General features: G+C 39.6%; 2 protein-coding genes and 2 long non-coding RNA genes across 4 annotated transcripts in view; 2 read left to right on the plus strand and 2 right to left on the minus strand.

Moving 5' to 3' along the window:
• The window catches only part of LOC121650811 (protein sidekick-2-like), a 17582-nt gene extending 12900 nt beyond the window's left edge, over positions 1-4682 (plus strand). Inside the window, exons 2-5 of the transcript XR_006012331.1 lie at positions 69-389; positions 479-569; positions 3365-3431; positions 3614-4682. The gene's annotated coding sequence lies outside the window, so the exon portion shown is untranslated. The remainder of the gene's footprint in view (positions 1-68; positions 390-478; positions 570-3364; positions 3432-3613) is intronic.
• A 17963-nt stretch (positions 4683-22645) lies between these two features.
• LOC121650377 (nectin-4-like) lies at positions 22646-50570 on the plus strand. The gene is made up of 8 exons (XM_042001860.1): positions 22646-22767; positions 30130-30459; positions 30563-30865; positions 41816-41909; positions 47031-47182; positions 48719-48817; positions 48912-49011; positions 49790-50570. Exons 1-7 carry the CDS (start codon positions 22713-22715, stop codon positions 48995-48997), a joined length of 1119 nt encoding a protein of 372 aa, XP_041857794.1. The 5' UTR covers positions 22646-22712; the 3' UTR covers positions 48998-49011; positions 49790-50570.
• LOC121650380 lies at positions 36048-37110 on the minus strand. Its single transcript, XR_006012257.1, has 2 exons — positions 36920-37110; positions 36048-36636 (listed from the first exon to the last, which is right to left on the minus strand). It is a non-coding gene; the product is annotated as an uncharacterized LOC121650380 (long non-coding RNA).
• Positions 37488-38513, minus strand: LOC121650381. The gene is made up of 3 exons (XR_006012258.1): positions 38247-38513; positions 37828-37890; positions 37488-37576 (listed from the first exon to the last, which is right to left on the minus strand). It is a non-coding gene; the product is annotated as an uncharacterized LOC121650381 (long non-coding RNA).
• Positions 50571-72089: the final 21519 nt, after the last annotated feature.

The raw sequence follows: 72089 nt of genomic DNA on the forward strand, positions 1-72089 counted from the left end.
CATAAATGTTTTCATCCATATTGAACAAGAGATTCTATAATTCATTGATTGTTTTCTTCTAGCTTCAGGGACTATGCCATCTGACCACCAGAATGTATCGGTGTCAGAGGGACATCCAGTCGTGTTCAACTGCAACATATCTGGGAAAAATACGACACAAATCAACTGGACCAATAGCAGATTTATGTTTTCATGGGCCGTACAGCTTCAGCAAAACTTTTCAAACTTCTCTGACAGAGTTACAATAGACCTCGTCAACAAGTCAAAGCTAAAAATTGTTAGTGCTCAACTTAATGATTCAGGACTTTATACATGTGAGATAACTGACAACCGAGGCGTCAGCAGTATTACATGGAATTTAACTGTTTTTAAGAAAGTTTTTAAGAAAGGTATGTAAAGAAAAGCACGACTGAAGGCATCATCATACTGCTCATACTTTAAACTGTACTTGAATTAATAAGAAATTCTTTTCCAACAGAAACAAGTTTACTTAGTAATGTCGTATTCATCCCTTCACTTGCTGCTGGATTCCTTCTATGTTGCATCACAGCAGTTATCTGTCTCTGCAGGTGAGTAATACCTTTAAGCTGCAAATGTTCATGTAAAAACACAAGAATCTCTTCATTTCTTGTTCTTGTACAGAGCTTCTATCGCTATTGGGTCAGCTGATTATGTTAAGTCATATTTTAGATTGCATCTTGTTTTAAATAAATTATATTTTTACTTTGGACCCCTCCTGGTAAAATGCTGCACAGTTAAGTTTAACGTGTCGTGCTGTTACTGCAGCACTGATAAAGTTGAGTGTGGGAATTAAATCTTTCATTAAGTCTGTTTTATTGCTCCACCCACTTCTCATGGATCTAAAGAAATTCACATTAACATGTTTATATGATGTTGTAAAAGCAGGATGTAACAAAAAGTGTCACGTCTTACAGCAACATAACATAAAATACCAAAATGCAATTATATAGGAAGAGTCATGAAGTTGATTAAATATTTTGTAAAAACTTTCCTTAAATATACCTGAAAACATTTTAATAAAAAGTGAGTATGTCAAAAACTACTGTCATTAAACTTGCTCTTTTGATTCTGTGATGAGGACAATGTTTATTTCATTTACACTAAAGTGATAATATAAGACATCCAGGACTATAAATCTCACTTTTACTGTACAGTGTTCAGTAACAACAAAGTAGGTTGTTGGAAATTTATACACAAAGTAAGGCAATATAAATGCTGATATACTGTGAGTCAAAGAGAAAAAACTGACTATCAAAGCATGTTGGAGGCCATTTTTGTGTCACAACAAACATTAGCAAAATTTCTGTGCTTGTACACTAGTGATGTGCGGATCGATACCAAAATATCGATACTACCAATACTACTACAGCTTTTTATATTCTAGAATCAATTTTCATGTCAGAACATCAATATTTTACTGATTTGGGGTAAAAATGCAGTTTTTAACAAACTGGAATACAGTAAAAAGTAGTTATAATATCAGGATCTTCTCTAAATTATACCCAGTTGGCAGGAACTACTTTTTCTTCCGCCTGTCAAGGTCATATGTGAAAGCGTCGGGGCGCAGCAGCGCGTCTCTCACTCACTCAGTCTGTTGCATCATGGGTAGAGCTGAACTGCAACCAGTGACGTGCGGTCAGGGGAGGCAGTGTCATGATAAAGAAAAAAACATACAATAAATATTAATATTTTCTACTGATCTATGTTAAAAATGCATTTTCAGTATGACTAACACATTTTTGACATTTTATTAAGTAAAAATTGCCAAATTTGAGTATTTCCCGATCAAATCCAGTGCAGAAACCCCGGTGGAGACACGGACGAGCTGTGCTTCAGCTCTGACTGTACCATCCAATACAAACTGGGTTGCATGACAAGTGCTGTTTTCTGTTCCTCAGCATATCGCCAATATCAACTTTACAGAAATATTTGTTATACACCATGACTCTCTACAGTATGTGTAATGTATTTAATGTATTTGTGAGAGAAATATTCCCATTTATCGTACAATAAAGCGCAGAGAAAAGTCAGCAGGTGAGGCAAACAGTACTCTGACTCACCTCAAGGGGGCGCACTCACAAACCAACACTGTGTGTGAGTGTTGCCAACTTATCGACCTTTTTTTTTTTTTTTTTTTTAAAGCGACTAGCGAGAAATCTAGCGACTTTTTCAGTATTGGAGACTTTTGTATACTGACGTATATGAAAGTTTATTCTTCTCAATGAGGAGTGGGTGCTGCTGTGCAGGCCCCTCCCCTGTCCAAAAGCAACCAGAAGAGGCTTCTGGCAGCAGCAGTAGCTGCATTCAGAGCAGGAGATGATCACCTGTTTCATGACCAGGCTGAAATTGAAACGTTCAAAGCTGCTGCAGGATGATTTCGCGCTGGCTTACCGTCAGATATTAATGTCTATTAATGACGAGTGTGGAGGAAAACAAGTGTTGTGAAATGTTGCAGCCTCATAATTAGAAAATTTACCTACACTTAAAAAATTAATCTAGAATAAAAGAAAATATTAACCAAATAATTTGTTTTATTTGAATTAGTTTTGCCTTTTAAAATTTTTTAGCTTGTCTTTTCGTCCTTTTTTGCATTTCCCACGACATTTCTCTCCACAGCAGCCTCCATGTACCAGGCTATTATGCACATTAGATGATGTCATTTAGCGATTTCTAGCGACTTTTAGTGCAGCCAGTAGCTACTTTTCTCCCTGAAGAGTTAGTAACAGTGGGTGTGTGAGTGTAATTGAAAGAGGAATGCTGATAGGATATGAAGCATTACCAGTTGCATGCTGTTGAACGAATGTTGAAATAAGATGCTCTTTTCAGTTCTTACAATTGCAAATCAGTGCCTCACCAACCATAAACTTCACCACACGTCATTGACTGCAACAATGCGATGTATGATGTGTGTGGGAAGACAAAGGTATTGTAGCAACACCACAAACCTCCTTAAACATCTGAGAGTCAACCATAGCACAGTATATAATTATGATGAAGATGCGGAAATTAGCGGGTTAGGTGCTGCAAGCGAGGACAAGTTACTCTTGCAGTCCTTTGATGCTGCAGGCCGGTTCTAACCGCTATTCAGAGGGAGAAAATGTTTAGCTGTGTACCACTGATGCTATCACTGATGTCTACCAATGGCTAAATGAGTGTTACTGTCATGCATGTGTCAGTTGCTACTTAGTACCTGACAACTTGATGCAGTCTGTGTGATGTTTGTATGTAACTGAAGGCTTCTGCTACAAATATTTACAATAGCTGCTTGTGCACGATGTTTCATCTCACATAAACAAGTGGAAGAGGCAAAGAAAAGCTGTTGGTGACTCTTTATTCTCTGCAGAAAATATGGGACCAGAACAGAAAATCAGAATCCATTCCAGGACCAGTTTCAGTCTCAGACAGAAGAGGTCAGAGAAACTTTTTCATCTTTAAACCTTTCCTGATTTCTGTCTCAAAGGCTGCATTGACTAATTTGCAGCACTGACTAAGCTTGCCTCCAGCTTCATCTCTGTTCATTGGTAAATCAACAGCACCCTCTATCTGTGTCTCCGTTTGGGTCCACCAGTCACTAAACTATATTTTGTTACAGGCGGTCAACATGCAATTACAAGGTGGTACGAATCATCAGAGAAACAAGCGGAGGAGAGAGTACATGGAGAGACTGAATTCAATCTATGATCATTTCTAAACTGGCACACCATAGAGAAACATCAAGACAGATCCATTTTGCAAAGGAAGGCCGGGAAACGTGGGAAATAACCCCTCTGTCTTCCTGTGAAAGGAATTTTTACCTTGCTGATAGTATATTAATGTTTCAGCGTGTTTAATGAGCACATTTTATTGGACATTTTTCCGGTTGTTCTACTTTACGTTCTCAGTGTTGCAATTTAATAATTATCTCTGGATATCATAAATCATCCCAAATTGACTCTGTATAGTTTACCTGAGTGGCAAACTAAAATCTAAAGTTTAGTTTTAAGTTAGTCCAGTAGAGGCCATGTGCAGATATTAGTTACTTTTAATTTGACCTGCTGCTCTACAGGAGGATTTACCAATATTTCTAGTCTATAACGAGATGGCACACATAACTGTGTGAGATTAAAAGAATAACTTTCCTTCAAGTTTCAGTATTTCAGACAGTCTTTAACGTTTTGTGCCATCAGAGTCACTTTCAGGATTTTTGCAGGGAGGAAGGACTTTGAATGTAAGGTTACAGGTTTGGTTCTAATAATGTTGAATCATTTGTTATTGATACATGCAGATGATTCCTTTGAGAACTCATCACTGTTAGAGCCATAAAACCTGGATTTATAAACAGGCTGGTGGAAAAAAAATTAATAAATAAATAAAACAACTTTTTGTTTTGAAACATGATGTTGGGGCAGCATGTTGCACTACAACAGCTTCCACCTGCTTTTTCATTGACAACATGACTGTGGAGCTTCTGTATTTTGTCCTCTCATTTGATATTTTGATGGCGGTGAAAAGTGCTGTACTAACAAAGCCTCCTACAAATATTCAGTTGGAAGTCCTGGTAACTGTGAAGGCCATTGCAACTGATATTGTTTTCATGGATCTACACAGCAAAACATGCAGTGATGTTTCACTGTATGAGAGGTTCCCCTCCAGAATCTGTACCCATTTTTTTTTTTAGCTAAATCTTAAACCAAATAAATTTCAAAATCTTGAGTTATGTTTTATTTTCTCAGAAAAGATGTGGTATAAATATAAAACCTGGACCTCTTGTTATCCAAAACTGAACACTGACGGTGCATTTGGGGGCAGTGGAGGTTAGTAAGGGTGCAAATGTAACATAGTTAAATAGGTTCAGGTTAAATCCTGCTAAATGGGGAAAACAATGCCGGTGTGAAATGTACCTGCATCCCTTAGCATAATAGTGACCGCAAGGAACGATGGGTAATCCTCAAAGTAGCGGAGGATTCCCAAGAGGTAGGGTGCAGATGGAATGTCCGTGGACAATATTATTATAAACTCACTGAAAAGTGCTTTGAAATTAAGTTGACTTCTTTTTAGTTTTATATTATATGTTTCAGAGTAATTTCACCATGGTTTTAAGTAATGACTTGAGTTTTGTATGTTTTATTACTGGTGAAAAATTTGGGTTAGGCTAGCTAACATTAACATGTGCCACGTTTCCAGAGTGAGCATGTGCTGTTGTCCGCGCGAGGTGACATTCCTCCCTGTTTGTTACTGATGCAGGTATGTTACTGTATGAAGTTTGTTTTAAGATAAAATGTTCCTGTGGTTATTTATTCGAATTGTATTTTGAAGTTGATAAATGTTTTAACATGAAAAATGCTGGGAAAAAGGGTAACAGTTAAGTGATAAAATTGATAGAGATTTTATAATATTTTTTGTTTAATTCTAGTAATTCTGGTAAGCTGAAAGAAACAGCGTAATTAATTTAATTGTATTTTATTTCATTTATATGACATCAGACCCACTATACAATCACTCCATGTATTGTACAGTTAAATACTGTAAATGTTTTTTTGTGAACTATGGGTAATCCTCAAAGTAGCGGAGGATTCCCACGAGAGTGAGCATGTCCTGTTGTCCGCGCGAGGTGACATTCCTCCCTGTTTGTTACTGATGCAGATGCAGAATAAACTGGATGTTACCCAGACCTGACCAGCTCCAAGAGAGTTAATCACACAATCAGAGAGGACATCACACATCGGTCACACAAATCCTAAATGTGGGTTTAGGGTTTTATACATTTGATCCTCAGATACAATAAAACACTGAATATGTTTTATGGTTTTGAAATGTGCCTTTCCCTAAGATGTAAGCTGAGATAAAAAATATTTCTTTTTCTTGTCAGGTCCTATCAGGTTAAGACTGTATGACTACTTTGTGGTCTATTGCAGTGGTTCTCAACCTGGGGGCCAGGATCCCCAAGGGATCCCCCAAAGAGTATAGAGGGTCCCCAAGGCTTTGACCATTCCACACAGACACGAGTTGATGTGTTTTTTTGTTTTGTTTTTGTTTGTTTGTTTGTTTTTTGTCTGTTTTTAAATCATCTGGACATTTTGTTGACATAGAAAAAGCATTTGGGGAGGCTGAAAACTTTTTAAACCAGATCCCAAAGTGAAGTAACGGGGGTCCTCAAAATCTGCTATACAACTTTTTAATACATGGATTCTAAGTAAAAAATAAATAATAGAGAAAGATATATATAAATAAAAAAAAAACAACACTTATAAGGCTTCTGTTCTGGGTTTAGTGAGGTCAGTGAACAGTAGGGCTGCATGATTATGACCAAATTAATAATCACGATTATTTTTGTCAATATTGTAATCACGATTAATAATCATGATCATTCAATGTGTTTGGAAAAACATGTATTTTTATTGCCCCAATTACAAACAAACTACATTGCAAAAATTTTTATTGAAAAATTTAACTTTAAATGTATAACTACTTTGTGGTCTATTGCAGTGGTACTCAACCTGGGGGCCAGGATCCCCAAGGGATGCCCCAAAGAGTATAGGGGGTCCCCAAGGCTTTGACCATTCCACACAGACTCGAGTTGATGCGTTTTTTTGTTTTGTCTTTTTTTAATTATCTGTGACTAATCAGCAGGTTTTGAAGCGGGTGGGAGATATTGTTCAGTTTTGTCAGTATTATAGACAACATTCGCTTCTCCGACACCACCGTCAGAGAGTCCAGCTCCATCCCCACAACGTTACTGGCCTTGCGGATCAGTTTGTTCAGTTTGTTTGTGTCTGCAACCCTCAGCCTGCTGCCCCAGCATGCAACAGCATAGAGGATAGCACTGGCCACAACAGACTCATTAAACATCCTAAGCAGCGTTTGGCAGATGTTAAATGACCTTAGTTGCCTCAAAAAATAGAGACAGCTCTGGCCCTTCTTGTAAAGTGCAGCAATGTTCTTAACCCATGTTTATTGTTTATTGTCAATATGCACTCCACAGCAGTGCTTGTCATTAAATCAGTTGTCGTCAGATAAAGATGGACCTTTCCTGCTCACATTAATTTTCAGCCAGAGTTAACCCTTAGCACCAGCTCTGTGGGCTTTGTGTTCTAAGTTTTTTGGAGGAATGTTTATTTGTCTGTTTACACTGAAAAATTATCCAGAATCCTTCTCTCTGTGGAAGCTGAATGCTGGACACAGTAAAAATGGACACATGCCATGTTTCTGGTGTGACTGTAGGTGGTGCTCTGCAGAACCATCAGTGATAGCTGATTTTATTTTCAGAGGGCAGATGTGGTTTTCCTGTTGTAGCAAACTACATGTTAATATAATGTTGATTTATTGAAGCTTCTCTCGTCACCCTCTCCCTGAGCTATTTTTACTAGAGCTGAAATACAAAGAGTTGGAGCTGAAATCCTATATGTAATTCAGTGCATGTAGTCTCATCAGTGTGAATTTCATACATGTAGACTTACATTGGCTAAATAAACCCAGCCCACAATCTGCTCTGCCAAATAATGCATCCCCTCCTGGAGCTAAAATACAAAGAGATGGCGCTAAAGCAGCATTTCCTACTTTATATATACTAGCCATTAAAATATGTCACAGGCTAATTTTACACAAGTGACTGAAACGCTGCTAAAATCAACATGAACAGAAAAACAACCACTTTTAAAATGAGGTTACGAAGCAAAGAAAGCACATTTTACTCAGTGAAGTAGTTCTACATATTTGTAAAGTATAGCTCTCAAATAATGTATTGCCATAAAAAAACAATAAAAGCTACATCGACTCAAGATGTGAACTGTCTCAGAAATTACTACAATGACAAAAACATATTCTGCTGTGTGATGAGCATGCAAATCTCAGCAGACATGCTGTTCTTGGCATCACACCAGATCTGCTCAGGGCCCGGCACCTGCCGATAACAGCCTAGCATGTCACATTAAGAGACTGGGCGGTCGGCTTTGTGTGTGTGTGTGTGTACCAGAGAGAGAGGGAGAGCGAGTGAGCATGCGCGTGTGGGCGCAAGAAGTTTGCATGCACTTGATGAGGTCATAGTAGCCCCAAGTTTTATTAGCGGCGAGATATTATTATTGTACACAGAGAACAACAATAAAGCTGCAGCCCATCAGCTTGAACCGGACTCCGGCTCGTCCTTTCGAGAGTTCCGCCGTTGGGAGAGTGAGAAGGGGGTTAACCACGAGAGAAACATACAAAACAATTCACGAATACACGGATCAAAAGTGTAAAAAGTGTGCAAGACGATCTCCTCTCTCGAGAAGCATCTTGCTGACGTCATCATTAGTAGACGACCAAAAGTAGTCTTAAAGGGCCATTCCACAATTACAACTGTTACACTGATAAGATATGAATCTTCTGTGGAGGGTTGGGTGCATTTGTGCGAGTACTGGATGGGGGTTGGGGGGGTGTAAGTGTTGAAGTGCTTGGGGGTCTCTATTTATTAATAGATTATAAGCGCATATTGGCAATACAGATTTATTTTTCCTGTGTGAGTAATTAATTCGAGCATATAGATAATTTCATTTATTTATGGTCTACAGTCGGGAAGGTTGTGCCTGAACAAGCTCATTGAAGGATCGTTCATGAACTCATTCATATTTTGGGTGAACATGAACTGGACGTACTGTATTCCTGCCTGTTGAACATTATTATGAGCGTGCTCATTCTGCCGTTTGTGAACGGCATTCTTTTACAGTTGAACTTTGTTTTCAAGAGAGTTCACAGCCTGGATTTACCAGCATGGTATCCTTCCTCAGATCCTTTGGCCCCTCTTAGTCTACAAAGTCCTTACTTTAACAATGGAAGGTTTTGAGATGAGGGTTAGCAGGTTTCTCTGCAGGTGGCTGGGCCTGCTACGAAAGCTGAGCAGCATCGCCCTGTACGGGCAGAAAAACAAGCTGAAGCTTCCTATCAGCAGCCTGAGGGAGGAGTTCATGGTCACTCAGTCGAGGGAACTGCTTCAATACTAGGAGTCCAGTGACCCAAAGGTCGCTCAGAAGTGGTCGCCAAGACAACATCAAGGCCAGACTTCGTCCTCACCTCAGCAGCAACCAAGCAGGGAATTCTCTTGGAGTTCACTGTGCCGTGGGAGGACCGGATGGAGAAGGTCCATGAGCAAAAGAGGGCAAAGTACTCCAAGCTTGTGGAGGAGTGATGGAATGATGGTTGGCAGGCAAGAGGCCAATCCATTGAAGTGGTGAGCTGAGGATTTGTGGGCTAATCCCTCTGCAGGGCCCACAAGATGCTGCGCATCACAGGAACCAGTCAGCAAAGGGCCATCAAGTTGGCTACCAACACAGCAGAAATGGCATCAAGGTGGTTGTGAATCAAGAGGGGAGAGGCGTGGCAAGTAGGGTAGCACTACTTGGACACAAGCTGGGCCCCGATCTGCCCAGGCTGGGCTGCCTGGGGGCAGGGGTCCGATTGTTGAAAGACCCAAAACCTCCAGGTTACATCACTAATGATGGGCCCAGAGGTACCAAAAGGTGTATCTAAGAGCAATGTAGATTATTTTTTAGAACCAAACCTACTTGAACTAACTAAAATCCAATCCAACTTTATTTGTTAGGACTTTGGATTTGTAATAAAACAATGAAACAGTACAGGTACAGCATTACTCTACATATTCCATTACAAAATATTGCTGTAATATTCTTCTTCTTCTTCTTCTTCGTCTTCGTCTTCTTCTTCTTCTTCTTCTTCTTTTTTTTAAATGTGTTTCGACCTAATATAGGGGTATGAGAGGGACGTAACATAAAGGACAGTGAAGGTGGAAATCATTTTATTGTGGAGGGAATAAAACAAAGGGGTAAAACAGGAAGTTAACTGAAGTCCGAGTGGTTAGCGGGACTGCTGAAAGAAACAAACAAAACATTAAAAGTAGCAAACCATATACAAAGAACCACCAAGTAAAACATCTCGAATGAAACAAACAAAAGGGTGCCCTTAACTTGGTGTGATAACTTACTAGCAAAAGGCAGCAGTCCCATAAAACTAAATGCAAATAAAATCAAACCCATGACCTAACTAGCCCAACACAAACACCCAAACTTTAACCCAAAGTGAACAAAAAGGACAGAACACACACACCAATGGGTAGCGCTGCTCACAATCTAGCCTGTGCCCTGAATGTTCCCCACAGGGAACACGGAGGTAAGCCAAACCTTCAGGGACCATTTTACAGTCCCCGACTAGGGACAACAACCCGGCAGGATCCATCCTGCTACACACACTCAAATAGTCCAGCAAACAAAAGGCTACCTATTAGCACAGCTAGCACACAACCAGCAACACCACCATACGTCTGCCCAGATGGTCTGAGGTGAGGGGAAACAGCACACGCAGTCGAGCTTCACCCTCCAAAGGTGAGGGGAGGCAGCCCACACGGCCCAGCCTCTCCCAACCATAAGGCAACCATATCTCTTTAAAGCTTCTTCAAGCTTCCCTTTAGCTATACACATCAGTTTTTGCAGTGCCAGGTTGCTGGACATTTATTTTATCCATTGGTTTATCTTGGGTGTCTCTGTGTCCTTCCATTTCAAAGCTATTACGTGTTTAGCCTGCAGTAGGCAAAAACTAACAAGCTTCCTCTTATTTGCAGTCCCTCCAAAGCCTTTTGGAAAAATGTGCATTAAACTAATTTTACAATTAGTCGGCATATCACATTCAATCAAACGAGAAAACAATGTAGTAACCTCTTTCCAAAAAATCTGGAGTTCTGTACATTGCCACATACAGTGAAGGAGAGTACCTTTGTCTGTACCACATTTAACACAATCATCACAAATATTTGAATTGGAATTGTGTAGTTTTACAGGAGTGATAACAACCATTTATATTGCAGCAATCTAAACCTAGATTTAACAATTCATGCTAACCATCATGAATTGTTCCATTCATCAACAGAAATTTCTGTTTGCAGGTCAGTTTTCCATGCTTGTAAATAAGAAAGATTGCTTTCTTCTGAAGCTAGTAGTAAAATATTATAAAATTTGGAGAGCAGTCCTCCACTTTAGTGTTGATTAACAGCTATGTTCTCTAGTTGAAAGTGGGGGTTTCACAGTAGATTTCAGTGGAGTAATGATGAAAATTTTAACCTGTAAAAACTTTTTTTTCCGTTTTTTGGGTAAACCAAGCTTATCTACCAATTGTTCAAAAGACATCAACACTTCTTCACTATATAGGTTCCCTATTTTATTCAAACCTTTATTCAGCCAAATTCTAAAGCCCATGTCTTGTCTTCCAGGTTTAAATCTACTGTTTCCCCAAATAGGAGACAGACATAAGAGCTTAGATACCTCACCCATAGACATGTGATTGGTGCCAAATTGACGAGGTGTTTTTGAGAAAAGTAGTCTTAATGAATTGTTCTCAATATGTATCCACGATGGAGTGTCAATGGCGGAGAAGTAACAAGTAGCAGCACAGAGTTGAGCTTCCCAATAGTACAGCTTGAGATTAGGAAATCTAAGCCCCCCTCAATCATACGGCAGATAGAGAAGAGAGAGGCACAATCTGGGACGTTTATTATTCCTTATAAATTAGGCAAAGGTTTTATTTAGGGAGGAAAAGAAAGAGGCTGGAATGTGTAATGGAACAGACTGGAAAAGATATAAGAACTTTGGAAGCATGAACATTTTGATAATATTAACACGACCTATCATTGAAATTGGCATCCCACCCCATCCTTCTATGGAGTCCACCACTTTTTTAACCAAAGGATCATAACTGATAGAAACTATTTTCTTTACATCTGAATTAATTTGAATTCCTATGTAAGTAAAGCCTTCATAGGTACATGTAAATTGTGTCTGTATTGGAGGGTTATTCCTGTTTAGTAATAACAGAGAGCTTTTCTTTTGGTTGACCTTGTACCCTGAGAATTCACCAAATACTTTAAGAATTTGACCAACTGCCTCAACAGACTTATCTAGATTAGTTTAAAAAAAGAACGTCATCTGCAAAAAGAGACAAACAGTGTTCTATCTCTCCGATTTGAATAACAGTAATTTCAGGGGAGTTGCATATTGCCATAGCAAGTGGTTCCATTGCAAACAAGAAAAGAAGGGGGGACACTGGACACCCCTGTCGGGTTGATCTACAAAGGCTTATAGGTTTTGACAATTGGCTATTTGTTAGTATTTTAGCTAAGGGTTCTAGTATAATAATTGAATCAATTTCATATATTTATTTCCTAGGCCAAATCGCTTAAGGACCTCAAAAAGATAACTCCATTCAATCCTGTCAAACGCCTTTTCGGCCTCTAATGACAGGAAGGCATGGTCCATGGCAGATTGTTTTTCATATAGTACATTTAGTAACCATCGAGTATTGTGAAAAGCTTGACGGCCTAGAACAAATTAATTTTGATCATTAAAAATTAACTTAGGAATATGGGATTCTATCCTCCATGCCAGAGCTTTACATAATATTTTGGTGTCACATGACATCAATGATATGGGCCGGGATGAGCCCATTTCTGCTGTAGCTTTTCCCAGTTTTAACAGGAGGGAAATGACGGGGGTAGAATATCATTTTCATAGGACTCATTTCAAGAAGGTGGGGTAACAATTTTTCAGAAAATCTCTTATATAGTTCAATTGGTAGGCCACCAGGACCAGGAGCTTTACCAGTATTCATCTTGCTAAGAGCCTCTTTAAGTTCTTGAATGCTCCATTTTTCATCTAAATTCTTTTTAGCTTCCTCTGACAAAGTTGTCCTGATTATTTGTTTTGTCTGGATACTGGGATTTAGTGTTAAAAGAAAAATATTCAGTTATTTCAACCACTTAGCTTAGAATCGAAATGGGAGTGGGGATGAATAGAAGTTAGGAAATGTAACTGACAAAATAATTGGGGCATGGTCAAAGAGTAGTATAGATTCAAACCAACATTTCTGGACTATAGATACCAGACCAGAGGAAACCAAACAGAAATCTATACGCGATTATGTTTTATAGGTGCTAGAAAACCATGAATATTCAGACTTGCTGGGATAAAGTTGTCCCCAAATCTCCACTAAATTAAAATCTTTCATATATTTTCCAATAGTTTTCCTGGCTTGTTGGTGGGAAATGTCAGAACTATTTGAACGGTCTATCATCATCACACAGTTAAAATCCCCACCAATTATAAACTGGTCATTATCAGTTGGCATAGTTAAAAAGACATGTTGGTAAAAGGCAGGATGATCCCCACTGGGGGCATATAAACAGACCAAATTAACCAGAATAGAGATTATAGTGCCACCAAGTATGATGAATCTTCTAGATGGATCTAAATATTTATCTTTCAGTTCAAAGGCAAATGATTTATGAATCAATATTAAAACTCCCTTAGCATGAGAGGTAAAACTAGAGAAGACTTGACCAGGCCACCTAGATCTGATTCTATTCACATCTTTATCTACCAAATGTGTCTCTTATAGAAAACACATTGTATTCTTTATCTGACTAATTCTGTTCAGCACTTGTTTAAGTTTTACAATTTTGTTCAGACCTCTTACATTCGAGCGAGGAACATTTATAACCAAGCTATCACACATTATTTATGTAGCTAATGGATATCAAACAAGACAAATGAGATTGCACCCTCCTTATTTTTTTATTATTATTTTTTTTTTATTATTCCTTTATTTAACCAGGATAAAAACTCATTGAGATTAAAAATCTCTTTTGCAAGAGTGTCCTGGCCAAACAGGATAAGCACAGTTACAACAATGGGTTACAGCAATGTAGCGGATTCCATCGCCTTCAAAATAAAGATTGGAACCTTTGTTTAATTGTGACTGAATTAAACAATCTCTGAGGATTTTCTCTTCTTACAGACTAAGGCCCAATCCCATTTCACCCCTTGGCCCTACCCCTTGCCCCTTACCCCTTAAAAAGGAGCTAGAAGGGGTAGGGCTGAAAAGTCCACCCCTACGAATTGGGACACCCCTTCAACAGTCACATACGTCATCAGTAGTCACTAAAGAACGTTTTACACAGGAACTAGAAGAAACTAAATAAAAAAAAAACAATAAATATATTAAAAAATATTAAACATGGGGCTCAAACAGGAAAAACCAGCAAAACTGCCAGCTGTATTTAAAAAAAACTAGGAAAAACTATATTGTGCATCGTTGCTGTTTGTGAAGCTGAAAGTGAGCGAACCGCTGCTGCGACGCGACGCTGCGTCTTTTTGACATATACGCCGGGACACCGGCACAAAAGTAATGCGGCCCACTGGGAATCCTCTAGAACCTCTCCTTTAGCCGGCATTGCTCTTAAAGTGTATTCCAGCGTGAGAAATCAGAGGTTTAGCGTGAGAGCGTAAGAAGCCATTCAAATGCATGAGTCTAACGGTCGATGCGTGACAGTAGCCCTGTAAACAAACGCAGCGTATCGGCTCGCACATGTTAGTGGTTCACCACGGTCTCGTGCTGCTACATGCTACTGTCAAACATGACATGAGAGAGATCACTCCACAAGAGTGTTCAGTCGAGATACTGCATTGTGAAACCTGTTGTCATACACAGTCTATGGTGAAGTAAGATGGGGGGAATAATAAAAAACTATCGCGGCGGCAAACTTGTTGCACTCATTTTTTCGTTACCGTGCAATCAATTGACTTATTGCTTATCGACAGGCATATGTGGGACGTAATGTACGAATTTTGCATGCAATTAAAATTAATTGTGTGTGCTGATATACGCTTTTTTTTTTTTTTTTTTTTTTTGTGCGAGTGTGTGTTGTCCTGCACCTCAAGAAAGCGTGATGTGCGTAGAAACACTTGCTTTCTCATATAGAACAGGAAATTTTTCCGTTTCAAGTGTGCCTCTGAAAAATCTTCGTTTGAAGTGGTATATAGCCCTACCCCTTACCCCTACCCCTCTGTCCTAAAAGGAATTGGGACACCCCTACCCCTTCACGTGAACGCGCAAAACGAAGGGGAAGGGCTAAGGGGTAGGGCCAAGGGGTGAAATGGGATTCACCCTAACAGTCTCACTCCCAAAGTGGGGGTCTGACTCAAATTTATGACTTGGTTTACAGCTCCACAGGTCAACAAAGGTCGACTCTCCCCAACATGGACTGGAAAGGACTTCATTAGGTTATTTACGAGACCTGGGAAATTTCTGAACTTTAATCCTCTGCAACATAAATTTGCTTTTTAGTTAACAACCAAAGGATCCCAGATGCAACTCTTCATCCCAATGTCCACTTTGAAACTGTTTCTTACTAAACTTGTGTTTTCCTTCAACTGATAAGCGGAAACCCCCTTTAACAGGACACCTGGACACACCAAGAAACGTTTATCTTAACATTCCAGAGGGTAATAAAGTGTCTTAATGTTTTTCTGTGCCCCAGCACAAGAGGAGACAAAGACTTTGTGTGAAGAGTAAAAGATCATACTTTTACTAGTCCAAAATGTTCATTTAAATAGATACATATATATATATATATATGTGTGTGTGTTTTATCTTGATACCATGCACATGCATATGATCATTATCATTTTGTACAAGGTTTAATCAACAAGCTTGATTAATTGGTGACCTGAAACTTTATTACTGTGTTTGTGTGAGATATAACCTTTTTACTATTTTCTTGTCTTTTCGATGATTCACAGAGGGTTTAATGATGTCTCATTTAAGACTTTAATAACTTGGATATATGGATATATTCACAAAATGTTTAATTTGATAACTCTTTACAACATGATCAGACCAGCCCCTCTGTATCTGCTATCTGACCCAAAACCAGCCCACAAGACTGTTATTGGTCAAGATGATGGTCCCATCCTTTCCATGGGGTGAGTCTCCAAACTAACACTTTTAAACTCAGAACAAAGAGTTTAGTTCTCTCTTCTCTTCTTTTTGGCCCTTCCTTCTTGGCCTTCCTCCGTTGCTCTCTGCCTTAAGTGGACTTCAAGTCCTCTTCAACCCCTCCTCTCCAGACATGGCCTTCTTCCAGAGTTAGGACACTTGGTCTGAACGCCAGAGAGAAAGAGAGAGATGCTGCCAGAGGATTAAGTTTGCAGTGATGTGAAGAACATCACTACAGACACTAAAGTTCGTGCCTGCATACCAGATGCATGATTGACAATTTTTGGCTCTTTTTGGACTCCGTAGTTCATTCCCTTTTTCCAGCTAATACTTCGCTTTTCTTGAGTTATGTTTTTATCTTTTGGACTTTTAATATAGATCCTAAATAGATCCTACAGAGTTTCTTTTTTTGGACTGAACTAAAGCTGGACATTTTCATCTTTGCCATATCACCGCAAGTCATTCACTGTCCATCATCGATACCACCAGCAGAGCCGCGGGAAAGTCCGCATCCGCAGAGCTGCCTGATCCAAACCTTCGGACCACCACGTGACACATCTTCTGGCCTTCTGGAAGTCGCTCGGGATCCAAACCACCTGCGCCAACTTCCTCACTTGCCATCAGAGTCACCACAACGGTCGTAAGTCGGCTCGATCCAAACAGAACCGGACGAGTCCTGCTCGGATCAATTCTCTGCTTATCTGCTCAAGAATGGTTGGTTGTCTGACAGTGATCTAGTAGTTCTACATCTTAGTTAAACCTCCAGTTTAACGGATGAGATTCAAGTTTCCCTTTTTTTCTTTTAAGATTTAGAGATCTTTTTCAGTCCTGAACCTTAGTTTAATTAACACCGCAGGTTAATTAACTTTGTTCATTTCTTGCATACATTTCATTCATTCTGACACATTGAAATAAGATTTTTGGTTTGAACACCATATTCTGCATTTTAAAATGTTTGATTCATTTTCCCATGCGAAGTCCTTTGTACATATTTCCTTTTCATTTATGCATTATTAGTTTAGTAATAAATATTCCATATTTATCCTAAACTGGTCTGGTTATTGTGAACTTCTCCTTTGAACCATGTTATGGGTCCCTTCGACGTAAGAATTCACGTTAGTAGCGTCCCGAGACTGATTGATTGATAACTGATTGATTTCTAGCTTGAATTAATTAATTTATTAAATTAATTAATTTAGTTCTCTAATGGTGTCCACACAGCCATTAGGTTAGGACAAAGCTATCTGTGTGGTGGTGCCCCACGAGTAAATTCATAAATAATTCCAAGAAATTATTAAAATTAATAATTCTATTAAACATCTTTAATGTTTAATGACGCTTAACGCTACAGCAACATACTTCCACACATTCACACATAATAAATACAATACAAGATCAATACAAACAAAATTAACTAAAACAATTACAGGCAAAAGATTTAGTTTCAAGTTCAGTTAAGAGCGACTTAAAAGTGTTGAGTGACACTAAGTCTTTTAGTTTAAGGTCTTTCTGTAGGTCATTCCAATGGTAAGGTACAGCAAACTTGAAAGCCTTTTTCCCCAGATCAGTGCGAACGCGGGGCACAGAGAACAGAAGTAAGTCCTGAGAGCGCAGACTATAGCTGCTATCACTCCTCATCTCAACGAGATTATTGAGGTATGGGGGAAGTAGCCCAAGGATGGATTTATAAATTAAAAGATACCAATGCTTCATTCTCCGGAATGACAAGGAAGACCAACCCACCCGAGTGTACAAAAGACAATGATGGGTCAATGACTTAGAATTCGTTATAAAACGCAATGCCCCATGATAAACAGAGTCCAAGGCATGTAAAGTATCAAAGGAAGCGTTCATATAAATAACATCCCCATAATCAAGAACAGACATAAAAGTAGCAGAAACAAGTTTCTTTTTACCTTCGAAAGATAAGCAAGATTTGATTCGAAAATAAAAGCCCAATTTCAATTTCAATCTTTGGACTAGTTTCTGAACATGAGGTTTAAATGATAAACAACTGTCGAGTAAAATACCGAGGTATTTGTATTGTGTAACTAGTTCAATTTGATAACCATCATTTGATTTAATGGGATGTAAGTGTGGAAGACTTGCTCTGGATTCTCACATTCAGATCATGTAAAAACACCCCACCCATTTCCCACTATATACACATATACTCAGTTACTTTTAGAGCAATTGTGCCAGTGAAAAATTAGACAACAAAAAGGGATGTGGCTATTTACTAAAATGTCTGTTGGAATCAGCCCTTTTTCATGACTATTATTCCATAGTAGATTGGATTAAAAAAATAAGAAGAAGAAAAACAAAGCGCCAACTACATAACTTTGTTATGTGAGTCATTACAAGCCAGAGAGCTAATTCCCTGGATGTATTCTTTGGCCTCCATTACCGTTTTGAAAACATGGCGTTGTTTGTGATGAACGGATGTGCTGGATACAGCATGCCATACCACACATCCAGAGTTCGAAGCTGGGCCTTCACTCCATCAAAGCGCAGTTGCAGCTCTCAGGTCTCTGCAGACAAGTCAGGGAAAAGGGTGACTCATTGATTCTTGTAGCGTACCTCCTTCATTTTCCTGGTGGCCCTCAGTGTTGTTTTCCAGTCTCGTTAGTGCACAAACTTCATTATTACCACCCTTAACAATGTAGAATTTGGTTTGGGATATATATACATTTATATATATATATATATATATATATATATATATATATATATATATATATATGTGTGTGTGTGTGTGTGTATATATATATATGTTGACGTTGCTTTTGTTACTGTGTCTTCTTCAGCTGCTGGTGTGTCTGTTGTGTGCATACTGCAGACCCCATTCTCTTCTTCCCCTAGCTTGACCTGTTCAACATCTGTCTTTTCAGTAATACTTCCCTTTCTGCCCTTTTTTCTTGTTATTTGCCTCATTTTTGTCCTTTTACAAACAGACTGTGGCTGTTCAATACACATATGGATGTTGTTTTTGTTAATGTCTGTGTTTTCTTCACCTGCTGGTGTCTGTAGACCTGATTTTCTCCATCTATTTGAAAAGTCTTTTCCAATCTGTCTCTCTCACTGCCTGTACTCCCTAAACCAAAAATATAAGTCCAAACTGTAATTTAAATATTTCTACATATATATTTAAAGAAAATGTAGGTAACACTGCTAGCACTACTATTACTACTACTAATAATTATTATAATAATAATACATTTATCATCACAAATGGCATTATATACAATTTAAGCATGGCATGTGGCTGATGTACTCCTCTAGCAAAAACACATCCTCTGACCCGATCCTCTTCCGTACAACGTAGAGGACCTCCAGCAGTCTGATGGCTGTCTTTGTCTGGAACTTGCTGATGCCTGGCAAATGAGCCATTCTACTGCTCCAATGACCCTTACTGTGTCTTCTGAAGGAGAACACAACTATGCTGCACATTTAAGTTATTTTTCAAGACAAAAGCTGCAATTTCAGGATGTTCAAGTATGCACAACCACACTCAACATGGTTAAACCAAAAGGATGTGACAAGGACAAACTGAAAACCATGGGGTATATATACACAGAGGAACAAATTGAGACCAGTGAAGTGAATCAAAATCAAACCAGGTGAGTTAAAGAGCCGGAGACAGAAAACACGGCACATGAGGGAAAACTGAACTAAACATGACAAAACCAAAAACCAAACCATGATCTAAACTGAACTAAACATGACAAGAAACCAGAAATATAACCAACATCATGACAGAACTAAAACACAATAAGACCTTGAATCATGACATTAAAGGCTATAGTATTGATTCAAACCGGACACATCAACCAAATTTTCATGTTAAATAAGGTCCTTCATGGGAGCTAAAGATCTCTTGATGTGCCGTTAACTGCTAAGCTAACCCTCTTAGCAAAGAGAAAAAAACGATAATATGCTGATAATGTTACTTTTATGGACCCTTAAAGTTGTCACAAACTAGGAGTAAAATAGTAAAATAATAAATTTGAATAAAGTAAGTCACTTACCCGGTATAATTCTCCTCTCCTAGTGATAACCAGTGACTTACTGTAGCATTCAACTGTATTTTTTACAGCAATTGCACGTTCATTCCCAGTAATAATACTTTCCCAAATGGGACAGGCACGAGAGCTCTGGAAGGATTATGGACCCTCTCAGATCGGAGGAAGGAACACTCAGAGGTTGAAAACCCTTTTAAAGTTTGGAAATGGAAGGGACTGGTTATGTTTATTGTATTGCTGTTGACCGCTTTGGTGGTCCTTGTGGATACTGATGGTTGTTGCTGTATCCCCTGTATTAGGGCTTTGTGGGTTCCATAGATATGGCAGTAGCCCGGTTGGATGGTGCTGATAAAATGATGTCTTTCCTAGCTTTGGATGGGCAAACAATGGAGCTGTCTGGGGAGGAGTCAGCTCTTAGGTGGTGATCTCTGGAAGAGTTCAAAAGGGGTAGTTGTCGGGAAGGGAAAACAGTTGGACAGGTGACATGTACGGGAGTCAGGTAACGGAAGGGTATATATTTATATATAAATCATAAATAATAGCTTATTAGTGGAGTAGTGAAGGTTGTTTTCAGTTAGTAGAGGGACAGCTGCAGAAGCGAATACTTATCTCTCAGCCTTGAAGCAGCACAACAGGAAACTCCCATGCACATACACACACAGATACAGATGTAGGGAATGACATTTAACACAGATAGTTTGTTTAATGTTCAGATAGAACAGCACACAAACATATACAGCCTCTAGGCCAGACTGGACCGGTTTTTCTAGGGCAGAGAGTGAAGTATAAAATAGCACTCCCTGAGTGTTCAGACCCTGCTCGGATCTCGTAGCACTTGTTTCTGCTTGTAGTTAAGAGTCTTCAGATATATCTGCAGGGAACTGCTCATGCAACCTTTTGCTTCTAAACAAAATTATTGAAAATGGAATTGATCTCAAGTGGTTTTAAATCCATCAACAGACCCGGGGAATCAGAGGATTCCAACTAGATAGATAGATAGATAGATAGATAGATAGATAGATAGATAGATAGATAGATAGATAGATAGATAGATAGATAGATAGATAGATAGATAGATAGATAGATAGATAGATAGATAGATAGATAGATAGATAAAAACGCGTGTCCAAATGCACCTTCTGACGACGTTCAGAACACCTTAACCTAATAAACGTCTTATTTCATGGTAAATCTTTGGTGAATCGCTTCTATTGGCTGAGGACTCTGGATTAAGCCATTTCATTGAAAATCAGTTTATTATTGTTATTATTATTGAGGTTGCGGGCTGTAATATCATCGGTTGTTGGCAATTCCACCTGTAGTTTTTTTTTTGTTGTTGTTGTTGTAGAGAGAAGAGCAAGTTTTCTTCTTCAAGGACCATTGAAGGGCTCATATTTGCAAATTTTCTATAAAAGCCTGCAGCACCTTCACAAGCAGTGCAGCTACTTTCCTTGCTGAGCAGCGGAGCTGTTATTCCAAAAATAACCAGCAGATGACAGTATCCCATCATTTACAAAACAAATGGCTGACATCGCTTCTGTTTCAGTGAAAACTGTTATTTTAAGTGAGATTGTAACTTTAGCTTTGATTTTATTTTATTTATTTTATTTTATTCATTTATGCGTTGGCGTGGAGGGTTTGCACAGAGGATTTTAGGAGTTTGAGTAACGTGGGATTTTTTTTTGGTGGTTTAAGTTTGTACTTAATTTACTAAGTTCGTATGGGTTTGAGTTTGGTTACTAATTCATTAATCCTTGGTTTTCTTTATTTTCTTTTGCTTGCAGTGATTTCTTTATGTTAGTAATTCCCGATTGCTCAAAGAAATGTTTTAATGAATTTACTGGAATAAAGAAGCGATTATTTTTGTTAGTCTGCTTCGTTTCTGTCAATCAATAGTCTGATTGTACTTGTGTATTCCGTAATAGGGAGCTCAAGACCTTATTTGAAAATTGGTTTGGTCTACCCGAGGACTCCTGCAGTCCCGTCCTTGGTCACGATCCTGGCCGCATCCCCCCGTAGTTTACATTTTGATCAATTTTATAGTAACAAATATACACTTTAATTTTATAATATCTTATATATGGTTGGTAGTTTTTCGTTTCGTTGACATTCTCTCAGGTCTCTCAACGAAATTGTAGGAATAAACACTGATTTACATGTCTGTGGCAGGTCATTTTAAACAATAAGGCCAGAATGAAAAAATGTTTGGAACAATCAAAATATGTACCTATATAAAATCAACTATACAAAACTAAAACCTTATAGGAAAAATATAGATAAAATATAGATAAAAAATGATAAACCTGAGCAGTCAGTGCAAATTCTAGTAAATGTTTTGGATAGAACTCACAGTTTTGGTTTCCAAACAATTCTCTCTGCCCATAGATGCTTCACATGAATGGTGCATGTTGGATATCAGACTTCTATGATGTCACATGTTATTTATTTTATTGTCATTTGACTCAACTGTACTACTTCTTATTTACTTATTTATTCAGTCAGCCAGTCATTTTTAGCTGGAAGGGGCGGGTGGGGGGGGCTTGGCGTGTGTGTGTAAACGTGTGACTGTGTGAAAGATTTCATTGACTGTTTTATTCTTATGTTTTTAATCATGTAAAGAACTTTGTGTTGCCTATGGCATGAAAAGTTTGATTTGATTTGATGAAGGCAGTGCCAAAAATTTGTATATAAAAAGAATGGCTCACAAATGAACGGCTCACAGCTGTGAATCGATTCCCATCGTTCATTTAAGAGTCGTTCAAAAGAATCGATTCGTTCATGAACGTCACATCTAGTTAAAATGGCTAGACCACGGAGAGGTCGACTGACTTGAGTTTGAGACAGGCGTGTATTTATCTCGTGTTTCCTCGTGGTTTTTCGATGTTACACATTTTGCTTCTACTACGTCTCTTCCAGTCGAGCAGACAAATCCAAGGTGAGGTCATTCTTCATTTTTCCCCCACGCACGCACCTTACAATAATTTCAATATCCGCAAGTCATCGTTGTGCAACGAGATAATCAAGTATAGACCATTGGCTAAGTAAGCTAACCTCGAGAGAGAAGGTCCACTACCGCTATATTGATGCGTCCCACACACGGGAGGCGACCAACAACAGACCCATCGCAACCTTATGAAACCGCAGTGTGTTTGTCAGCAGTGCCGTTTGTCGCGCTCTAAGACATTTCCAAACCTGTCCCTGACGTTAATGTGATGGCAGAGAGTCAGAATATTTTGCACGTATTAACATAAATCTAGCTGTTTACTGTATATAAGAAAGACAGCCCTGGGTTCATCCGAGTTTATACAGTAGGAAACAGCATGTGAATATCATCATGTGATGACCTCAAGGCTGATTCAGATAAATCCAGGACCTACGTTTGGACTAATTCACTCTCCCTCAGGATAGTGTTTTCTGCTCAGCCACTGTTTCTACAGTGTTTGGTGTCCAGTTTGTTGTCCAGCAAGACCCCCAGGTACTTATAAGATGTTACTGTCTCTACCTGGAGGTGGTCTTCCTCCAAAATTCCACTGTAATCTCATTTGTTTACAGTACATTCAGGGTCAGCTGGTTCATCAGTTTACAAAACCATCCACCAGCTTCCTGTACTACCCTTGCTCATTTCCTGTAATAGGGATACTTTTGCAAATGGCAAGTCTCATAGTTGTAGTGAGAATCTGACGTATACAGGGTGAATAGGGCTGGAGACAGCACTTTCCCCTGAGGAGCACCTACACTGCTGCTGAGAGTGCTGGAGATGTTGCTTCCCATCTTCACATACTGCAGTCTGTTTCTTAAATAGTTTGTTATCCAGGACATAATGTGTGGCTCCACTGCCATATTGGTGAGCTTTTCCTGCAACAGAAAGGGGCTGAATAGTGTTAAATGCACAGGAGAAATCAAGAGAATCCTGACCGCGCAGCCTCCTTCTTCCAGGAAAGAGAGCGTCCGATGGAAAAGATCCTCCACATCTCCCCATAGGCAAACTGAAGAGGAGCCTGTGCATGTTGTACTTGTGTCTTCAGCCATTGTAGTAGTAACCTCTCAAGGTTTTCATTATGTGTGAGGTTAAAGTGACCAGTCGGAAGTCTTTGGGATTTTTAGGGTGCCTAATCTTGGGAACCGGGATGTGCATGTTTTCCAGAGGGAGGGGGCTATACCCAGGCATAGGTTCAGATTAAAAATATGTTGGAGAGGAGCTGCAAGCTCATTTGCACAAGTCGAACAGTCTGGGACACACCTTGTCAGGGCCAACTGCTTTTCTGATGTTGAGTCTCTTCATTCAGCTCTCCTCTAAATTATACTAAAATGATTAAAAGCAAGATAAGTTAAAAGGAATTTAAACCCCTCAATGATTGCTTCATGATCCAAAGTGATGACTGGATAAAAAGAATCCAGTTCTGAAGACTCTATGCAAAGCAGGCAAAAAACTTGTCTTTTGCCTTAGGATTTCAGAATTTAAATTACTCCTTTTAAATGTGTAGTTGCTGTAACTTACCCTGTGCTAGGTATGTGAGCCCAGACTCTGTTTGTGGTGCTCTGTAGCCATGTGCCTGTAAAGTTAATCAACCCGGTAAATTTTTCTCCCTGCCTCAATAAATGGTCCCTTCAATGTTCCTCTTTTAGGTCCCTGTTTGTGTTGATGGCACAAGTGGCAGAACATCCCTATAGGAATCGTATTAAGTCACATTACTGACCATGGCTACAACAAAGTTCAAGTTTATTTGTATAACAATACAGTTTTTTCAAGACGGTACAAAAAAGCACCCACTCCAGAGGGCAAGGAGAGCATAAGCTGAATTTACTAATTTCAATTGAATATATTTTTATTTTCTAGAAATATTGCACAATTATCTGCTTCTTAAATTCCTTATTGCACAAATTCTTGACTTAACTAATCAACACTGCTGTGTGCGTAAAACTAATTTAATCTGCTAATTTCCAGCCAAAGTAAAATAAAAATAAAACTAGCTGTTCTGCCATAACAGGAAAAAATAACATAATACATTGAAGAAAAACATAAACATGTAATTGTCTGCTCAGATGTAAAGTTACCTATTGACACAAAGTACTTTCTGTTTTCTAAATACGTTTTGAACCAGTGTGGTGCAGCACCAGAGAGGCCCGCCCAGTTCTCCAGTCGTTTGAGTAAAATATTGTCGTCAACTGTATGAAATGCAGCACTGAGGTCCAGTAAGACTAAGGCTACGTTCACACTGCAGGCTGAAGGCCCAAATCCGATTTTTTTTTTTTTTTTTGCCCCTATGCGACCTGTATCTGATTTTTTCATAACAGTCTTAACGACACAGATCCGAATTTTTTCAAATGCGACCCAGGCCACTTGGATATGTGATCCTACATCCGATACGTATCTGATCTTTTGCCATGTGACTTCAGTCTGAACGGCCAGGTCGCATTAATCTGACCTACACGTCATACACAACGTTGTATATAAACTTTTATCTGTAAAGGCGCTGGCATCCCTCTCTCACCACTCCTGGCTGTGACTCCGTACCTACACGTTTCTCTGTACAGATGTTGCTGCCACTGCTCCACAAAATGCCATGGCCACAAATCTGGCTCTCCTCTTTTGTAATCTCCTCCCTAAAACAAAGCCATTGAAAATGTGCTGGTGACGGTTGGACATTAACTTTAAAATTGCAACATACGCTCTGCTGTTATCGCAAACACGAAGACGTCACGCACGCTCAACGTCACGTCATCGTATCTTCTACGCATGCGGGACGCTTTTGGTTTGCATAAGGTTCATACAGGAGATCACATACAAGTCGCATTTAATTGGAAATGTGAACGGACTCAAAAAAATCGGATTTCACAAAAAAAAAATGTGAATTGAGCATTATGCCCTGCAGTGTGTACCTAGCCTATGACTGACATTTTTTAATTGTCTGTTTTCAAACACATCATTACGTTAGTCAGAGTCGTCTCAGTGAGGTGGTGCTGTCTAAAAACTGACTGGAAAACATCGTAGCAGTTGTTTTGTGTTAAAAAGTAATTTACCTGATGAAAACAATCTTTCTAGACGAACTTACTTAAAAACTGAAGATTTGAGACCTGCCTGTAATTGTTCATTCGTGTCTCGTCTCTGCCTCTTTTTAGCAGAGGTTTGATTACAGCTGTTTTTAGAAGCTCTTGGAAGACACCTGAAATGAAAAACAAAAGCTGTAACAGATCTGGTTCCAGAGTCTTTGAGACCTTTTTGAAAAAACTTATTGGCAGGATGACCTAACAGCAATAGGAGTTCAACTGACATAAGATATCCCCCAGATAATAGATTAAACTGCTTCCTGGGTTTCTGTGGAAACAGTATGTCTGTTAAACCTGCTGTTGATTAACCAATTGGTCTGTGAAGAATTTGGCAAATTCATTGCAGGCTTTTTTGTTAATAATGTCAGAGAAATAGGACTTTCTTGCATTCCTCAGTTATAGAATTATAAGAGTGAAGTTTCTCTTTATACATATAATGAACCTGTAGTGTAGTGTAGTTTTCCTCCATCTGCGCTCAGCTTTCCATCATTTTTTTTTTTCATTTTTCAGCAGTGTGGTATTTTTCCAGGGAGACTGTTTCCTTCCAGAGACAACCTTCAACTTAATAGGAGCATTAAAACTAGTGACAAGGTCATTGACTGCAGAGCAGATAAACTGTTGTTTTGGTCTAACCAAGTTTAATTTAAAAACATAAAATCAAGGTTGTGCTTAGTGATAAAATCATGAATTAATAATTAACAAAGAGACAATGAAAGCAGAATTGTCCATCTACTTGCAGAGTCCAAGTGCTGACACTGAATATGATCCCCTGTTGTGGTGGAAGGACCAGGAGGAAATGTTTCCAAACCTGAAAAGTTTGGCAAAAAATATCTGTGTGTGCCTGCCACTAGTTCCCCATCAGAAAGGGTATTGTATTTAGTACCAGCAGGAATGTGGTCACATGTCACAGGGCACCACTCAAGCCAGAAGCTGTTGACAGGCTTGTGTTTTTAGCACAAAACCTCTAGACTCATATTTGTGCTGAGTGGTTATTGCAAAAAAGCTATAGACAAAACCATGCCACCCACTTCTGTTATTTAAAGTTTGATTTTTGTTTTTGTTTTTGCATTCACATATTGGACGTCCATTTATCTATTATTTTGTATTCTGTTTTTCTGGTTTATTAGAAACTTGAACAAGCAGAAAAAGTGCACCTTGTTTTTTGAAATGTAGTTAAGAATTCTTGATGCATTTTACTTTTTGTTTTTTAACTTATGGACTTCTCCCTCTGTGCCAGTTTAATTTTAAATATATTTATTTATTTTGTTTAATTGTCTTTTACAGCAAATGCAGTCTTGCACAGAAAAATGCACTTTAATTTGTTAAGTTTTGAAATGCCTTTCAAGGGGATGCTTGTTAAATTATTTTTGTTGTTGTTGGTAGCCTAAGCTGTTCTTGTTAGATGTTTAAGGACCAGGTCACAGCAAGGAGACCCGCTGTGTTGTTAAAGAATATGAGTGCAGATCCCTGGTTTAAAAATAAAGTTTGTTAAATGTAACTTTATCGTGATTTCTCCTCCCCCTTCCTCCCTTTAACAGTTTTCTTAAATTATTTGACTTGAGTCTTTTTTATGTATAATAATGTTAAAAACAACATTTACACAAAATTTTAGAGGAGATTTCAAAACCTTGAGATATATATTGTGCATCGGGATATAAACAGAATAATATCAGGATATCAGTCACAGGCCATCGCCCAGCTCTTTCGATCCTCTTATCTTTAACAATTCCTTCTGAGGATAAATACAACAAAATGCAAAGACAGTTGATGTTATGTTTATGTTAAACTGCATAATAAGTAATGTTGCATTACAGTTCCCACAAATTATTACACTTACCAATTACCTAAATGACAGTTGACTAGTGTGTATTATAATTATGAGCTATTTTTAATTATACTTAATAATGGGGAGGGGGAAACAAAACACGCCAGCCTGATATAACGAATATGTGCCTGGTAAAATCAGTTAGGATATTTTTAAGGTTTAAAATGTTCATTCACTTACAAATGGTTTGATGCAGCTGGTGATTAAAACACTGGAGGTGAGTCCACTGTTGAGTGCTGCGGCCTTGACAACATTAGTCGCGTTTTCTGTTGCACACTTGTCTGTCCTCAGTGAAGCCCCAAGATGCAAGGGCATCCTCCAGCCCTTGGCGGATTGTTTCGGCAGTGTGGTCCACCGGAAAGTATGCTGCTTGCAGCATTTGCTTTGACGTACCCACTCCTCGTCATCACAATGGAGATATATATATATATAAATACATACCATGGTCTGGGTGAAAACTCGATTCTGATTGGCTGTAGGGTTTCCATTAAAAAGTGATAATGGACACCTATAAAAGAAATTCTGGTCAAATAGCCTTATAACCTGTAAATCATTGCGCTGACTAAATATTAATTGGTAACTGTGGCAACAGAAATTCAGACGCTGGGCTGCAGACATGCCAGATCATGTCTGTGACGGCGCATCGCTGTGAAAGCGGCTTGCGGGCTTATTGGGCTCCGTCAGTCCAGGAGAGACGAGAATGGAGCAACAGTTTGTCGTCTGGCAATGTCCCAACCAGCAGTGGTCAGGGTCCACAAACGTTAAACTCCATCCTTCAAACGCCACAATGGACATGACAGTATCTTTATAAAATGCCACGATCAACGGCAATGTTGCATTTCTTTTAAATAGTTTGTCGCCTGTCTTTCTGACCTTACCTTACTTACTTACTTACTTACTTACTTGATACAGAGTGAATGGTGGAGAAAATTATAAAAACGATTTAGGATAGACTTACTTGCTTGATACACATTTAATGATCAGAGTGAATGGTGGACAATACTTCTTTCAATAGAAACGATTTAGGAAACTTTCTGTGGACTTTGACTGTTTGAAACAAAATGTCGCATCATCCTCTGGACACACACAAGCTGTAAGAGCTGCACCCGCCCTCTGAAATGAATCTTTGTGTCACGTAACGTAACTGCAGGCCGACCAAGCTGCAGGTTCTGTCATAGCTGGTTACCTTGGCAACGCATCACAGCGAAATAGTCCACTTCTGCTTCTTGTAAAAACTGATGATTTTAACAGTAAAAAAACTACATTAACGCATTAATTACCATAGTTTATCATTGTTATCAACTCACTTTTTATAGCAATAACGTTTCATTATCATTTTATCACCCAGCCCAATGTTGGGTCCAAATAAAGATCCTTCCTTTTGCCATCGCCGGTGTCTTTGTATTTTGAGGCTGAGAGGGGGCAGATACAGCTCCTCCTCTGGGTTTCCACTGTGTTTTGTTTGATTTACACAGCGTTCAGAATTTTCTCCTGTGTGTCACTGATCATTTCCTTAGGAAAGCAGAGGACTTTGGTGTTCTTTCTGCACATCCGTTGAACATCATTTACAGTAGAATCAACAATAATCAAATAATCAAAGTTTCAGGCCCAGCCTTGAGCTTTTCCTTTCTGACTGGTTATCAATCCTCACCTCACAGCCCGGGGATAGGTGGTCATACAATAAAGATCCCGGATCCTCATACAGTGAAGCAAATCTTTTCTGCAGTTTCACATTGAAATGTTTTGGACATTTGTTATCAGGAATCTCAATCTCAGTTGTCCAGCCCTGTTTCCTCCCATGTAGAGGGGTACATAACTCTTTTGTTTTGTAGGGAGTGGTGGCCAGTCAGTCTGATCACAGACGGCCTGTCATACGTTTAGCTGTCTGTTAGCTTGCTCATCCCTGCTGTTTCCAAAACATGGCCAGGTTGTTTCATTTCTACACAGTCCAGTTACTTCAAAATTTCCACCTTTCCAAGCTACTTAGCTTTAGCTTAGTGCTACGTGTAGGCTTCTGCTGTGCGTAGGCCATACACACAGAGCACTGAAGATAAAAGAACTATGAAAAATGTTGTAGTTTTAATTATAAATACTTTAGTCCCAGGGATGTTATAGGAATTTAAAAGCTAATGTGTGTAGCTTTGTAAGTAAAAAAGTGAAAAAATCAGCATAAAAGCCAATAAAATCAAAGCTAAGAGTGAGAGCAAGCAGCAAGCGAGTGTATAAGGAAGCAGGAAGCATCATAGCTCAGAACTTTAAACACATTTAGACCTAAAACTTAGTTATCATCTTGTGACCAGATACAGTCTTTGTAAGGAGGTGGTTGTATAATACTTTGTTTTCAAACTCTTATATTACTATTTTTATTGTGTTACAGAGCATTTTAAATACTGATAACCTGATAATATTTAATTAACTTCACAGCACAAGATGGAAGTTCAGCGAAGCACCTTGGAGATACAGCAACTTTACCCTGCAAACAGCCCGACACCAGTGATGCCCTCACTCAGATCTCATGGCAAAGGATAACGAGAGGGAAACCCAATGGTGACAATTTCTACACAATTGACGCCAAAGGACCTAATTTTATAAATGGAGATGATAACCGCTTTACATTTGTTGGGGATTTCCGTGGCAAAGATGGAACACTCCAGTTATTCAGTGTAACACTGATGGATGAAGGAACCTACACATGCATCATATCTTTGTACCCCAGTGGAAATTACAGACAAGTAGTACGTCTTAGATTGCTTGGTAAGTTGAAAGTCATTGTAACCTTTTAAATGTGTTTATATCTGTACTAGAGAGAGCAAGAGAAGCTCTTGCGTACAAGTTGACATACTTTTTATCCTCCTAGTGCCTCCATCCACAAACCTGGGGAATAATCCAGTTATGTTGGGAGATGAAGAAGTTCGTATTGCAAACTGCACAGCGGCAGGTTCCAAACCACCTGCTAATGTGAGGTGGAACACAAACACTTTGGGCCAAAAACTGAGAGTGACGAACAGCTCCACTCAGCATGAGAACGGGACGACCACCACAGTGAGCTCACTGTTTGGAAAACCTACCAAAGAAATCAACGGTGGTTTGGTCCAGTGTGTCGTCACTGCTGAAGCCCTGACAGAAAAAATAACACTGCTCTCAAAAATACAGGTCCACTGTGAGTATATATTTCTTTTCTTTAATGTACTCTTACTTAACTGTAGGTGCTATGTATAAACACAGAGATATGTCTGAGATTCATCTGATTTTCTGGCATTAGAGTGGCTTGGATCAGCAGTTGGTCAGGCAGTAGAGTAGATTGTCCAATAACCAGAAGCGTGGTGGTTTCTGAGAATTTGCTCCTCATATGTGGCACAAACTCCCAGAAAACTGCAGGTCTGCTGAAACTCTCAGCAGTTTTAATGAGGTTAAAAATGTTTGTAGACTTTAAAAAAAAATCCTTAATGTAACTTTTTTGTCTTGTAGTTTATCTTATTCTATTTAACTTTTTTGTCACGGTTCAGTAGATTGGACCCACAATAAATATCAGAGACCTAAGGATTGGATGAATAATTCAGGGTTGTTGAATCTGGTCTGTCAGTGGGCTTGCCAGCGAGAGATAGAATCCAAATTTGGGATCTCAGAGAGAGGGAGGGCTACAAGAGGGATCTCCACCGGGAGGCTGTTAGAACTGCAGAACCAGAGACAGTGTTAGCAAAACCAAAAAGGTTAAATAGTGCTGGGTTTTCCTGACTTGGGTTGAGACTTCCAAAGGGGTCCAGATAAATCCTCCTATCCAGCCAAAAAGGAGTAAACAAGGTCCGTAATCCACATCCAATCCTAGAAGACAAGCCGAAGGTCAGAGTTCCAAAAATTCACAAAAGAAATTATAAAACTGGCAGGAACAAAAACTCCAGTAGAAAACAGGTCCGTAGCCTGAAGAGAAGGGCTAGAAACGTGCAGCAGTTAACACAGACGATCTGGCAATGAGAAGCAGAAAAACTCAGGTTTATATTTAGACACAGTACAGGTGGAGCACATCGGCAATTACTGCAAGTAATCAGAGGTAGAGGGAGGATGCCTTCAGGGACGGCTGGGAAATATCCACTCCAGCCTAAGCACCGTGACATTTTTTGGTCTTAGTTCAAAAAACAAAAAAATTAAATGATCTTTTAATGCTTCCTCCGAACCCTGCTGTAATGCTTTTAATGTTTTATGTAAAGCGCTTTGTAAGCCAAAAGCTACGTTTGCAGGCAGAACAGAGTACGCTTCTTTGATATACATCAGAGTTCTTTTGTGCTTTCACACCTCCCCAAACAAACCAGACTTTCCTGAGCGAATGGAGCCCCCCATTAAAGGCCAAAGTACTTACAGACGCTAGTTTTTAATTTCTCTTATGTGCACGCTACAGACTGTCTGGTAGTGGTGGGCGGATCGATTTGAATATCAATAATATCTATGCCAATGTTGATCAACACCAATAAGACACTTTAGTTTCAGTTTCTCTCCTCAATGCAGTATGTGTTTCTGCGTTTCATCCAAGAAGTGACCTGGCTGTCTGCATCTGTCTAAAGTAAAGCTCCCTTTACACTATGCTCCTCTTCCCTCCTCTAGTTTTTGATGAAGTGACTCAGCTGTTCCAGGTGAATAAACAAGCAGGCATGTTCCAGCAGACTAGCAGCCCTCTTACCCGTTTGTGTTAAGGGGAGGTTAATAATATACCTGCTTATTCCAATGCAGGGTTGCGATGGGGCTGGAGCTTATCCCAGCTACTACAAGGTGAGGGTCAGGGCACACCATGTTGCCAGTCAGCAAAATAAGAGAAATTCAGTCTGATAGCAGAATCTTTATACATGACCAGTTATTTAAGTATGAAATTAAATGCCTGTTTAATGTGCCTTAAAATCAACAACATCCTCAAGTCAATAGCCAGTAGTATGTTATTTATTGTGTCTGTTGCATTAAATATATGCATATATATGACATATGCATTTCTGCAAGGACATTTTGAGATTTAATTTTGGTGGAATTTCCTGTTTTAGTCCACTTTATCACGAGTCTGAACATGAGATCACATTTATAACATGCTTGCTGGAAGCTTATTGTGGCTCAGGCCTCAGCTTGTCATGGAATAATTGTTCAATATTTTACTTTTAGCTTGAAAATGTTTCCTCTGTCTGAAGCTGGAGGAACAGCAATGTGAGAGGCAGAGGTTTTGAGAGGAAGTGATAAAGATATGTCAAAAACAGCTGTTTTGTCAGTAGTTTGTCTCCTTACATATATGAAATTCTTTGATGAAATGTCTGTTTCTAGCAAGCGAACAGCTGGTAAACTGGTTGTGTTCACTGAATAAACAGCAGATCTTAAATTTAGTTCTTTTATTTCTTCTTGAACTAAATCATCTTATTGAAAGTGAGAACGTGACTTTTAATCATCATTTATGAACATCAACAGTGAGTCAGCAGCTTTCTGAATTTATTTATTATCTAGCCTATTTGTTATTGGTTTTGGGCTGATAGTTGGATTCTTTTGGTCAAATGTGTTAAAGTCAGCTTCTTTGTAGGTGTTGGCATACACCTTACAGAAATAAAACACTTCAAGATTTTCTTTTAAATTATTTAGAATAGAAGAATAGAATAGAATGCCTTTTATTGTCATTATACACATATACAATGAGATTAAGCCATCCCCAATGTCAATGCAAAAAGAGCAGTATAGAAGATAAATAAATAAATAAAAGATCTAAGGTATAAAATATTTACAGAAATAAACAGATGTGCACACTCGAGTTATTTGCAGATATAAGTATGATGTATATACCTGTATACTATACATGTGTATAGTGTTGGAGCTGAAAATATACAATTTAGCCTGCACATTGGTCCAGATGTGTAGTATGCAGCTGTTTGTCTCTTCACCAAAGAATCATTTTGATAAAGGATCATTTCAATCATTTTGAAAAAATCTTTAATTTAGTTAAACTTGGTCAAGACAATTTCTCCAGAAGAGAAGAGGGATACAATGGATACAGCTGTCGGCTAAATGCACAATGTATCTTTTATAGCGTGTCTGCATCAGTAAACTCATGGTTACATTCATTATAATTAATTTATTTCCTCAGCACCTGTGTTTTCAAATGTCTTTGAACGCATCATCACTATCTTTTGGCATTTTGTTATTAAAACACGCAGGAGTTGGGTGGCATAGCCGTAGTTAGTTTGTTGCAAAAATGGAGGGAAGCAAGACGATGCTTCTAATTTTTTAGCAAACCACCTTTCATCCCCACGAAGCCAGGGATTAGCCTCCATGAAACCGACCATGTCTGAAGCCAGGTACCAAAGTGGATAGGTTTGAGTCCTCTACCGTCTGCGGTAATGTGCGTACAGCGAAGCCGCACAACTCGAGGATATGACGTCAATGTGATGAACACACGCCAATTCCCAATCCACCCTTCCTCGTGTTTTTTATGCTTCGTAGTCAAGCATTTTTTGAAAAAGAAGCTCAGCTTCTTCATTACTCCAAAGAAATGTTTCTCTTTTGCTTCGCAGTGAATCCTCAGCTATCTTCTCTTCTCTGCTTCCAAGGTGAACTTCCTGCAACACACAGTGAGCCTTTATTTGCGCTTTCTTTCCTTTTGCGCTAGCTTTGGAGTGTTATTCTTTAGCACCCCCCACAGCCTGTAGTATGTACTACAGCACTGTCGTGGGGTGTTGAAGCCTTTTTCCAAGTTTTCACCACCATTTTCACACCGTTTTCACACCTGAACCCGCTTCAGTGCCATGTGGACATAGCCTAAAAGTGTGTCAGCTTAAGCACATCAGACTAGCAGCAGTATGAGCATTGCACTAAATTGAAGTTATTGTTGTTGTTGATGCTGGGAAATGCTTAATATATACGTTTTATAAGTGTTCCGTTAAACTTTGTAAAATTACAGATAGAGAACATTATAAGTAAAGGGACCTGAGAAAAAAAAAGTTTGTGAATGGTTCAGGTATTTTTGTTTGTTTGCTTTTATTATTAAGAGAAAAGAAATAGTCTAAAGAAATGTATTGTGTTAGTAAAGAATAAGTCTAAAAACAAATGCCATGATAAAAGTTTTTTTTTTTTTTTGTTTGTTTTTTTTGTTAATGATTTTGTGTCTGTACAATACTGAATTGCATCTTTTTTTAAGTTGGATTTATTGGCTTGCTTTATTGAAAACAATCAATTCTTTAAATAATACACCCTTCATAGGGAAAGAGAAAGGATTGTGATGTTTGGAAACTTGATATGGGCCAGGAAATTTGATGGTGTGGGTGGTAAGTAGAGAAAAGCTGTTCCAGTATGCTTTAAACAGCAGGATTTTTACATGACTGAACACTAAAAGAACTGTTGAGCTGTTACTAATTGCTAAGCAACTGATGCAGTGACAAGGAAAAATTAACATCTTAGTACTGTAGAAAAAATGCCAACTCAAGCTTCATACAGGACAGGAAACCAGATCATGACCTGTGGAGTCATGTGTGCCCATTCATCTTATAGATGCACAAAAAAATACTATTTATTTGGACCAATTTAACTTATGTTAGGATTTCCAGTATTGACAGGGTCACTGGTTTTTGCACACAGGGATCTTTCTAAGTTGATCACCTGATGTTTTCTTTGACCTTTTGATATCCGTCCAGTTATTTGTCACCCTCAGAATGCATTGAAAGAAAATGAGCCTATGAAACACTGACAATGGCGTCCACAGCTTCAAATGTCATTGTTCATGTGATAGTGGTGTTTCAATTTGATATGCTGTTTCAAATCACTGTTTCAGAAAGCGTGGCACAAGCTCCAAAGCTTCATGGATGTCATGGGTCTCCCCATCTTGACTTTGACTCAGTGTTTAATAAACACTGGACGAAAAGTACCAAGATATGGAGCGATCCGATGCCGCTATCTGTCCGTAACTGTCACAAATACGGACAAGATACAGGGAAATCCCCACCGCATCCCTCATGGATCCTATTTTTAGATCTCTCCAGATCCGGACCACTAAAGATCCAAAAACCCGGATTTTCATCCGCGAGGTATCCACAAGGTGCGTGTTTATGTGATCCCTCGCAGATCCAATTTTAGATCTCCTCGGATACTGACCGCATCATTGGCGGATCATGTTCACAGATCACGGGAAATATGTCGAACATCCGTGACGGATGCCCGCGGGGTATTCGTGGATTTTTCATTTATGCAATATGTCTGATTTAATGGTTCTCTTCATTAATTATATGGTTTGGCATGTAACCTTTCTTGTAAAAGTACCAACCTAGTTCTTATCTTATAAGATCGTAGCAGGCACGTTAAAATCACCCAGTCAGTTTCAAACATCACAATAGTTATAATGTGACAGTCTTTAATCTTGGTTTGTGTACCATCATCATGTTGTACAAATCATTTGACCAAATTACACATTACTATTTCAGTAAGCATTTATAAAATGACATTGTCAGATTAAACTGTATAAAAAATATCAGCATTATTAACTGAACAGTGGAAACAGAACAGAATGAAGCAGTCTAATAAATCAGGTGCATCTACATAACTGCATAGCTGAATGAAAACATGTCAGACATGAAAAACAGACCAATGTTTTTCTTTTTTTCTTAATTAAAGCACACAGTTTTATTTCAAATAAATGGATCTGATTCCTCTCAGCGGCTGCCTCTGGCTATATACACCACTGAGCACTCTCCGGTGCACCATCCTGGAGGACATCGTTTGTAGGTCAGCGAGGTGGCGCTGACACCTTTCTAACATGTCCGTGAGTCTTGTTGCCCTCCATTCAGGTGGATATGCTTTCCACACGTCTTTGTCTTTAGTGTCCGTCTCCTCGTTGCTCATCATGCATGCAGGCGCCCGTTCCAGGTATCTGTACTCCTCATTGGTTAAGATGGAGCGAGCAGCAGATCGGCGTGAATTGAAAAGCTTTAACGGAAAACATTAGATATTACTCTCAATGGAGAATGACATTTATAGGTCAGTGAGAACACTTTTAAATGTATACATTAAAAAATGAACATAAAACATGTTTACTGCCTCTGCACTGCCAGAAACTTCATCTTTATGCACAGTTCATACATTTCAGTTGTTGTATCCAGAAATAAAACTGCTGACTACAACGCTGTAATGTGATACAAAAGCAAATCAGAAATCTGATGCATTCTAAAGGAACTTAAAAATAAATAAATCTATAAGTGATTCAACTCACTCTGTGCCTTCGGTTGTTGAGAGCTTTGGCCCTCCAATCCTCTTCCACTTTGTTGTCTTCTGACAACTTAGATTCCCTCCTGATGTTTTCAAAGTATCTGTTGCTCCAACGAACACAAAAGGTGACACATTAATATGTGAAAGACCTTTTCAACAAATTGTCTTTCTTTGGAGAGATAAGCATTATTTTTAGAAGTAACTATAGGAGCCAAATATTGTAGATGTTGTATGTACCCAGTAGGGGGCACTGTATTGTTACCTGGAAAGGTAATAGACAGGGGTATAAAGGAGGAAGACGTCATTACGTCACCAGGTGTTTTGACCCGGAAGGGCAAAAAGGTTTTTGACCGCAGTGGCGCGAGTTAACTAAACTGTATTGTCTGTCTTGAAATGCATGATCGCAGAATAAATAGAAAAAGTCTGCATGGCAAATGGAAGTGGACATTTATTACTGGTTTAATGACAGCGACAAGGCGCGTCAACCACCACCGAGTCAAACATTCTCAGTGCTTTGCAATAGGCTTAGCTCCTTTAACAGTAACCTTAAACCAAATTTAGTCATAACTTACTTCTGATCAAAGAGGTGTCACATTCCTCTTCATCTGCAATTGTCCACAACATTGAATTTGTGACACCGGAGTTGTGCTCAGACATGAACCTGCAGATTACATCACAGAAAACACAACAAAGCAACATGAAACATGACCTATACAACATCTGCCCGGAAAACTTGTTGGTGACTATGTAAAATCAAAGTGCCATTATTTTGTATCTGAGTCAATTTAAGATGGACTAAAGCATCATTAGTCTATGATCTGATGAATAAGTAACCACTCAAGGTGATGCTGCATAGAAAATACATGTCTTGTAATCAACTTACAGACTATTAAATGGTTATAGTTGTCTTACCTCTCATTTCCTCTGTGTTTGTGCCCGTCCTCCAGACTCCTGTGGATCCTTTTTTACTTCACGCTAAAACAGAAAATATCACAAACAGATAAAATTTAGATCATGTGAGAAAAATATTTTGACAAACTTTTAAAGCACCACATTACAGCGGCTTGTACAGCTGTTTTTCTGTTTGTGCCTGTGTTTGCAGACATATTTTAACTAAGGCAGTGGCTCCATAAAGTTAAACATATAGCCTTACCATTTTTTCCTGAAATAGGGACAATGTGTAAATATTTATCACAGTGGCTCTGAATGTTTAAAGCCTCCGGGTGGGGGGTCCCTGGATCCCAGGTTGTAACAGTAGTAACAGTGTATGAAGATGCAGTTAGATCTGTTTACTCAAGTATATGAAAACAAAGGCTTAGTGAATAACTTACAGATGGGTTGTAGGAATCTGCTGCGGAGTCTGTGGTTTCGGAGTTGCTGATGTTACTGCTCCTGCAGCCAATCTGTTCTCCACAGCTTCAGTCAGTCCAACCAGTTTCTCCATCACCTTGCCAACTTTCAGGCGTGCACTGCACAGTGCCCTGAAACATTCACAAGTGTGTTTTCCAACATGTCAGTTTTTGACTGTAAACATTGGAACATCATTACAGAAATCAAAGCATATGAATCCCATGTTTCTAAGTCACTGAAGGGAACAATGCTTGTTTCTACTGAGTTTTTCTTTCTTTTTTTAATGGGATGTTGCATATTAATATGCATTTATAATGTAATTATGAATGACTTTAGCAAAGCTAATTTCCATCTTTAGTCCCTTATTGTTTAAACTACTTTAGAAAAACATTTTCTTTGCATGAACATTACTTTTACCAGCGTCAACAAAACACAAAAAGGACAAGATGGTGTTGATTAACCAATTAAGAGAACTTGGAAAAGCACGTCATCCCACATGGTGCATTGTGGGACGTAGCCGTCATACTTGCATTCTGTACTGTATTGATTCTGTACTACCTGTAAGCTATATATTTATACACACACACTTAGATACATACTGCTCATTGCACAACATACAGAAAACATTTTATCAAGTAACAGTTTTCTCTCTGTCACAAGGATCTATCAAGCATAGTTGTACTGAGCTGCTTAAAATAGTGTTTTTGGTGTGTACATATCCAACCACCTCAGGGTGTACAGGCATTCTGGGCTCCTCTCGATCCTCATCATGCTGACAGTTCTAGAAACTTTCTGTAAATAAATCTACACCTCATTACAGTGGTTAATAATTCTAAAATAAGTTGTTTCTGTGTGGTTGTGGACATATTTTATCTAAGGGAACTTCAGACTAATAACTCGCCAGTAAACATGCAATATTTTCCCATATATATTCCACATGAGCAACAACAACAACAAAAAGGCTTAGTACACAGCTTACGGATTGGCCATAGGAAAATGCTGTGAAGTGTGTGGTTCCACAGCTCCTGCTGTTACTGCTACCACCACCAGTTGACCTCCAGTTCTCCAGCTCTTCAGTCAGGTCCAGTTTCACCAACATCTTGTCCATGTTTTAGTGTATACTGCACAGTGCCCTGAAACATGTTCAAATATGTTGTGCAACATTTTAGGGATTGATTGTGAAAATTAGAACAAAATCCTTACAGACAAACCAAAGCATGTAAATCCTATTTCTCCACTGACCTGCAGCCTTAGCAGAGGATCAGGAACGTTTGTTTCTACATTTGATTTTGAGTTTATTTTTTTAAAAAAGGACGGTGCATATTAATATACATTTATAATGTAAATATGCAGGATTTGAACAAAGCTTAATTCCATCATTAGTCTCTTATAGTTACAAACGCGGGTCTCAGTCTGTGATCGTGTTAGTTTTTGTTGTTTGGTGTTTTAAAATGACAATGGCTATCAAAATACTGAGTAAAATCTACATTCTGTGCCATTTTTTTTAATCTACATTATAATAAAAATCTGGATGTATTGATGTACAACAAATTAGGCTTTACTACTTTATATAGGGACACCTTTTAAACCAGAGAATTATAATAAAAATATCTATTGTGTTACACAGAAAAAAAAAAAAAAAAAAAAAAACAGAACACAAACAGTATTTACAGAACATAAGCTCCCCACTGCTACCCTAGCGCTGGAATATGGCTCCAAGTATAAGTAGGCGCTTGAAGACATTTTGTTTCCGTCTCTCCAGGACAGAGAGATGTGTTGGTGGGGGTGGGAGGACCTTTAGGGGTGAACATCTTCAAAGAGGTCTAATCTCTGCTGGGGGAGGGGGAGAGGCTGGTTTGCTGGGGCTGTTGTGGAATGTTGGGTCTAGCACATTGTCCTTGAAAGCAGTAGTAAATCTAAATGGTGGCAGACCTGAACACGTCTGTACAGTCCACAGCTCCACTGGTCCACTTCTTAGATGTCCTCAAGATTCAAAGTGTTTATTGTCATTTGCCCAGTAAGGAAACAGGTTTCCCTGAACAATGAAAATTTTACTTTGCCGTCTGCACTGAATGCCATACTAGAAGAAAAACATAAAGATAGATCATTTACTTAGTTTTTCTTATCATATGTACATAAATGTGCAGTGTGCTACATAAACTGTTGTGAGGTAGACGGTAAGATGTTTGTGCAAGAGATTAGCAAAAAAGAAAAAATATGTGAATTTATTTCATTAGTACTTTTTATGCAGGGGTAGAAAAAGTACTGAAAATTTGTAATTAAGCTAAAGTATCTTTGCTTAAATTCTACTCAAGTAAAAGTAAAAAGGACTAAATTTAATTGAGTAAAAGTTACTTAGTTTAAATTACCTGATGTAAACAAAAGAAGAGTCATAAATCCAATCCAACACTGTTTTTAATAAACCTTTAAAACACTACAGTAAAAGAGAGAAAATGAAACCAAATCAAAGTATCCACGATGCTGAAAATTTTGCATAAGCGCAGCCGAGGTGTTGAGGGGATCCGGTTCGGTGGCCTCAGGATTGGGTCTCTGCTCTTTGCAGATGATGTGGTTCTGTTGACTTCGTCGGGCCGTGATCTTCAGCTCTCACTGGAGCGATTCACAGCCGAGTGTGAAGCGGCTGGGATGAGAATCAGCACTTCCAAGACCGAGACCATGGTCCTCAGCCGGAAAAGGGTGGAGTGCTCTCTCCAGGTCTGCAATAGGGTCCTACCCCAAGGGGAGGAGTTTACGTATCTCGGGGTCTTGTTCACGAGTGAGGGAAGGATGGAGCGGGAGATTGACAGCTGGATCAGTGCGGCGTCTGCAGTGATGCGGACTCTGCATCGGTCTCTCGTGGCGAAGAAGGAGCTGAGCCTAAAGGCAAAGGTCTTGATTTACCGGTCGATCTACGTTCCTACCTTCACCTATGGCCATGAGCTGTAGGTATTGACCAAAAGAAGAAGATCGCGAATACAAGCGGCCGAAATGAGTTTTCTCCGCAGGGTGGCCGGGCTCTCCCTTAGAGATAGGGAGAGAAGCTTGGTGATTCGGGAGGGGCTCAGAGTAGAGTCGCTGCTCCTCCACATTGAGAGGAGCCAGATGAGGTGGCTCGGGCATCTGGTTAGGATGCCTCCCTGGTGAGGTGTTCTGGGCACGTCCCACCGGAAATAGGCCCCAGGGAAGACCCAAGACACGCTGGACAGACTACATCTCTCGGCTGGCCTGGGAACGCCTCGGGATCCCTCTGGATGAGCTGGTGAATGTGGCCGGGGAGAGGGAAGTGTGGGTTTCCCTGCTTAGGCAGCTGCCCCCGCGACCCGACTCTGTATAAGCGGAAGAAGATGGATGGATGGATGGATGGATGGATGGATGGATGGATGGATGGATGGATAAAATCAAAGTAACTCATCTGTAATAATAGAAGCTAAATGTTTTTAAATATGAAAAGATACATTTCTTTTTCTATTTTTAGTAGTTGTGATTTACCTGATTACCAGAACAATAATAATAATAATAAGTGTCTTTTTTTTCTTTCTTTTTTTTTCAGTTTCACCTACTGAAGTGATCATTAGTGAAACCGGCAAGGATTCATTTGAATGCAAGTCTGAAGCCAACCCGAATGCCACCATCACCTGGAGCAGGTGCAGTAGTCTGATAACAGCTTCAGATGAGATTTTTTTTTTTTTATCTTCTACCCTGTATCAGCTGGTTTGACAAGTTTATTACACTATAGTTGCAGTCTGTTTTTGGTGTTAAGTCCTTGCTTAAAGCTAGTGCACTTCTTTGCACTGGCTTTAAGCCTGAAGAACAAGAAAAAAGTTCTCACCTCTGGGCTCTGAAGTTTGCATGTTCTCGTCATGCTTGCGTTCTCACTCGATACTCTGGCTTCCTGGCAGTCCATAACCATGCATGCTAGGGCAATGCAAGAATTCCTTCTAGGAATGAGAGTGAGCTAACATGTTTTTTTTTGTCTCTTTTGTTTCTGTGGACTAAGTTTACCCTTCTGCCCTGGTGACCCCTGCAATCTTGTTATATTCTTCATTAATATGACATGGAGACGAAAGGTGGATAAGTGTATGTTCTGTGTATGTGTGCATGTGTATATATTGTATATGTACACAACCGTTCAAAAGTTTTGGGGTCACTTCCCTATTGAATCCCATGGCAAAGTAACCCCAAACTTTTGAACGGTAGTGTATGTTATTTTTTGGTTTTACAAAGGGGTAGGAGCAAACAAGCTATGCTTCTTCTCACTCCTTTTCAAATATGTTAACTGTTAACATCCCCTTTTGTCAATGGGGGAAAAGGGAACAAACATATGAGTTGGGTCACGGGGTATATAAGAAATAATACAATTTATTTACAACAAACAAAAGTGAATAAGTACAAAATATACAATGGGGTTCCTAATTTCCAATATCCCTGAATAAAAAGTCCTAAAAAATTTGACGAGCAAAAAGCTCACTTAAACACAAATCACAATAAAGAAAAAAACAGGTCAACACCCACAGTGGCGGATTCTAGCTAAACCAAACAAAAACTCAATAATAAACAATTAAATACAACTTAAAGAGATCACCTCAGGCAGGGATATAAGGTCTTGTCAGACAACTAAACAAACATAACACTTAGCAATGGAATCTCAAAATCCACACAGGGTATTCTTCTAGTTATGCACACAAGTGAAAAACTCCCACACAGACAAACTGCATCCCTCTGTCCACAGCTGCCCTGAATGTTTGATGATTATCTCTCTTGTAGTAGACCACGCTTCCTGATTGGGCAGCCGATCTAGAACTAGAGCAGTCCTCAGCCAGTCTGGGTGACAGAAGAAGGAGACCTGTAGGAATGTCTTACAGACAAACAATTAGTCACTTAGGCCACAGACAGGAAAGCCTGAGGGCCCTAACATTAACCCTTTTTTTTGTATTATTATATCATATTATGATTTTTTTAATAGTAATAGGGAAGCCTAGTACTATCTGCATATTCGAAATAAGCAATACATGAATGAAATGAATGAATCATGAACAAAAAAGTGGATATGATAGCTGACTAGCTACTGTGAAGACTCAATAGTCACATATCCATGTGTTTAAAATGCAAAATCCTGCAGCTGTGCTCAGATAACTTAAATCAAAAATCTCAAAAACTTAACCCACAGTTAAATGTCCTGTTGAAAAGCAGTCGTTGCCACGTGAGCATGCTTTGTAAATTTATGATAGAATAAGTGCACACCCTCAAACTGTTGACTTTTAATGATATTTGGACGAGCAAGCCCACAGTACTCTTTGAAACATTTACCTCATGCACATGTGATATAGAACATCACCTCATGGAAAATAAGTGATTTTCTTTCATCACTAATAAATACTAATGAATATCATTTGCTTCTCTGGAAAATGCACTTGTCCTCAGAAGCTTGTGTTTTGACTTTGAGCTGACATTTCAGCCTATTTGTGAACTTGTGAGTATTTTACACAATTTTCCAATTTTCTGACATTCGCTGGACAGAAAATTAAAAAAGTGACAATGGTCTGATTTCTTTCTGCATTTATCAATTAATGCCAGACAAGTGTACAGCTGGTATCTGGTGAGGACTAGCAGAGAAAAGAAAGACAGTTCAGCTTAACACTGTCACTGTCAGATGTTAAATAAATCAAGAAGTGTTCATGTTCAGCATTGCGGCTGTAGTTCAGGAGAAAGAACAGTCATCTTCCAGGCAGATCTTTAACTTGTCCTGTCCATCTACAAAACTCAAGTCCAGTGAAGTTGGGAAAGTGTGTTAATTGCAAATAAAAATTGATTCAAGTAAATTGCAAATTCTTGTCAACCCATATTTAAATGAATGCACAGCAAAGACAACATATTTATTGTCTTCACTCATAAACTTTATTGTTTTGGGAGAAAATCATCAACTCTATAATTTGATGACAGCAACACGTGCCAAAATAGTTGGGACAGGTGTCAATAACTACTCAGAAAGTGGATGAATGGAAATCAAACAACTATTTGCAGGTGAACAGATGAATTAGCAACAGGTGAGAGTCGTTACTGGGTATAAAAAAGGGAGACCCGAACAAGCTAAGTCATTCACATGCAAGGATGGGGCGAGGTTCACCTCTTTGTGAACAACTACGTGAGCAAATTGTTGAACAGTTTAAAAACAACATTCCTCAAAGTACAATTGCAAGGAATTTAGGGATATCATCATCTACAGTCCATAATATTGTGAAAAGGTTCAGGGAATCTGGAGGAATCACTGTGCGTAAAAGGCATGGCCGTAAACCATTATTGAATGCCCGTGACCTCCGAGCCCTCAAGCGGTACTGCATTAAGAACCGACATCAATGTGTAAAGGACATCACCACATGGGCTCAGGAACACTTTGGAAAACCACTGTCAGTCAATACAGTTCGACGCCATATCCGTAAGTGTGGGTTAAAACTTTATGTTGCAAAGCGTAAGCCATTCATCAACAACATCCAGAAACGCCGCAGGGTTCTCTGGGCCCGAGCCCATCTAAAATGGACTGATACAAAGTGGAAAAGTGTTCTGTGGTCTGATGAGTCAGTTTTCCAAATTGTGTTTGGAAATTGTGGACGTCTTGTCCTCCGGTCCAAAGAAGAACAGAACCACCCAGACTGTTACGCACGCAAAGTGCAAAAGCCAGCATCTGTGATGGTATGGGGGTGCATGAGTGGCCAAGGAATGGGTAACCTGCACATCTGTGAAGGCACCATTAATGCAGAAACGTACATTCAGGTTTTGGAACAAAGTATGTTGCCATCCAAACAGAAACTTTACCATGGGCGCCCTTGCTTATTCCAGCAGGATAATGCCAAGCCACACACTGCGCGTCTCACCACAGCGTGGCTTCGTAGTAAGAGGGTGCGGGTGCTTGACTGGCCTGCCTGCAGTCCTGACCTGTCTCCCATTGAAAATGTGTGGCGCATTATGAAGCGCAGAATAAGACAAAGGAGACCCCGGACTGTTGAACAGCTGAAGCTGTACATAAAGCAAGAATGGGAAAGGATTCCACTATCAACGATTCAACAACTAGTCTCCTCACTTCCTAAATGTTTATTGAGTGTTATTAAAAGGAAAGGTGATGTAACACAATGGTGAAGAAGCCCCTTTCCCAACTACTTTGGCACTTGTTGCAATTATATAATTCTAAGTTTATCATTATTTGCTTATGAAAATAAAGTTTATGAGTTTGAACATGAATAATCTTGTCTTTGTGGTGTATTCATTTAAATATGGGTTAGAAAAGGTTTGCAAGTCATTCTATTCTAATTTTACTGACATTTTAAACTTTTTCCCAACTTCACTGGAATTGAGTTTTGTATATTCCATCTATATGTCATGAGCCACACCTCCCTTTACCTCTTCCACCCACCAATTTACCTGATCTGCGAATGATTTTGCAAAGTTCAAACACACAGAGCAAAACATTGTCACCAGTTTGTGGTGTTCTGCGTCACACTGCCATTATCAAATCCATCCACACACCCTTGATAGCTGCCTGGTTTGCTGCATCCACGGCCAGGGACAAAGCCAAGCTGCAGAAGGTGCTCTGCTAATTACTGGATGCAACCTCTCATCTCTCCAGGACTTGTACCAGGACTATCAGGACCAGGACTTCATGACACCAGAACGGTTTATTTCCCACATCAGTAAGCTTGCTGAAAAGTGCCCCAACTCCCCTTACACATCTGCCAGCAAACAACACATTTATTTTATTTTTCTTTTTTTTATCCATTGTGTATATTTTAAAATTGTATATAGGACTACCTTTTCGAACTTTCCCACTTTTGACCTGACACCATGGCAAACGTCTAGTGCTGGAAAATGTGATTTACTGTCAAATGTACCTGACTATATAACTTTTCTGATTCTAAACACCACCACCAACAATAAGTAAATGAAAACAAATCTGCAGTTATTTTGCCACCCACAGATGCAGAAACAAGTTGTAACACTGATAAATTTCAGCCATATATTAATGTTAGAAACATTTTCAGACATTTGTGTGATAACACATCACAAAATATACTATGTTTGCTAAAATGACACAAGTTCAGTTTTTAAACCTCCAGTGAACATGAAATCATGACTCGTGAGACTTTCTCACCAGTCTACTAGTAAACTAGATGTTTCATATTTCATTTCCTGCATTCAGTGTAGTAGGTTTTGGCAGAAAGCTTGGTTTTGATTTCAGTGCTATGCACTAATATATGTGAATGCATGAAACTGACAGCTGTGGTGCACGCCCAAAAACACCACACCCTGAAAAACTGCCTGTGTAATCTAGATGACTTCTAGTTTAGCTGATTTAGTTTTGTTTGAAGTTTTATTGCTCATTTTAGTTAATGCTTATTGCTGACTTAGAAACTAATACTTGTATTGGAATACCTTGAATAGTACTTTGCTCAACTAAGGTTGGTCTATATGTATTATAGAAATGAACTTTGCTTGACAGTGTTTACATGACGATAAGGATACGATATGGTTAAGCTTTGTCTTATATTAACAAGCACACCAAATATTCCATGTAGTGAAACAGATGTTTGCTTATCTGCTGCTTTTCAACTGTGTACCCAGTCTGCAGATGAACTTTTCAGTGAACCAAAAGTGGAAATTGCCACATTTATTAGGCATGACAACTGGGAAAACTCTTATTTCTAATGAATTTTGTAACAGAATGAAGAAACAATTGGGGCCTGTGATGAAATATCTGAACTGTTTTCTCTTTTTAGAACTGGCCAGTCTTGGCCACCATCAGCCAGAGTTGATGGTGCAGTGCTGCAGTTTACGAGCATGACTTCTGACATAACTGGCCTGTATCAGTGTGAAGCAAGTAACCCGTATGGAAGAAAAGAGGGTTTTTTATATATCCATGTCTCCTCTGGTAAGGTTTGCTGTGATTTAGTTCTGCAGTTTGGTAAATAAGCTGTTGATGCTTATAGAAGTTGTTCCTGTTTTACATTATTGACACGTTTTTCCTTATAATTAAGATTATTGTGGTTTTATTCTTTAACGGGATATTTGAAATAATTATTATTTATCAGTGTCTTACCTGCAGTTTACAGTCAGAGTGCTTCAGAGAGCAATCAGAGAGATTCTGGTGAGGGAGCTAAGCTAGCAGCTAATCAAAGTGGGACCACAAAATCATTTAAAAAAATAAAAAAATCTGGCATTTCAGAAATGTTCGAGCAAATCTACATTCCCATTTTTTATACTGGCACATTTACATCTGACAGTTATTTACTTAGTTGCATTAGCAATACAAATACATGCAAACAATGCAAGATTAAACTAATCCTATAATTATGTTGGGATAATAGTTTTTATTTGTCATATACACACATAGCTTAATCTGAAATTGCCCTTCCTACTCAGCTCATGCTTAAGAAATTTAGTTCATGTTCTAATTGTGATTGACTGCAGGCAAGACACAAAACTTTACAAAAGTTAAAAAAAAAGAAAATGGGATTTTTTTTCCCTTTTGGAAAACCATTAAAACAAAAAACACTGCTTTTATTTTCAGACATACAACAGTGTACAAAGAGAACTGAGTGGAATTACAGGAGGATATATTAAATAACAAGCACCTGGTTTCTGTTTCTATTCATCACTTAAAGTGAACATGAGCTAGCTCACACATGACAGACTATGGTTAAACTCATTTTCATAATTCATCATCCCACATGATTGCATAGTGTTTGCTCAGTAGAGCAAGATTTTAATGGGCCCAAGGAGCTCTCTGAACTGATTCATACTAATGGTAATGCAACAATAACAAGTAAGACTAGATGGTAAAAAATGGCACAAAAGTTCAGTGCAGAGATAACAATTCTCCTTTGAATACAATTGACAGTTTAATGAAATCCATGACAACACAGCACATACCCATTTTACCCTTAGTTAGCATTTAGGAAAATATTTAGCTTTTCACTTTTTTTTTGGAGGAAATAGAATTACAGCTGCGTCAAACTGACAGGAAACTGAGGTTGACCTTCTTATCCTTTCTTCCTGCTCAACAGTCTATTATGATTAGTCTATGTTAATACAAATATGTGAAAGTGATCTGGACTCTGGATTTCTACTTTGACCTGTTTTAGTATGTAGGTCCAATTCAAGAAGTGAGTATATTTCATTTTGTTGTGTCATAATTTGATTCTTTTAAAAAGAACAACTCCGCAGTTTAGGTGTTTGTTGACTCAAGACCTGATGATATAAGAGAGAACATTTTAACATGAGTAAGTGATGTTGCATGGTGAATGCAGTGTTGTTTGAACAAATTGAATATGTAAAAATAAAACAAAAAGAAGACTAGCTAAATGGAAGAAAAGAAAAATACTGCTGGATTAATGGGTTAAATTAGTGTATTAATCAGTATATCCTTTTTCTGTTTTACTCCTTCTTGTGTCTTGTTTCCCAACAGGAGGCAGCATCGCTGGTTGGGTTTTATTTGCCCTTCTGCTTGCTGTGCTTCTCATTGGGGCAGGAGTGTGGAAACTCTGCAATCTGAGAAATGGCGAAGGTACCAACTGCAGCTGTCTTACACTTAAGCTTAGTATTTATTAATACTGATAAATACAGAATATGAACACACATTGCACGTACTCTGTTAACAGTTGTCTTCCTGGAAGAGAAGAGCCACAGGGAGACCCAAACCCTTCTTCACCTGAACAACCTGGCCCACATGAGGATGACCCACTAAATGAAGAAAGATCTGTAAGTGACTTTAAGAGTTAAAATGTGCATTAACCCTTTTTTGTTTGCTTCAAAATATATATGAGACTTAATTTAATGGCAAGCTATCTATCTAGTTTTAGTTAAAGTTGTCTTATTTTAAACTCCACGTTCCTGACTCATTTGATGGCACACTGACACTGTACATTTCTGGAGCCCCCACTGTCCAGCAGCGCCACAACTTCACAACCTTTGATTCTGGGATGCTGCATAACGGGGCTTATAAATTTTGCTTCACGAATTGCATCACAACTAGGCAAAGAGATATAAACACACTGGCTGTTTTGCAGCCTTACAGGAGGAAAACGTGAATGACAATATGTTAAAATAAGATGCAGCTGTGGTTCTCTCTGAACTCATTAACACTCTGTTTCATTGTAAGTTACAACAACTTGAAATTCCTCTAGCTGTCCCAGTTTTTTTGTTTTTTGTTGTAATTCATCATTCACATGTCTGAAAAAAATGTGAGAAAAACAATAAGTCCTAATTAATTATATTTTGTTCTCAAAACTGAGCTTTTGCAACGTATTAAATTTTGAAATGACTGCAAAAAATGTAATATTTATCTATCATTCATTTATTTTCATTTTCATTTATATCTATTTATAAATTTATTGTTGAGACCAACTTTACATAGAAAACTTATCAAGTTTTGTTGGAAGAACCACAGTTATGATTTTATGATGCAATTAAATATTTTAAGTTCAGTTTGATTAAAAATCATGTTAAAGTAAACAACATTAAATCTTCTTTTTTACAGCTTTAACACCATGGAGATGGAAATTGAAGAATAACAAAAATCTGCAGATTTCATCTTCCAGGAGATGCAAGACATTAAAAAACAGGTTAAAACCAATAAAACAAGCAAAAGTGAACATTACTTGAAAACACGGAAACCTCGAACTGTATGAACAGCCGGAAACTGTCTCCAATGAAGAAATCAATGAGTGCATTTACTGTAACTAAGACAAGACCTTTTATGTTGATTACATTTTATTTTTTGTTTTTGAAACATTGAACAAATATGCTCTTGTGTAATCTTGACAAAGATAACTGGGGCAGCTGTAGCTCAGGTGGCAGAGCATTTGTTTTTCAACCGGAAGGTTGATGGGTTTCCATGACTACGTGTTGAAGTGTCCTTGGGCAAGACACTTAATCCCACATTGCCTCCCGATGTGCCTCTATTGGGATGTAAATGGGTGAATGTGATATGTAGTGTAACATGCTTTGAGTGGTCAAGCTGACTCGACAAGCGCTTTAAAAGTACAGTCCAGTCCATTTTTACCATTTATAATCTGATCATGATCCATCTGGCTGTATTATGACCAGCAGACTTTACAGCTAATTATGAAAACAATATAAAATAAATGCAAACAAAAGCCGATCTAATGGAAACGGGCTACATCCTGCGTTGAGGTTTACCCCAGTGGACAAAATGGACAAGCTTCCTTCCACCTTCAGGTGGGGGGCAAGGTTATAATAGTTTTGGATTTTTTATTAGTTTTAGTTTTTATTTCGTTTCGACTTTTTATTTTCAAATTCAGTTAGTTTTAATTAGTTTTTAGAGCAAATTTTCTAGTTATTAGTTTTCGTTTTTTTTTAAAAATGCTTAGTTTTAGTTTAGTTTTTATTAGTTTTAGTGTTAGTTTTAGTTTTTTGTTCGTTTTTTTCTAAATTAGAGTATTTGCCAGGTGCAAAATTCAAAATAATCAAAATATGCACTGTATAATAAAAACTTAAGATATCATTTTTAAAAACTGTGTCAGGAGGAAACATGAACAGCCAACGACAAATCAAAAACAGCCCATATGACAGTAGCCTTAAGTTAAAAAAAAAAAAAAAATGTGTCCAATGCTGCTTCTGAGATAGTGTGCTAGGTACATATCAACATAACCAACATACTAAAGACACACATCAACATAACATGAATCCCTTCAAAAGACCTTGGCAGCCAGGAGTCTAAAGGAGATAAATCTAACTAATCATGAACAACCTGAAAAACCCAACAAACTCTAGACCAGAGGTTTAATTCATTCAGATGAAACAATTCACAATTAACTACATAAAGAATTGCACTAGAGGTGCAGCAACTTTAGTACAAATCACTGCATCTGTTTAACAGCACAGGACCTCACATGTTATACTGGACATGATAAAGCAGTGAATATTTTAAACACTGAAAGTGAACGTGTCTAGTAGAACACAGAGCCAGCAGCTGGTTAAGATACTCATCTATTTCAGCTGGATGCTGATGTGCTTTTCTTTTCTTTTCAGAATTAAAAGTTTAGTTTCCCAGAAAGACCAGGAGAAAATCATCCATGAATCCATCTCCATTAGGCTGGATTACTTCCTAAAAACTTCCTAAAAAGAGCATTAAACATCTGCAGCTCATTCAAAACGCTGCTGCTAGAGTTTTAACCAGAACTAAGAGATCTGAACACATCACACCAGTTTTGAAATCTTTACACTGGCTTCGAGTCAGTCACAGAATAGATTTTAAAACCCTTCTGATTGTTTACAAATCCCAGAATGGTTTAGGCCCAGAATACATCTGTGATATGTTCAGAGAATATAAACCTAGCAGAGCTCTTAGATCCAAAGACTCTGGTCAACTAGTCCAGACCAGAGTCCAGACTAAACATGGAGAAGCAGCATTTAGCTGTTATGCTGCAAACAAATGGAACAAACTGCGAGTGGAGATTAAACTTTCACCAAACGTAGACATTTTTAAATCCAGGTTAAAAACATTTCTCATGCGCATATGCATGAAATCTGCATGTTAGCTTTTTAACTTATCTTGCTTTTAATCATTTTAATGTAATTTATTATTTTATTGTGATTCTTGCTATGTGCTGCTGCTTTACTATTTCTTAATATCTTTAATGCTTTTGTTTTATGTAAAGCACTTTAAATCGTCCTGTACATGAAATGCGTTATACAAATAAACTGTCTTTCCTTCTAGGCTACACATTTCTCCTAACTTTCTCCGGCGCGGGCGACACGTGACGTCATGGCCGTACGACGCAGACACCTGGCGTAAATCCGGCAGAGCGAAGTAAATAAATTTCATATCAACCCCGAGGGCTTATGTATGAAATAAATTTACAAAAAAACGAAAACGATTTTTCATTCTAAAGTGATTAAAAAATTATTTAAAAGTGGGCTCACTAGATTTTCTGTGCATTCTGCAAATTTAACAACTGCTATGATGAGCACGCACACATTAAAGTACACACTCTAGATTTACTGATTTCAAAGGGTTTTTATTTTTTTACTTTATGTGATGTGGTCCTGTCTAATCATTGCTGTGATTTTTGAGAGTACTATTCTTTTCCTCCCTGAGCCGTCACCTAGCTAGCTCTAGGGACGTGGAATGTCACCTCTCTGGCGGGGAAGGAGCCTGAGCTGGTGCGCGAGGTTCCAGCTAGATATAGTTGGACTCGTCTTGTTACACGGCTTGGGCTCTGGAACCGCTGTCCTTGAGAGGGGCTGGACCCTCTTCCATTCTGGAGTTGCTCCCGGTGAGAGGCGTTGAGCCGGTGTGGGCATACTCATTGCCCCCCGACTTGGCACCTGTGTGTTGAGGTTTACCCCAGTGGACAAAATGGTAGCCTCCTTCCACCTTCAGGTGGGGGGACGGGTGCTGACTGTTGTTTGTGCTTATGTACCAAACAGCAGTTCAGAGTACCCACCTATTTTGGAGTCCTTGGAGGGGGTGTTGGAAAGCATCTTACATCAGTTAAACTCCTCCTCTTGCTGTTTGGACATCCTGCCCACAGTTTGTTTTTTTTTTTTGTTTGTTTTTGTTTTTTTTTTTTAGCCGGGTGAGGAGATTTGATACAGGTATGGATTATTAGTATGCTGGTCATGACTGGCTGGAAAAAGGTGTGGACTATCAGTAATCCAGAGTGGGTGTAACACTAATAACATTGGTATCATTCTAAAGGATCTGTTTTATGGCACAAATGATGCATAGAGAGCAGAAATGTATTAACTCAAAACCAGATTGTCATGAAGAAATCCAGACTGCCATGTCCAGAAACAGATTATTGTCATAATTAAGATTGGTACTCTGAAACACAGCCACATGTTAAAAGTTGACCTACTTCATCAAAAATGTACATCAAATCAGGGTTGTTTCTGCTATAAATGTCAACTGAGTGTTATTAAAATGTGTTCATGAAGCCATAAAATGACTTTTAAAACCTTTATTTTAAAGAACAGAAGTGTTCATGTAATAGGAAAATTATACACATAACCCTTACATATTTGTGTGATATTCAGATGAATCATGTAATCTTGCACTTTGTATTATTAAAACCATGGCTTAATGTTAGAGTAAGAAGTTGACAGTTTAAACATGCTGATGCACTGACTGTGGCAAAAGCAATTTGTAAACACATTATACCTAACCATGGTATTCCAGAAATAATCTATAGTGACAATGGACCACACTTTGTGAACAAACTAATCTCAGACATGGCAGAACACCTCAAAATGACTTTGAAAAATCACTGTGCATACCATCCTCAAAGTGCCGGATTAATAGAACGGACAAACGGGACCGTTAAATCCAGACTGAAAAAGTGTATGGAAGAAACTAAAAGGCCTTGGCCAGAATGTTTGGGTTTAGTAAAGCTATACATGAGAATAACCCCTTCTGACAAAGGATTAACTCCTTTTGAGATCATTCATGGCAGACCTTACAGACTACCAGTGTTTTCTAAAGACTTACAGCATGCTAATGATGAAAACACTTTAGCAGACTACATGAGGAAAGTTCTGCAGCAAAAAGATGTAATCAATGCAAGTTTATTGCCCTCCGATTATATTCCCTTACAGGACCTTCCTGAGCTGGTGAAACCAGGAGACTGGGTCTTCATTAAAGTCATCAAGCGCAAAACCTAGTCCAGCCCACAGTGGGAGGGGCCTTACCAAGTGCTGCTGACAACGCCTACGGCAGTCAAGATAGCGGAAAGACCCAGCTGGATACATCTCAGTCACTGCAAACTTCTGAGTGCAAAGTAAGGCTGCTGTGAGTGGGGGAAGGAGGGCTGTGATTAAAACCCACAGCCTCTGGCTACAAATAGGGATTATCTTTTAGTGATCATTCGTATCAACGCCAGTGAAGAAACCAACGGATCCCATTTCACCTTAAGCAGCACCTTTAACTCAGAAACCAGCACAAATGGAGGATCTGGAGCAGAGACATAGACCAAGGCGTCACTGCTGCTGGACCTACGCGTGCGCTGTGACTGTAGCATGTCTCACCACCTTGTCCTTTGCATTACTAGTGGACCATGGTGGACTGTGATACTAAGGGTGTGTGCTCCATCCCTATCAGTATTGATTCTGTTTTGCATTCTGATTTCTTGTGTGATTCCATGTCTTAAATCCATGATTTCTCGAGCAATTTCACATGCTTATGCGCAACAACTTATGTTGTCACGGGAGTATGCTCCACTCCCAGTTGATGCTACAGACACAGGTCTGTAATGTTCACTGTTATGATGCCTGTATTGAAAATGTGAAGACAAGTGATACAGTCTGATGCTTTGAAAAGTGGACTTCGTTTTATATTTGCATTTCTTCCCATATTTTTGATTTATGTTTTTGATTTATGTTTGCTTTATGCTTGGAATTGATAACTTTAAATGTCAAACAGGAGGGAAATGTTAGAGTAAGAAGTTGACAGTTTAAAGTTAACAGTTTAAAGTTTCTCCCTTAAGGATGGGTAATGATTTGCGGTCTCACCCACCCTGCAGAGGACAGGATGTGGTGGTCACAACTCTGTGTGATAAGGGTCATAAAGTGTTGTATGCTGATGTGTTTCCCTGTTTGAACTTTGCGAGAACTTTGCTTGCTCTACTGAAGTGTGATAGCTGCTCAATAAAGAGGCTGCTCTGGGGTTGAGACTTGGGAGTTGACACCAGACACTCTCTGAGTGCTGAACCAGAGTCTCTCCCCATCGCGATGAAGCTGACTTCACTCTGAGTTCTTTGTGTCTTATTCTATGATGGAAAAATACCCATCACTTATGTTTCACTGAGCAGCCCGACCTGTACCCAGAAAATATTTGGTAATGAGCTCTTCTTTCTTGTCACACCGCTGTTAACATTCTTCAGAAACTTTGTACCAGTTCGAGCAGGGTCTGAAGACAGTGTACTGAGGATTTGCTTCATCGACCTTGATGATATCACGTCATGCGAGTCTATATTAACCAAGCCCATGTAAATCTCTGCGGACTCGCTCAGCCAAAGCTGTTTGACTGTGTGACTCCCACTGCTGATCAGCTCTTAATAAAAATACTTTGTTTGATTCTCACTTAGTGTGTGATCTTTGATAATAAAATTCCACTACAATCTTGGCGTTGTCGAGCAGGGTATCTTGAGTTGATGTGTCCACTTAACGTCCATCAGCAAAACAAAAGAACATTAACCTGCAACTGAATATTAACATTCTGCTTTATGTTGTAACCCAATAACTCACTTAAACCGGAATAAAACACATGCTCAGCAGTGATCAGAATAAACACAGATTGTTCACTCTTGTTTGTTAACCTTATCAGGCAATCTGCTGAGAATCTTACAAATCCAGTCTCTGGGGTGCTCTGCGATTTCTCTCAGGGTACCGTCGGGTCGGTTAACCAGAGTCTATGTGACTCTGTGTGGAGGATTGATCTTTGTTGATTCTTTAGTGGATGCTTGTTTATCCTGGACATGTTTATGGATGTCTGGTTTCAGCAGGTCCAAACATGATCTCAGATTTCGTCCCATGAAAAGCATTGCTGGTGAACAGCCAGTTGTTGCATGTGCCGTGTTTCTGTATGCTAGAAGGAAGTTGTCAATTTTCTGCTGTAGTGGCTTTACGTCCTTCCGGCTGGCTTTCATTGATTGCTTAAAGGACTGGATGAAACATTCGGCCTGTCCATTTGTTGCAGGATGATGGGGCGCTGAGGTGATGTGTCGCACTCCGTTGCTCCTGAGGAAACACTGGAACTCTTCTCCAGTGAGTTGGCAACCATTGTCACTCACTAGCTGTTGTGGCAGACCCGTGCGTGCAAATAATGTTCGAAGAGTATTGACAGTGTTAGCAGCTGTTGCTTGTCTGACAGGAAAAATTTCCATGCATACCTTGCCACGGATGGCCACTCCCAAGTGTGTACCAGTACTGTCTGAGGTTGGTGTAATATTTGCTGACAGCCACTGCAGGACTTGGTCAGATTCTCTATGTCGCAGTCTATGCCTGGCCACCAAACGTAGCTCCTAGCGATACTTTTCATCTTGATCATACCTAAATGTCCATCATGCAGTGAGCCTAGCACCCTGGCACGCAGCTTCGGTGGCAGAATAACATGTGTTCCCCACATGACACAGCCTTGGCAAATAGACAGTTGGTCTCTGCGGGTGAAGTATGGAGAGAACTGTGTGTCACTACAGTTTGGCCAGCCTTTTAGTGTTAAGTCATATACTTTGGATAAAACTGGGTCACGGTTTGTATCTCGTTGTACCTGAGCACTTGTGATGGGTAGTGGTTCCATTTGTGCAAGGTGGAACACTGTAGCAGGATCAGTAAGTAGTGTTATCAGTGTTGTGTGGTTGTGGAAGGCGAGAAAGACCATCAGCATTTCCATGCAGTTTTGTCCCTTTAAATTCAATAGTGTACATATGCGCACCTAGGAACAAAGCCCATCGCTGCAGTCGTGCCGCTGTCATGATTGGTATGCCCTTCTGAGGGTTAAATATGGATACTAGTGGGCGGTGGTCAGTGATCAGGGTGAAGTGTTTTCCATACAAATATTGGTTGAACTTCCTTACTCCCCACACCAGACTTAGAGCTTCTCTGTCAATCTGAGCATAATTCTGCCCGGTTGCATTTAGGGACCTGGATGCAAAAGCAATGGGTCGTTCAGATCCGTCAGTCATTTTGTGGGATAGTACAGCGTCGATACCATGTGGTGCGGCATCGCATGCAAGGCGAAGGGGGAGATTTGGGTCATAGTGCGTCAGCACCTCCTCCGATGTAATAAGCTGCTTAACACTGTTGAAAGCTTCATCGCAGTCTTTTGTCCATTTCCATCTGACGTTTTGTTGAAATAAAGAGTTCAGAGGGTGTAATAGAGTTGAAAGATTCGATAGAAACTTGTGGTAATAGCTGATTAAACCCAGAAATGAGCGCAGTTGACTCACATTCTCTGGTTTGGGTGCATTCAGGACTGCCTCTATTTTGTCCTTTGTTTTGTGCACTCCATGTCTGTCGATCTTGTGCCCACAATACTCAATGGCCTCCTGGAAGAACTCACATTTGTCTTTGTTTGCTCTTAAGCCATATTTTTCTAACCTGGCCAGTACTGCTGCCAGGTTAGCCAAATGAGTGTCTTCATCTACACCAGTAATGATTATGTCATCCAGAAAGCATTGCGTTCCTGGAATGTCTTGTAATACTTGATCCATCGTTGCCATATTGCTGGTGTACTGGCGATACCAAATACCAGTCTGTTGTACTGGTACAGGCCCTTGTGCGTGTTTATCACAAGATATTTCCTGGACGCTTTCTCCACTTCCATCTGTAGATATGCCTGTACAAGGTCAATGTTGGAAAAGTGCTTGCCACCTGACACTGACGCAAATATATCCTCTATCCATGGATAGAGGGTTCACTGAAACTTTAAAATCACCACAGATTCGCACATTGTCACTAGTTTTCTTGCCCACTGGTACTATTGGTGTAGCCCAATCTGACCATTCAACCTTGGTGAGTATGCCTTGGTCTTCCAAGCGCTGGAGCTCTGCTTCTACTTTGGGACATACGGCATAAGGAACAGGGCGAGCCTTGTGAAAACTTGGCTTCGCATCATCCTCTAATATGATCCGTGCTTTAATGTTTTTCAGGGTGCCAATTCCATCCTGAAACACCTGTGCGTGCTTATCCAACAGCTGATTAAGTTTTTTATCCACCTGCTGTCTCTCAGGGCCTGATGTCTGTCTCATTGTTTTGATTTCTTTCCAGCTGAGGTGGATGTCTCTCAGCCAGTCACGTCCAAATAATGGCACTCCTCCATTATTCAGAACATAAAGTTCCAGATTGCATTTATTTTTCTCATATTCCACTGTCACTTTAATTTTTCCCATGGGGGTTACTGTCTCTCCTGTGTATGTCTTTAATTTCACTGAAGTTTCCTTTAGTTTCAGATTGGGGAAGTTGTCTTTGTAATCCTTATATGTGATCAGTGAAAGAGCGGATCCAGTATCCAGTCCCATCTGTAACTTAACTCCCTGTATTTTTGGTATAAGCCATATCACATCATTATTTTTCTCTTGTATCGTGTACAGCTTGAGGCATGCCAACTCTTCCTGAGAATCATGTGAGTCTGTTTCATCGACTTCATGTAGTTTCCTGTCTCTTTTCCATGGTTTGTCCTTCTTTTTATCATACACCTTTGATTAACACATTTTCTGTATGTGTCTCTTTTTGTTGCATTTCCGGCAGTCTTTATCCTTATACCAGCAATTTGTAGAGTCATGTGTTTTTTTTTCCGCATCTGTAGCAGGCCTGAGATTTATCATTGCACTGCATCAGTAACTTATTCACAGAACTTGCTGTGAACTCGCGGAAGTGTTTCTGGAAGCTTTTTTCCTCCGGTTTAATCGGTGTGATAAGGCTGCGCAGCAGGATATATGTCTTTGCTCCCATGACACTCAATAACACAGCCACTTTCCAGCCGTCCTCGACTTTATTAGCCAGACAATGCTGCTCAACTCGCAGTTGTCCAGTCATCCGTGGTGTGATCAAAGCAGTCCATTTGCCCAACACCTCCTGATATTTCCTTGGTGTCTTTGTTAACTGTCCTTTACTTTGGTGAATCTCACTCACGTGTCCTCTTCACTGCCCGTTAGCTTGACGCCCCGTTAGCGTTCACGTGGCGAAAACAATAATGTGGCGTCTTTCCTCTGTCGTCGTCTCATTAACGATACATGTCCCCTCACCAGCATCTGTTGCACATCGGGAATCTGTTTCGACTCGTCGCCAGTTTGTTATGTTCTTGGGTATAATGTTAAGAGTTCAAGAACCGAACATTCAGTTGCACATGACGGTCTCTTTATTGCTCTAGTGCCTGTTCATACACTGGATCGATGCGCACAGCATCACACATCACGTGTGCTGTACAGAACAGGAAATAGTACCCCATCCAGTGTAATGTCATTCCCCAAATATATAACACACTCTCCGAAACTGTTGACTTTTTTATTGCAAAATTCTTGAAAGTTTTCTCAAGCCCTTTTTCAAATCAGCATCACAATGTTTCAAATCTGGGCTTTAACTATTCTCCATCCCACCTTATATGTATCTGTTGAAGCAGTTTGTTGGTGGATTAACTGTTTTTTTTTTCCTGTTTAAAGGTCCACTACCTTTTCAGCTTGAAGATTTTAACAGTCTTGCAAGATTTTCAACTCAGTTTAACCTGATCTGCAAGTTTCTTAATTGTGCTTATTATTATAATTATTATTATTACCTACCTACATAAAAACCAACAGAAAGCATGGACGTAGTTTTTAATGTTTGTTGTTTAAACACGTGTCTCATTAATATTCTGTCCACAGAAGCTGTTTCTGAAAACAGAAATGTACCATAGCCCTTTGAAGGCTTACTACAGGAAGGTGCACTTCTGAGAAGTGTAAAAAATTAGCTGCAAGGAATGATTTTTTGCAGTAAAGTGAATATCATTTATGACAGTAGAAGAGGGAAAAATCATTCAGTAACAGAATGTGTGAAAATCATAATAGACAGTAATTCCAGATAATATTGTTATAGAGAAGACATTCAGTTTATTTTCCAAGTTCTTTCTAAAACCAGCAGAACAAAAACAAACAAACAAACAAAAAAAAACAACCTAAAATTAAACATTGTGATGTGCAGAATTGTGGCTTGTATGAAACAGAAATGACATAAAACAAAAAAAAAAAACTAATTACATTTTTAAAAAGTTGTACAATTGCTGTGTGGAAATAGTCTTAACACAGTAAACGGACCAGTGCAGTCAACCTTTACCTTCAGTTCAGTGTTTCCTAGTTTTATTTATTTATTTTTTCTGCAATCTGGATATTTGTGTAACCTGATGGAGCCATGTAGAAGGAAATTTAAAACTGATGACAGTCTGACTTTTCTCTGGATTCACCAGTAAAAGTCAGACAAGTGGAGAGTTGGTATCTGGTGAGACAAACTTGTCCATGCACTTATCTTTCGTAGACTGGACTACTGTAACGCTGTCGTTACAGGTCTCCCCAAAAAGTCCATCACACTGCTGCAGTTAGTTGAGAAGGCTGCTGCTTGAGTCCTTACTAAGATCAAGAAAGTAGATCATATAACTTCAGTCCTCAGATCTGTACACTGGCTTCCTATCAGTCTAAGAATTAACTTCAAAATCCTGCTGTTAGTTCACAAAGCACTGAATGGTTTAGGACCAAAATACATTCAGGGTCCTCTGGCTTACATTCATTCAATTTCTTTATTGTCCCCAAAGGGGCTTATTATTAACAGATCTCTTAGTCTGGAAAGCTTGAACCTGATGACCTAAGAAGAAACATTAAAAGGCAGCGTCTAAATATATTGCTTCTTACATGTGGAAAAAATTCCCAGAAAACCACAGGCCTGCTGAAACAGTTAGTTTCAAATGAGGGTTTAAAAACGTTTCTATTAACTGCTTCTCAGAATAACTTTTTATTCCTCACACTATTATTTCTTGTATCTTATTCTATTTGATCTTTTTTTGATTTTATTTAATGTATTTTATTTCTTTTTATAGTTTGTTTTTAATGTAATTTTTAAATGCTTTCTCTCACCCCACTGTAATGCTTTTAATGTTTTATGTAAAGCACTTTGAGTTCTCTTGTACATGAAATGTGCTATAAAAGTAAACGTGTCTTGCCTTGAAGGAGCCAAGCTCTAATATATGTAGTACACACCTAGATAAAAGGCTCCCCCAAAAGCCCTTGACTTAAACCCGGCACACCATAATAAATTACCTCATGTTTTTCATCAAGAGAACTTGTAGTCTTTTTCCTTTTTCAAGCTCATTTTGTTTATTTTGTTTTATTGTATTTTATTTGATATTTTTTACTCTTGAGATTTTAGTGCTAATTTCAGTTAATCTTTATCTATATTGGTATATTTTGTATAGCACTTTGGTCAACTAAGTTTCTTTAAGTGCTATAGAAATAATCTTTGCCTTTATTGAGTAGGTTGAGTAAAAGGTAATGTTTTTACTTGCCTTATATCAACATGCAGACAGAATTTTCATGTTGTGATGTGGATGTTTGCTTATCTACGGTTTCCGTCGTGAATGCTGAATTTTAGTTCCAACCATGTAGGTGGTTTGCAGACATTCCTGCTTCAGGGGATCAGCCGTGGAAACTTTGTTTTATTTTAACTTAACACCTCTGTTTGAAAAATACCACAGCCAAAAGGGGGCTGTGGTGAAAGTTTTGTCCATCTGTTTCTATTTTAAGCTGTGGGCGGTTTTCCTTCCGTCAGCAGGAGTGCAGCAGTTTCTGAGCATGTCCTCTGACCTGGCCTCTATCTCAGTGAAGCAAGTAAACAGTATGGAGGAAAAGAGATTAGAAATTTCTGTAATTTTGTTTTCCTCTCCACTGACCAATTTCTTTGCTTTATTTAGTTCAGCAAAACTAATAGGTTATAACCTTTTTTCTAAATGTAAAGGGAGACCCAAATGGCTACACACTAGTGCAGGGATCACCAACTCCAGGCCTCTTGTTGTTGACACAGATGTTAACATTAAGCTTTCATATTTCTGTGACTAAACTTTCCAGGTGTTTTTTTTAAGGTGGATGAAGACAGATGTGTTTCTGTAATTCATTCTGGTAAATGATTCATTCTGGTTTAGGCTATGCGTGGACCATGACAGATGCCGTACTGGTCTCTGCTCAGTCTCGTGTCTTATGTTCAGTCTGTAGATGTGATTATGTAAAACAGTTGCAGTCAGTTCTAAATAAACTGTTAAAATACAATATGTTCTCCTCCGTCATTTTAACATGTTATCAGAAGAAGTTACGGATGCAGGAGACCATGAGACTGGGCAGAAAGAACATACGCACTTCCCACAAGTACAGCATCTGTCATGGTCCACGCATAACGTAAACCCAAGTCGTTTACCAGAATGATTTACATCCTCTCCTTTTAGCTTGTGCCTTCTATGAAAATGAAAATATGGTATATGCATGAAAGTAATAACACCAATCTCTATATTGCAAAACTTACTTTGATATAAACTAGCAGTTGTCTCAAGTATTAATTTGTAATGAACCAGTAAGATTATCCTTATCTAAAAAACTAAATAACATTCACCTTTTATACCCTTAAGTAAACAATATGCAAATTCAGTACTCAAGGGTTATGAACATCTTGATTAGAAAACCCGAAATTTGCATCTTCTTAGCTTTACAAACTGAATATCTTGAAAACATGTTATTTCTTCGCTTGTAATAAACACGAAATTTGTTCAACAACCATTACAACTGAAAATGTTGGACCAGTAAAGCAAAAGTCCAATGCATCATTATATCAAAGGTGAGTCGAGGTGGTGGTGGTTCGGAACAGGCAGGATGTGGCGACAATTTCTCCTGTAGACTCCTCCGTTGGATTCGATGATGTAGGAGCGTGGCTCTCTGCTTACCTGCTGTACTGTGCCAAGGCAGTCGTGTCCCTTTGTTGTCTGCAACCTGACGACTTGTCCTTCTGCAAGCAGCTTTAGTGGATGGCTTGTTGTGTCATAGTATTGCTTTTAAATAAGTCTTTAGGCCGATTGTAACAAAATAACTCTGGCCTTCTAAATTGGACCTGAACCAGTTAAGGACCGCTCCAGAAAGTCCAACCCAGTTTTCCAGCCTGTGCAACAGGATTCTGTGATCTACAGTATCAAATGCAGCACTGAGATCCAACAGAACCAGGACTGAGAATCAGTATTCAACTTAATGTCATTTAACACTTTGACCAGAGCTGTTTCAGTGCTGAAATTTATCAAGATTTCCACTTTCATTTAAAAAGTCATTAAGCTGGTGAAATACAACTTTCTCAATCATCTTGGAAATAAAAGAGAGGTTAGAGACAGGTCTATGGTTGTTCATTATAGAGGCGTCTACAGTCCTTTTCTTTAGGAGTGGCTTAATAGCAGCTATCTTTAGTAACTTGGGAAAAATGCCTGATGCCAGTGAGCTGTTAACTATCAGTAGGAGATCACTTTCTACCGAGGTAAAACTGTCATTTTAAGATTCCTTTGAAAAATCATAATAAAAGTGAGAGGGAGCAAAAACATTTATAAAAAGAAGAAAAGGGGCTTGCAAATCTCTCATTGAGACCAAAAAGCTGAGCCAAAGCAAAAGACAAAAGTTGTAGCTCAGGGGTGTCCAAAGTCTGTCCTTGAGAGTCATTTTCCTGCATGTTTTCAATGTTTCCCTTCTCCACCACACCTGACTCACGTTAAACAAATCTAACAACCTATGAAGTTCTGCACAACGAATCGTTAATTTAAGTCAGGTTGTGGTTGCTAAACAATGAGCGGATAGCCTCTCATTAATTGAGCTAGTGTAAACACAAACTAATGTTTTTGCTTCACTTACTTGGATATCCAGCCAGTCTTTATGATGAATTTGACTGGACTCCTACGGTTACTCTATGTCATGACAGTGAAACAGCCAGTTAGGATGTCCAATGTCAGTCCTTGAGGGCCATCTTGCAATTTTAATTTGTTATCCTGGTCCAACACACCTCTTTCAAATGCATCTTCTCAACAACTTGTTAAGTTTTACCCAAACCTGTTTATGAGCCATTAATCTATGTCAGATGTGTGGAAGCAGATCCCATCTAAAACGTACAAGGCAGTGGCATTCGAGAACTAGAGCTTAACATCCTTGGGATATGTCTGTCTTAGCTTTGGCATGTGGACTTGCATTTTAACTTGCTAGGATGCTAGGAAGCTTGGCATCTTCCTTCCACAACTTCATCCATTTTGGTTTATTTGACCACTACCTCATTCGCTGAAACACATAAGTCTGCAAAGCCACGCAATTTAATTCAGTCAATAGTGTTTTTATGCATTTTATCACAGGAAATACAGCTAAATGAGAAGAAATATTAGAAAGCCAAAAAAGCAGATAAGTGTTTAAAGGTTAGTAAGCTTAACAACAAAAATACAAAATCCAACAGATAAAATGAACAACTTGTAGACATGAGTACAGAAATGTATTGCTGTCACACCAGCAGGGATCTTATTGTTATGGTTCCTGTCTGTCTCCCCTGTGTATATGTGTTCCCTGATTATCCTAGTGTGTGTGCGTCTGGCTCCCTCTGTCTGTCTTGTGTCTGTCATGTCTGTTTCCGACCTGGAATGTTGCAGCAGCAATCATCTCACCTGGGCAGGTCATCACACCAGAACCTCATCTTCTCATCACCACCACAGTATTTAACCAACGGACCTTTCTTCACTCCTCGCCGGATCCTCCAGTTACCCATCTGGTATATCGTGGCCTCTCTAGTTTCTCTATTTAATACAGTTCATGTTTCTTAACGTCAGTCTTGTCTCTAGACTCCTGGTGTCTGGATTCTGCCCGTCCTGTCTGCCTGCCGATCTCCTGGATTGTTTCACTCATCCCGATCCACTCCCTTGTCGCTGGCTCCAACCAAGCTCACGTCCGGTCCTCCCTGCTTGCCCGCCTGTCCAGTCAACAGCACACCACTGTGGTCCTCAGATCCGGAACGCGGAACATCTTGCACATTTCAAGTCTTCATTAAAACCCTCAGTCTCCTGGATTTTCAGTGTCTGCACCGTGGGGTTCAGAAACCAACACCTGTCTGACCCGCCGTAACACTTATGATATTTTTTTATTATTATTGTTAAAATATTATACATGTATCTGATTGTTTAAACAATATTTTTATTGTTATAACAATAGATTTTTATGTTATTACAACATATGTACTTAAAGTGTTATATCCTGGTGTTGGAACAATAAACTTTGGACATTATAACCTCATTAGGTGCTGTTTTTCTTGTGCTGGGGTGTGTAAAGAAATTTATAGAGATACTCATCAAGGAATTATTTAAGTGTGCTACGTATTTTCATTTATATTCTTACTCTGTTAGTCATATTGACTATCTCTTATCTTTAAGCTCATATACTTACTGATAGAGTGCTTAAGCAACAATGAGACTCCTCACATCCCCCCCATATGAAAAGAACATGTGGGGGGCTGACTAACGGTGTATTGACTATAAAACAGCATGGAATGTTACCCTTAAGGGAGATTTCTGGGTCGACCGGAGTTCAGAGGAGATACCTTGTTTGTCTGTGTGTGTTTTCTTTGTCCCTGTTTTCCAGAGCACACGAAGCCACCAAATGGATGGATGTCACACGGAGGGGGGTAGACATCTGTGACCACACCCAACCAGACTTCTGCAACTCCAGCACGAGTCAGCAAAACTGTGTATATTCAGACCCCTATATAAGGATTCCAGGATCAGTTAGAGGGAGTTCTGACTGTAACAGCAGCAGACTCCGTATTGTATTAGTCCAGGGGACAGAAAATACGAATCCAGAATTCTGTATTTGCACATTTCTCATATCAATTGTAATTAATAAATTAGTTAACTGAGAGAAGTAGTCTGTCATATTTTGATCCATCAAAGAACACGCAGGAGAAGACCCTAAAGGAAAAGGTAGAAAGAAAATGTGTGGAACAGTACCTTATTAATTAGGAAAGTGGGAAATTAGTACCTGCCTACTTCAATACTGTGGGAAGAAGTACCTGTTCTTTATTACTTGTGCATTTTTAAGGTTTTCTCCAACAGGTGGCAGCAATGCACTTTTGTAAATGAAAGGCAAGAACTAAAATTTAAATATTAAAATGTAAACCAAGTTTTGACTTAAACAACGTTTCATTCTCATCACATGAATGAAGCAAATGAATTCTGCCTCCTGTCCAAAATGACATACCTAAAATAAATTAAGTACATATTCACAACTACAAGGAATATATAATCTGGTTCTCAAAAGAAAGCTGAGAAGTGAGATTTCTATTTTTTTCTTCTTCATATCATTATTTTTATTAAGATGTCTGTGTCAGAGTAAATTCTAGAACACAGTAGAAAATTGGTTATGGTTATCTTCTTTTAAAGGAAAACTACATTACTGTAAGTGGAAACCAGAGGAAAGCAGCCCAATTCATCTTGGAATTAGTTAAGTAATGAGGAACTGTGCAAAATTTTGCAGAAGTAAAAGCTAAAAAAGTTACCCTAAGCAGTTTTATTGATGTTTTAGTGTTTGCAGGTAAACATCTTAGGAATCTTCTACCGCTAGTCAGTCAGGGGAATCGAGGAATGCTCCTAAATCTACATAGAAAAACACCCTGAAGATCCAGAAGGGAGGGAACCCCAAGAAAGTATATAATAGAAAGAGTAAATCCTTCACTATAGCACCCTCTCCAACTTCATGTAAACTACCAGCACCGTCATGAGTCATTTTGAGCAAAGGTGGAGTCACAGGAGAATATTAGCAGATAAAACTTTTGACCACAATACAGTAAAAGTAAGACATGCTATAAATAAAATAATTTTTTTTCTCCATTTGTTTGTTTGCTACTTTTTAGATGCTAGCTCGCAAAGGCTTTATGACACAGTGATGAGTTATCTTTGTGATCAGCACAATATTTCATATGACACCTTGTGTGGGCTGCTTGAAATGGAGAAATTAGCTCTAAAATAGACAGTGGTGTTCTCATATTTTTGTTGCATACTGTAATGGAAAATTTATACACATAACCCTTATATTCTGTAATCTACACTTTGTATTATTAAAACCATGATTTATGTTTCACTGAACAGAACAACCTGCACCCAGAAAATATTTAGTAATGAGCTCTTCTTTCTTATCACATCGCTGTTAACATTCTTCAGAAACTTTGTACCAGGTTGAGCAGGGTCTGAAGACAGTGTACTGAGGATTTGCTTCAACGACCTTGATGATATCACATCATGCAAGTCTATATTAACCAAGCCCATGTGTATCTCTGCGGACTCTCTCAGCCAAAGCTGTTTGACTGTGTGACTGTCATTGCTGATCAGTTCTTAATAAAAATACTTTGTTTGATTCTCACTTAGTGTGTGATCTTTGATAAATAAAATTCCACTACAATCTTGGCGTTGTCGAGCAGGGTATCTTGAGTGACTGACCGGAGGACCGGAACCCGTGATTGGCCATCCTGAAGGATACTTCAGCCCCTGGGTCAGCCTTAACCATCAGGGGACGGCGGAGGGACTCTGTTCAGGCATCACTGATATCCAGAACGAAGTCTGCGTGTGGAGCAGCACCCAAATCACACACGGTGAGAAGTTTTCATATCGGACTCCCATTTACCACCCTTTTCTCAGTATCTTATGAAAATAAGGTAGGGTATCCCACTATCTTGTGAAGACAAGGTAGATCACTATTCTACTGAGGTAGGGTAGGGTTAGTCTGGCACTGAAGTAAAAACTTTGGTGGAAATAAGAGGCTTTTTAGTAATTTTTGTGCCTGAGTGTGGGCTACTCGAAGAAGAAAAAACCAACATGAGACGTCCTAGTTGCATAATGGGAAACACAGCTGGTAAGGAGAGGGAGGGTGAATGGGACTCCCCAATTTTAAGAGATATGAAAAAGGAATATGGACCTGACTGCACAGACTGCATGACTTACTGGACAGAGAAATATGGTTTTCCAGAGAACGGGAGTTTGAGTAGAAAAGAGTTAGATAAGTTGAATGAGGTAGTGATGTGTCGGTCACGAACAATTCGTTCAGTATGAACTAATCCTTTATATGACTCGGGAGTAACGGGTCCTCTCAGTGAGCGATTCGTTCATTTTCATGCGGTACATCCTCTCGCCACATGGCAGGCAGCTGCATAAACTCAGTCAGTAGGTCAGGACAGGAAACAGAAATGATTCGTTCAGGACTCGCTTAGGTCCGTCCTCAGGTCCTCGTTCTTTTGTCACGTGACAGCCAGGCTGCTCAGGCTGTGTGGCGAGCAGCAAGTCGGGCTGCACGGTCTCGTTCTCGGTCTCGGTCTCGTTCTCATTCATCATTCAGGCTGTTTTGCGAGCAGTACGTTAGCTCTCGGATTGGTCTCTCTAATTCTTCTCTCTGTCACTTGACAGGCAACTCGGTCTCTGAACGGGTCTTCCTTCGTTCGTTCACAGCTCAAGCTGTATCAAGCTCAGCAGTACGTTCGCTCTCGGCTCGGTCTCTTGTTCATTTGTCACGTGATAGCTACCGAGTCACTGTTGCGCTGTTAAACAATGGCAGGGAGGATGTAGGACACATATCACTTTATTGTGGTGTGTATTTGCTTCCCTACGTTTTCACATGGTTCGAATTGCTTGTGTCATTACCAGTAGTTTTGTTGCCTTCAGTATTTACTGCTTGAGAATCGCGGACTTTTTTACAACGCCACCTGCTGTAAAAATGAACGACATGATTCGTTCAAGATTCGTTCACTTTACTGTTCGAGAGTAAAAGACCTGGATTAGTGAAAAGAGTCGAACTTACCATCACTAGAATGAGGTAGCACAGAAGGACTGGGATAAGAAAAAGAAGAAAAAGAAAATCAAGGCAGCGGATGTAGAGAAGTGGGAACGGCATAGGAAATGTATTAAAATGTGGAAGAATGAGAGTGAATGTAGAGACAGAAAAGCAAACACAAAAGAAATGGGTGGAGGATTAGATATGAATGAAGATATAGGAAACAGGAGGGATAATGCATCCCTGCCTAGTGCACCTCCACCATATAATCATTCAGGGCATTCACGACCCTCTCCATATCGTTCACTGCAGGAGCGATTACAGGCGCTGAAGGTGGATCCAGACCTGGACTCCTGCCCCCCGGTGTTACAGCAGCAGCAGCCTCAGCAGCAGCAACAGCATCGTTCAGAGGGCCGACAGAGGGATGAGACATTGGGTCCTTGTGGTCCTTAGTGCCCCCATGGTGGAAGTATCAGGACCCACCGGCCCCATACTGGTTTACCGCCCTTGGTCCCCCTCTGAAATCATGGAACATGCCAAAAATCTTCCTGACCCCACTGAAGATGGTGAGAAAGCTAGCGAGGAATGGAGAGCTTTCTGCAGTGAACACCGTCCCGCTGGACTTGAACTAAGGAAGATCTTCGCTAAAGTGCTCATTGCTAGTGATCTGGCTAAGGTCCGTCCCCACCTTCCTCCTGATAACACCTGCCTGAAAAATCCAGACTGGGACCATGAGACAAATCGAGCCTACAGAGATGCCATCACCACACTCTGTAATGGCATAAAGACTGAGTTCGCTAATCGAGGGAGTCTGGCTGCCCTGAGAAATCTGGTACAGGGCCCAGATGAGCGCATGTAGGCTTTTCTGCACCCCTGTGAGACTGTTTTGACCAGACATTCTGGCTTGGAGCACCCTACAGGAGACCTGGGGAATGCTCCAGTGCCATGGGAACGCCTTCTCTGTCAGACAATCGTTGAGGGGATGAACAGAGATGTGTTGGAGGTGGTGAAAAGACAGTATGTGGGGATGAGACATGAGACCAGACTGGCTGAGCTCCAACGACAGGCTAAACACGCACAAGATGCCGTGGATGGGAACAAGAAAAAAACTGAATCCAAGAAAGACAGACAGACGTCAACAGCTCTGACTCTGTTCACCTCCCAGAATCAATCACAATCCAACAGAGATGGGAGGGCAGAGGAAGGGGCAGATGAAGACGAGGGAGAGGCGGCAGCCAACAACGGCCTGGGGCGTGTTATCGCTGTGGCCAATACGGACACTGGAAGAATGACTGTCCTCGTGATCATGGGCCCACCCACCACCAGGGAAACCAGCAGGCTGACTGAGGGGCGGACCCGGGAGGCAGGACTCCAGAGGAGCCTTTTTCTCCACCCACAACAGCTTTTGCTGCAGCATCTGTTGAGGGAAGTGAAACACTCACACACACATACACACACACCTACACTCATTTAACTGCTACAGCTTTTAAGCGTTTTCCTTTGTTTACATTGTCTGTGGCTGACGTTAAATCTTCAGTTGAGCCTGTTTTATGGTCTAGTTTGCCTATGACCTTGTCCAGGGATACGTGGGTCAAAATACTGTCTGTGACAGTCTTACCATTCAGTGGTAAGACTGTCATCTCCGTTTCTGCCGGAGGCCATCATGATAAAGAAAAATTCACGGTGCCTTTAATCTGCTCGTTACAAGGTGAGCATCCATTTTCACATTCCTTTCTTTTGTCCAAAGTTTGTCCAGTGAATCTCCTGGGCCGTGATCTGATGTGCAAACTGGACATTCAGATTTCCTCTGGGCCTCAGGGGTTGGCCATATCATGTTCATCTTCTGACTCTGGGGAAAAAAATTTATGATGGTTAAATATAGCCCGAGAGCTCCCTGCTATGCTTATCAATGGAAAATGGGAAGCCCCCCTCTTTCTTCACATTGGCTGTCCCTCTGCAGAGCCAGAGTCTCCCCAGGGGCGGATGTGATGGGGGAAAGGGATTTACATTGCACATCCTACTTCTGTCCTGATGGTCCTGACCAGCAGTATGAAAAAATCTTTTTTAAGGACTGTTCTGACAAACTGACTGTGACATGTATGTTTTGGAATGAAAGCATGTGTGTTTTGTCTGTCTCACTAATCTCTGACCAACTGAAGTTGTTTAAACTTCACACATCCCCGCATGTGTCTCTTTCCAAGTCCCCCTCAGCTGAGTGGAAGGATTTGGGCCCCTTTGTTGCTTCTGCTCTCAGTGAGTCTCAGTGGCAATCCACTCATGACTCAGCAGTTTTGTTTTCCCCAAGGTTGGGTGTGTTCAAGCAGAGCATGCTCTCTGTGATTCACTGCCAGAAAAGTGTTGAGTTGGTAGATGAAGATTTTCTGACATGCTTCTCTGCAGACTCACCTTTGCAGCCTGTCCCTCCAGCTCTCTCTCAGGTTCTCTCTGATTTGTGGGCCACTTCTCCTCATGATGTGGGCCTGGTTAAGAACTGCCCCCCAGTAGTCATTACTCCGAAATCTGACTACCACCCCTGCCAGAAGCAATATCCTCTCAAACCTGAGGCTTTGGAGAGTATTACACCTGTCTTCAATTCACATCTTAGGAGTGGTATTGTTGTTCCTTTTCCAAATTCACCTGTTCGCACTCCTATTTTCCCAGTTATGAAACCACGTGAACCTCCAACCAAACCTGACTGGCGTTTTGTCCAAGATCTCCAAGCTGTGAACAAAGCAGTTGTCCCACGTGCCCCCACACCATCTTGTCACAGATTCCTCCAACTGCTAAACATTTCTCTGTGGTGGATCTGGTTAATGCTTTTACATCAGTTCCTGTTCATCCAGACAGCCAGTTTTGGTTTGCTTTTGAGTTCAAAGGGAAGCCTTACACTTGGACCCGCCTTCCCCAGGGGTACTGTGAGTCCCCCAAAATCTACAATGAGGTTCTAAGAGATTCTCTTTCTTCTCTGCAGCTTCCACAGGGCGTGGTCTTGTTAAGTTACGTCGATGATCTTCTTCTCTGCTGTCCCTCTGCCGCCTCATGTGAGGAGGCCACACTGAACCTCCTCCTCCATCTTCATTCTGAGGGTCATAAAGCCAGTTTACACAAACTGCAGTTCTGCCAGCCTCAAGTTCTCTTCTTGGGACATCACATTTCTGCCACCACCAAGGCCCTGGCTCCTAAACGGATTGAGGCCCTTCAGAAAGCACCAAAACCTGTCACCAAGAAACAGCTGATGTCCTTTCTCGGTATGGTAGGGTTTTGTTGGGCCTTCATCCCTCATTTCTCTGAGCTTGAGGCCCCCCTGGCTGCCTGCATACATGGTAAGGGTCTGTCTGCTCATGACCATTTCCTGTGGACCCCAGACGCTGAGCAGGCTTTTCTTTCTGTGAAACAAGCGGTGTTCTGCTCCAGCTCCGGCTCTGCCAGACCCATCCAAACCTTTCTTTCAGTTTGTTGATGAAAAACATGGTTTTATATCTTCTGTTCTCCTCC

Source organism: Melanotaenia boesemani, chromosome 12, assembly GCF_017639745.1.
Source record: "Melanotaenia boesemani isolate fMelBoe1 chromosome 12, fMelBoe1.pri, whole genome shotgun sequence".
Lineage (NCBI taxonomy): Eukaryota > Metazoa > Chordata > Actinopteri > Atheriniformes > Melanotaeniidae > Melanotaenia > Melanotaenia boesemani.

Bases quoted from the DNA above. Each gene is read 5' to 3' on its own strand.
- LOC121650377 (XM_042001860.1), top strand. From the start codon at position 22,713: ATGTTACACATTTTGCTTCTACTACGTCTCTTCCAGTCGAGCAGACAA. The intron at 30,866-41,815 runs GTGAGTATATAT...TTTTTTTTTCAG, and splicing joins CTCAAAAATACAGGTCCACT to TTTCACCTACTGAAGTGATC. The intron at 41,910-47,030 runs GTGCAGTAGTCT...TTCTCTTTTTAG, and splicing joins GCCACCATCACCTGGAGCAG to AACTGGCCAGTCTTGGCCAC.